General features: G+C 39.9%; 4 protein-coding genes and 3 long non-coding RNA genes across 13 annotated transcripts in view; 3 read left to right on the top strand and 4 right to left on the bottom strand.

Moving 5' to 3' along the window:
* Positions 1-5,253, bottom strand: part of LOC117594956 — a 9,467-nt gene extending 4,214 nt beyond the window's left edge. For both annotated transcript variants that reach the window (XR_004576237.1, XR_004576238.1), the window contains exons 1-2: positions 997-5,253; positions 1-689 (exon numbers count right to left, since the gene is read on the bottom strand). The exon at positions 1-689 is cut by the window's left edge. This is a non-coding gene — a long non-coding RNA (uncharacterized LOC117594956). The remainder of the gene's footprint in view (positions 690-996) is intronic.
* An 8,271-nt stretch (positions 5,254-13,524) lies between these two features.
* mrpl9 (mitochondrial ribosomal protein L9) lies at positions 13,525-18,930 on the top strand (the record flags this gene model as incomplete). 2 transcript variants are annotated; one of them, NM_001304203.1, is given in 8 exon segments in its annotated part: positions 13,563-13,840; positions 14,447-14,606; positions 14,706-14,830; positions 14,957-15,010; positions 17,363-17,461; positions 17,876-17,959; positions 18,282-18,355; positions 18,357-18,930. In NM_001304203.1, coding segments are annotated over 8 exon segments (778 nt in total), but the record flags the coding sequence as incomplete, so codon positions are not given.
* Positions 18,931-18,937: 7 nt separating this feature from the next.
* Positions 18,938-24,922, bottom strand: prcc (proline rich mitotic checkpoint control factor). Its single transcript, XM_010873737.5, has 7 exons — positions 24,055-24,922; positions 23,761-23,808; positions 23,157-23,639; positions 21,670-21,768; positions 21,289-21,435; positions 21,017-21,082; positions 18,938-20,268 (listed from the first exon to the last, which is right to left on the bottom strand). Exons 1-7 carry the CDS (start codon positions 24,370-24,372, stop codon positions 20,182-20,184), a joined length of 1,248 nt encoding a protein of 415 aa, XP_010872039.4. The 5' UTR covers positions 24,373-24,922; the 3' UTR covers positions 18,938-20,181.
* A 736-nt stretch (positions 24,923-25,658) lies between these two features.
* LOC105012716 (heparin binding growth factor) lies at positions 25,659-42,530 on the top strand. Of its 2 annotated transcripts, none has more exons than XM_010873739.4 (7): positions 25,659-25,951; positions 26,071-26,163; positions 35,607-35,683; positions 35,984-36,128; positions 36,317-36,475; positions 36,903-37,091; positions 37,754-42,530. In XM_010873739.4, the coding sequence occupies exons 2-7, from the start codon at positions 26,077-26,079 to the stop codon at positions 37,772-37,774; spliced, it is 678 nt and encodes a 225-aa protein (XP_010872041.1). In that variant the 5' UTR covers positions 25,659-25,951; positions 26,071-26,076; the 3' UTR covers positions 37,775-42,530. The 2 variants fall into 2 exon arrangements, with proteins under 2 accessions (XP_010872041.1, XP_010872040.1); XM_010873738.4 differs by having other exon boundaries at positions 25,659-25,966.
* Positions 42,531-44,751: 2,221 nt separating this feature from the next.
* On the top strand, positions 44,752-56,211 carry LOC105012717. 3 transcript variants are annotated; one of them, XM_020050312.3, is made up of 9 exons: positions 44,752-44,967; positions 46,158-46,283; positions 47,122-47,235; positions 47,828-47,884; positions 48,124-48,261; positions 52,455-52,502; positions 52,955-53,071; positions 54,531-54,614; positions 54,804-56,211. In XM_020050312.3, the coding sequence occupies exons 2-9, from the start codon at positions 46,188-46,190 to the stop codon at positions 54,903-54,905; spliced, it is 756 nt and encodes a 251-aa protein (XP_019905871.1). In that variant the 5' UTR covers positions 44,752-44,967; positions 46,158-46,187; the 3' UTR covers positions 54,906-56,211. The 3 variants fall into 3 exon arrangements, with proteins under 3 accessions (XP_019905871.1, XP_010872042.1, XP_010872043.1); XM_010873740.5 differs by having other exon boundaries at positions 44,755-44,967; positions 46,143-46,283; XM_010873741.4 differs by lacking the exon at positions 52,455-52,502 and having other exon boundaries at positions 44,756-44,967; positions 46,143-46,283.
* Positions 56,212-63,505: 7,294 nt separating this feature from the next.
* On the bottom strand, positions 63,506-66,534 carry LOC105012718. The gene is made up of 6 exons (XR_004576281.1): positions 66,526-66,534; positions 66,313-66,326; positions 65,364-66,044; positions 64,815-64,970; positions 64,243-64,320; positions 63,506-63,611 (listed from the first exon to the last, which is right to left on the bottom strand). It is a non-coding gene; the product is annotated as a probable serine/threonine-protein kinase clkA (long non-coding RNA).
* A 189-nt stretch (positions 66,535-66,723) lies between these two features.
* On the bottom strand, positions 66,724-67,421 carry LOC117594969. Of its 2 annotated transcripts, none has more exons than XR_004576254.1 (3): positions 67,402-67,421; positions 66,986-67,125; positions 66,724-66,896 (listed from the first exon to the last, which is right to left on the bottom strand). It is a non-coding gene; the product is annotated as an uncharacterized LOC117594969 (long non-coding RNA). The 2 variants fall into 2 exon arrangements; XR_004576255.1 differs by having other exon boundaries at positions 66,724-66,881.
* Positions 67,422-71,144: the final 3,723 nt, after the last annotated feature.

Below are 71,144 nucleotides of genomic sequence, written 5' to 3'. Positions count from 1 at the left end.
AAGGTGTTTCACATCCCGAGTGAAATCTGAAAATAAGGCAAAACTCGGGGACCTATGTTTCTACCTCAACATCTAAGTGGCATCCACCTACAACGGGCGGTTTCAGTGTTACTGCTACAGTATGTTTTTACACATTTGAATGAATATCAAAGCTAAACGGTGAAAGCCATGTGCACACAAATCACTTCAAATAATATTGGACAATCTATAGTTTAACCTCCTGTCAATTGTATGGTTTCATTAAAAACACAAATTGGGAAAGTTAACTGAAAAAAACGTTCTTTGGTTTATATTCGTATACTGTTCAATGCATTAAAACATCCACGTTGCCTGTGTTGTTTTGTGCTCCGGCATTTGGACTGTATGAATTATGAAAACAAAAGTTGCTGAGATTCCTGGTGAATTTCTCGTCTATCTCAGTGATACCGAGCCCATCTTTCGCCATTCAGGGTCGCTGCTCTCACACTCAGGTTGGAAGTGGAGAGTGGGCGGCTGGACGCGGTGCGGACGGACATCGGGGGTCGGTTCCGGGCAGTAGACCATGCATAGGAGAGTGGGGGGCTGGACGCGGTGCGGACGGACATCGGGGGTCGGTGCCAAGCAGTGGATTACGCATTGGAGATCGTGGGCAGCTGGACGCGGTTGTGCGGAGCGGTGCAGACTGGAAACTCTTCAGCTGAGGCCAGTTTCTTTGAACCAAGGCCAAGTGATAAATGTAAAACGGTAGGCGCTACCATATACAGTACATGGCCATTAACACAGAAAGTGTGCACACAAGACAACTAACTGAAAAAAACCAATGCATTGGTGTTTTGTTGTTTTGTGTGTTTGTGAGACTATTCACGTTAAAATGTTTTTTCAAAGAAGGTCAAGTTAAAGTCAATGCTTTATTTGTGTTGTGAATGTTTGAATGAAAAATGTGTGGTTACACTGAGTGTGCTCTCACACTCAGGTTGGAAGTGGTGTATGATAGTGAACGTGCAAACCACTACTCACAAACGCAACAGTCTCTCATATTCCAGTCATCTGCTCTCTCCGTGCTTCGTCCCATTGGTTGCCTGTCAAATACTTCATCTGTCTTTCTGGCCTAGTCACACCTGTTCCATTAACCTAAACCTCGTCTACCTTTTAAATTGTGGGAGCAACTACAGTGCATAAATATGACCACAGAGAGAGCATGACAATATCTCGCACTAGAAATACCTGGTGCTGTGGAAAATGTTACCCTTTTCCAGCCAAAAAGCTGAAAAGACTCAGGAGTATGTGAATTCAAAAGTTGACTTTATTAAGGTCATAAAGCAACACATGTCTGCAGAGTAACAACCCATGTTGGTCTGGAGAACAACTGGCTCCCAAGCATCGGAAACACACGTTTATATAGTATGGTTATACGGTGATATTAGGCCTTCCCATTATGCCAATCTCTGGACGGGCCCTTCCCTAAACTTCCACCAAGTTTAGGGAAGTTTTTTAATATGTATATTCTTCGATTTCAAGTATGTAAAAACGATTTCAAAGATATCTGTCGATTGTCCTAGCGCTGTATAGTCTACGGTCCTCTCCATGGCCCTGACCACTATAGAGACAAGATCTGAAGCCAAGCCTAACAACCGGCACAATGAAGTGGATTTCTATCATCGCACTTTTCCTTGCTGTATGTTTCAACGAAGCCGACTCTCCCTTGAATTCTACCTCGCCAGCAGAGAAGGAAACACCCACCTTCTATGGTTCACGTGACGTTGGGTTCGAATTCAACCATCAATTCGTTAAACTTGAACAAGGAGGACTCCAGCGCCGAGTCAAATATGAGAAGAGGATATTATTTGGGGACATAGACTTTAATCTCAACATTACAGTGGTTTTCAACAACGGATGGGTTGAACCTTACTGCAACAATACGTTTTTACATATGGACATTTTTGTCACTTGTAAATAGAGTAAGCTATGTGGCCACAAATATTTTCTAATGAAATAGGACAATCTATTGTTTAACCTCTTGTCTTTTGTTTGATTTCATTAAACACACAAATTGGGGAAATTACTTTAAAAAATGTGCTTATGTTCTTTGGTGTATATTGGAATAGTCTATCTAATAAAGGAAAAACATGAATCCACCTTGTCTGTGTTATTTTGTCCTCCGACATTCGGACTGCACTTACTATCAAAACAAAAGTTGGTCGCTTGTTGATCAGTGGCTGAAAGACTCATGAGACACCGAGTGAATTTCCCTCCTATCTCGTGATATCTCTCCCCGACACGAGCGAGTTCCTGCTCGCATTCACCTTGTTTCACATCACTTTGGGTCCGTCCCCAAGCCACTGATGGTAAATATTGGGTGGCGTGATGTGATTGGTGGTCTGATGGGTGGCGTTATGTGATTGGTACAGTGAATCGATGGGGGGTGTGATTTATCAAACTCTTCCAAGAGTCACGAACAATATTTTTACTTGACATATTTCGGAAGTTCTTACTTTCGGTGGGCCATGTCACAAGAATTTCATTGTTCAGGATGACGCTGTGTTATTCGATGCATTTGCTGAATAAACTTTGAAAATCGAGACTTGAAACTAACCATAGGTCCATCTGTCCTTTATATTAAATTAAAACAACCACCACTCACTGCACTGAACATAGGGATAATAGTGGAGCCGGAGCAAGAGTAGGCTACAGATAAAAAATGCACCCGCCGTCCTTGACGCACACACACAGAAGTCCGAACTGTGTACTTTATTGTTCAGCAGTCTCTCTTGGAGATCAAATGTAAAAGAATCAAAGACAAATAGACTAATTAGAATAATAATATGAGGCCTTAGACTCAGGTAACCTGGTTTGACGTTTCATCAATTAACACAAAATCCATATACAACTGATTACATGGTATATATCATTGTTCTGTCGACTCCAGAGGTTCGTGTGAAAAAACAACACGATTTCATGAAAAAGTCTCTATAGTGGTCAGGGCCATGGAGAGGACCGTAGACTATACAGAGCTAGGACAATCGACAGATATCTTTGAAATCGTTTTTACATACTTGAAATCGAAGAAAATACATATTAAAAAACGTACGTTGAAGTGCTCCGGAGAAGTCTGAGGAAAGGACAGGTAGTCTGTATACAGAGCTAGGTCAATCGACATCTCTCCTAAACATTGTTTTTACATACTGTAAATCGAAAAATATATTCATAAACTCAAGTTGAAGTCCTGCGGAGAAGTCTGAGGAAAGGACCGGTAGGCTGTATACAGAGCTAGGAAAATCGACAACTCTCTAACATAAACGCCAACCGAAAACCTTCCGAGTCTTCGGCGAAAAGGACCGCGGTTGGACAATCGACATTACAAACACTGGAAACCGAAAAATATATACATAAACTCAAGTTGAAGTCCTGCGGAGAAGTGTGAGGAAAGGATCAGCTATATCCACAGAAAGGACAATCGACATCGATCTTAGACATTGTTTTGACATACTGGACTTCGAAAAATATATTCATAAACTCCATCGGAAAACCTTCATCGGAAAACCTTCATCCGAGAAAAGAACAACCAGTTCATCGCGTTTACCAGCAACCAGGAGAGAAGATTTGAAGCCAAGCCTACCAACCGGCACAATGAAGTGGATTTCTATCATCGCACTTCTCCTTGCTGCATGTTTCAACGAAGCGGACTCTCCCTTGTATTCTACCTCGCCAGCAGAGAAGGAAACACCCACCTTCTGTGGTCCACGTGACGTTGGGTTCGAATTCAACCATCAGTTCGTAAAACTTCAACAAGGAGGACTCCAGCGCCGAGTCAAATATGAGAAGAGGATATTATTTGGGGACATAGACTTTAATCTCAACATTACAGTGGTTTTCAACAACGGATGGGTTGAACCTTACTGCAACAATACGTTTTTACATATGGACATTTTTGTCACTTGTAAATAGAGTATGCTATGTGGCCACAAATATTTTCTAATGAAATAGGACAATCTATTGTTTAACCTCTTGTCTTTTGTTTGATTTCATTAAACACACAAATTGGTGAAATGGCTTTAAAAAAAATGTGCTTATGTTCTTTGGTGTATATTGGAAAACTTGAACGTTAACAAGGAGGACTCCAGCGCCGAGTCAAATATGAGAAGAGGATATTATTTGGGAACATAGACTTTAATCTCAACATTACAGTGGTTTTCAACAACGGATGGGTTGAACCTTACTGCAACAATACGTTTTTACATATGGACATTTTTGTCACTTGTAAATAGAGTATGCTATGTGGCCACAAATATTTTCTAATGAAATAGGACAATCTATTGTTTAACCTCTTGTCTTTTGTTTGATTTCATTAAACACACAAATTGGTGAAATGGCTTTAAAAAAATGTGCTTATGTTCTTTGGTGTATATTGGAATAGTCTATTATCTAATAAAAGAAAAACATGAATCCACTTTGTCTGTGTTATTTTGTCCTCCGACATTCGGACTGCACTTACTATCAAAACAAAAGTTGGTCGCTTGTTGATCAGTGGCTGAAAGACTCATGAGACACCGAGTGAATTTCTCTCCTATCTCGTGATATCTCTCCCCGACACGAGCGAGTTCCTGCTCGCATTCCCCTTGCCTTCGGGTCTCTCAGACACGAGCTGGCTGACCGTGTTCCCCTTGCCTTTGGGTCGGGCAGTGGACCACGCATTGAAGAGTGGGGGGCTGGACCCGGTGCGGACGGACATTCCGCACTGCCGAATGGTCCTTGCTTACTACCACTTGAACTGCAAAAGGAAACCGTCGCATTCCCCTTCACTGGCAATGAAGTATTCATTTGATCATCTTAATCAAGGTGTTTCACATCCCGAGTGAAATCTGAAAATAAGGCAAAACTCGGGGACCTATGTTTCTACCTCAACATCTAAGTGGCATCCACCTACAACGGGCGGTTTCAGTGTTACTGCTACAGTATGTTTTTACACATTTGAATGAATATCAAAGCTAAACGGTGAAAGCCATGTGCACACAAATCACTTCAAATAATATTGGACAATCTATAGTTTAACCTCCTGTCAATTGTATGGTTTCATTAAAAACACAAATTGGGAAAGTTAACTGAAAAAAACGTTCTTTGGTTTATATTCGTATACTGTTCAATGCATTAAAACATCCACGTTGCCTGTGTTGTTTTGTGCTCCGGCATTTGGACTGTATGAATTATGAAAACAAAAGTTGCTGAGATTCCTGGTGAATTTCTCGTCTATCTCAGTGATACCGAGCCCATCTTTCGCCATTCAGGGTCGCTTCTCTCACACTCAGGTTGGAAGTGGAGAGTGGGCGGCTGGACGCGGTGCGGACGGACATCGGGGGTCGGTTCCGGGCAGTAGACCATGCATAGGAGAGTGGGGGGCTGGACGCGGTGCGGACGGACATCGGGGGTCGGTGCCAAGCAGTGGATTACGCATTGGAGATCGTGGGCAGCTGGACGCGGTTGTGCGGAGCGGTGCAGACTGGAAACTCTTCAGCTGAGGCCAGTTTCTTTGAACCAAGGCCAAGTGATAAATGTAAAACGGTAGGCGCTACCATATACAGTACATGGCCATTAACACAGAAAGTGTGCACACAAGACAACTAACTGAAAAAAACCAATGCATTGGTGTTTTGTTGTTTTGTGTGTTTGTGAGACTATTCACGTTAAAATGTTTTTTCAAAGAAGGTCAAGTTAAAGTCAATGCTTTATTTGTGTTGTGAATGTTTGAATGAAAAATGTGTGGTTACACTGAGTGTGCTCTCACACTCAGGTTGGAAGTGGTGTATGATAGTGAACGTGCAAACCACTACTCACAAACGCAACAGTCTCTCATATTCCAGTCATCTGCTCTCTCCGTGCTTCGTCCCATTGGTTGCCTGTCAAATACTTCATCTGTCTTTCTGGCCTAGTCACACCTGTTCCATTAACCTAAACCTCGTCTACCTTTTAAATTGTGGGAGCAACTACAGTGCATAAATATGACCACAGAGAGAGCATGACAATATCTCGCACTAGAAATACCTGGTGCTGTGGAAAATGTTACCCTTTTCCAGCCAAAAAGCTGAAAAGACTCAGGAGTATGTGAATTCAAAAGTTGACTTTATTAAGGTCATAAAGCAACACATGTCTGCAGAGTAACAACCCATGTTGGTCTGGAGAACAACTGGCTCCCAAGCATCGGAAACACACGTTTATATAGTATGGTTATACGGTGATATTAGGCCTTCCCATTATGCCAATCTCTGGACGGGCCCTTCCCTAAACTTCCACCAAGTTTAGGGAAGTTTTTTAATATGTATATTCTTCGATTTCAAGTATGTAAAAACGATTTCAAAGATATCTGTCGATTGTCCTAGCGCTGTATAGTCTACGGTCCTCTCCATGGCCCTGACCACTATAGAGACAAGATCTGAAGCCAAGCCTAACAACCGGCACAATGAAGTGGATTTCTATCATCGCACTTTTCCTTGCTGTATGTTTCAACGAAGCCGACTCTCCCTTGAATTCTACCTCGCCAGCAGAGAAGGAAACACCCACCTTCTATGGTTCACGTGACGTTGGGTTCGAATTCAACCATCAATTCGTTAAACTTGAACAAGGAGGACTCCAGCGCCGAGTCAAATATGAGAAGAGGATATTATTTGGGGACATAGACTTTAATCTCAACATTACAGTGGTTTTCAACAACGGATGGGTTGAACCTTACTGCAACAATACGTTTTTACATATGGACATTTTTGTCACTTGTAAATAGAGTAAGCTATGTGGCCACAAATATTTTCTAATGAAATAGGACAATCTATTGTTTAACCTCTTGTCTTTTGTTTGATTTCATTAAACACACAAATTGGGGAAATTACTTTAAAAAATGTGCTTATGTTCTTTGGTGTATATTGGAATAGTCTATCTAATAAAGGAAAAACATGAATCCACCTTGTCTGTGTTATTTTGTCCTCCGACATTCGGACTGCACTTACTATCAAAACAAAAGTTGGTCGCTTGTTGATCAGTGGCTGAAAGACTCATGAGACACCGAGTGAATTTCCCTCCTATCTCGTGATATCTCTCCCCGACACGAGCGAGTTCCTGCTCGCATTCACCTTGTTTCACATCACTTTGGGTCCGTCCCCAAGCCACTGATGGTAAATATTGGGTGGCGTGATGTGATTGGTGGTCTGATGGGTGGCGTTATGTGATTGGTACAGTGAATCGATGGGGGGTGTGATTTATCAAACTCTTCCAAGAGTCACGAACAATATTTTTACTTGACATATTTCGGAAGTTCTTACTTTCGGTGGGCCATGTCACAAGAATTTCATTGTTCAGGATGACGCTGTGTTATTCGATGCATTTGCTGAATAAACTTTGAAAATCGAGACTTGAAACTAACCATAGGTCCATCTGTCCTTTATATTAAATTAAAACAACCACCACTCACTGCACTGAACATAGGGATAATAGTGGAGCCGGAGCAAGAGTAGGCTACAGATAAAAAATGCACCCGCCGTCCTTGACGCACACACACAGAAGTCCGAACTGTGTACTTTATTGTTCAGCAGTCTCTCTTGGAGATCAAATGTAAAAGAATCAAAGACAAATAGACTAATTAGAATAATAATATGAGGCCTTAGACTCAGGTAACCTGGTTTGACGTTTCATCAATTAACACAAAATCCATATACAACTGATTACATGGTATATATCATTGTTCTGTCGACTCCAGAGGTTCGTGTGAAAAAACAACACGATTTCATGAAAAAGTCTCTATAGTGGTCAGGGCCATGGAGAGGACCGTAGACTATACAGAGCTAGGACAATCGACAGATATCTTTGAAATCGTTTTTACATACTTGAAATCGAAGAAAATACATATTAAAAAACGTACGTTGAAGTGCTCCGGAGAAGTCTGAGGAAAGGACAGGTAGTCTGTATACAGAGCTAGGTCAATCGACATCTCTCCTAAACATTGTTTTTACATACTGTAAATCGAAAAATATATTCATAAACTCAAGTTGAAGTCCTGCGGAGAAGTCTGAGGAAAGGACCGGTAGGCTGTATACAGAGCTAGGAAAATCGACAACTCTCTAACATAAACGCCAACCGAAAACCTTCCGAGTCTTCGGCGAAAAGGACCGCGGTTGGACAATCGACATTACAAACACTGGAAACCGAAAAATATATACATAAACTCAAGTTGAAGTCCTGCGGAGAAGTGTGAGGAAAGGATCAGCTATATCCACAGAAAGGACAATCGACATCGATCTTAGACATTGTTTTGACATACTGGACTTCGAAAAATATATTCATAAACTCCATCGGAAAACCTTCATCCGAGAAAAGAACAACCAGTTCATCGCGTTTACCAGCAACCAGGAGAGAAGATTTGAAGCCAAGCCTACCAACCGGCACAATGAAGTGGATTTCTATCATCGCACTTCTCCTTGCTGCATGTTTCAACGAAGCGGACTCTCCCTTGTATTCTACCTCGCCAGCAGAGAAGGAAACACCCACCTTCTGTGGTCCACGTGACGTTGGGTTCGAATTCAACCATCAGTTCGTAAAACTTCAACAAGGAGGACTCCAGCGCCGAGTCAAATATGAGAAGAGGATATTATTTGGGGACATAGACTTTAATCTCAACATTACAGTGGTTTTCAACAACGGATGGGTTGAACCTTACTGCAACAATACGTTTTTACATATGGACATTTTTGTCACTTGTAAATAGAGTATGCTATGTGGCCACAAATATTTTCTAATGAAATAGGACAATCTATTGTTTAACCTCTTGTCTTTTGTTTGATTTCATTAAACACACAAATTGGTGAAATGGCTTTAAAAAAAATGTGCTTATGTTCTTTGGTGTATATTGGAAAACTTGAACGTTAACAAGGAGGACTCCAGCGCCGAGTCAAATATGAGAAGAGGATATTATTTGGGAACATAGACTTTAATCTCAACATTACAGTGGTTTTCAACAACGGATGGGTTGAACCTTACTGCAACAATACGTTTTTACATATGGACATTTTTGTCACTTGTAAATAGAGTATGCTATGTGGCCACAAATATTTCCTAATGAAATAGGACAATCTATAGTTTAACCTCTTGTCTTTTGTTTGATTTCATTAAACACACAAATTGGTGAAATGGCTTTAAAAAAATGTGCTTATGTTCTTTGGTGTATATTGGAATAGTCTATTATCTAATAAAAGAAAAACATGAATCCACTTTGTCTGTGTTATTTTGTCCTCCGACATTCGGACTGCACTTACTATCAAAACAAAAGTTGGTCGCTTGTTGATCAGTGGCTGAAAGACTCATGAGACACCGAGTGAATTTCTCTCCTATCTCGTGATATCTCTCCCCGACACGAGCGAGTTCCTGCTCGCATTCCCCTTGCCTTCGGGTCTTTTAGACACGAGCTGGCTGACCGTGTTCCCCTTGCCTTTGGGTCGGGCAGTTGACCACGCATTGGAGAGTGGGGGGCTGGACGCGGTGCGGACGGTCATTCCGCATTGCCGAATGGTCCTTGCTTACTACCACTTGAACTGCAAAAGGAAACCGTCGCATTCCCCTTCACTGGCAATGAAGTATTCATTTGATCATCTTAATCAAGGTGTGTCACATCCCGAGTGTGAAATCTGAAAACAAGGCAAAACTCGGGGACCTATGTTTCTACCTCAACATCTAAGTGGCATCCATCTACAACGGGCGGTTTCAGTGTTACTGCTACAGTGTGTTTTTACATATTTAAATGATTATCAAAGCTATACGGTGAAAGCCGTGTGCACACAATAACTTCTAATAATATTGGAAAATCTATAGTTCAACACAAATTGGGAAAATTAACTGAAAAAAACATGCTCACGTTCTTTGGTTTATATTCGTATAATATGTAATAAATTAAAACATAAATCCACGTTGCCTGTGTTTTTTTTTGTGCTCCGGCATTTGGACTGCCTTTATTATGAAAACAAATGTTGGTCGTTGGCTGAGATTCCTTGTGAATTTCTCGCCTGTCTCGGTGATACTGAGCCCATTTCTCGCCATTCAAGGTTGCTGCTCTCACACTCAGGTTGGAAGCGGTGTATGATAGTGAACGTGCGAACCATTACTCACGAACGCAACGGTCTCTCATATTCCAGTCATCTGCTCTCTCCGTGCTCGGTCCTATAGTTGCCTGTCAAATACTTCATCGGTCTTTCTGGCCTAGTCACACCTGTTCCATTAACCTAGACATAGTCTACCCCTAAATTGTGGGAGCAACTACAGTGCATTAATATGACCACAGTGAGAGCATGACAATATCTCACACAAGCACTAGAAATACCTGGTGCTGTGGAAAATGTTACCCTTTTTCCAGGCAAAAAGCTGAAAAGACTCAGGAGTATGTGCATTCAAAAGTAGATTTTATTAAGGTCATAAAGCAACACATGTCTGCAGAGTAACAACCCATGTGTATCTGGAGAACAACTGGCTCCCAAGCATCAGTGTGGGAGCCATTTCATTGGCAACCAGCTTGTGGCACTGGGTGTGGGAAAAGTTTATTAAAATGTGGCCTAATTGGGTCAGCTCTGTTGTGCACAGCAAGGTCACAGTTTTTTTGGACCGTGGGTACGTGTCTGATAACGTGGTAGGTTTAAGAGGAACTATTTGTTTTGTTTGATTGTGTTGCTGTTTACTTAAAGTAAACGGATTGTCATATCCAACTTTAATTTTGAACTCTTCGACATCAAGTTATTCCTTGGCAATTGTTCGTATAAAACACATATCTACAACAATGCCACGCGTTAACTGGCGACCAAAGAAAGGAACAAATGTGCGCCAACAATAAGTAAAAAAAAAAACTGACTTCGATACGGATGATGTGGGCCGTTCGTTATTCATCCCAGCCACGGAGCACACTGGCAAAAACTGAGATAAATCGTGAAGACGCTGGTGCAGTGACAGCGAATGTGGTCGGTGCCTGGCAGTGGACCATGCATTGGAGAGTGGGCGGCTGGACACGGTGTGGACGGACATCGGTGGTCGTGCCGGGCAGTGGACCACGCATTGGAGATCGTGGGCAGCTGGACGCGGTTGTGCGGAGCAGTGCAGACTGGAAACTCTTCAGCTGAGGCCAGATTTGGAGAAGGCATTCGACTGTGTCCCTCGCAGCATCCTGTGGAGGGTGCTTCGGGAATATGTCAGGTCCCTGTACGACCGAAGCAGGAGCATTGGTTCACATTGCCGGCAGTAAGTCAGACTTGTTCCCAGTGCATGTTGGACTCCGGCAGGGCTGCCCTTTGTCACTGGTTCTGTTCGTAATTTTTATGGACAGAATTTCTAGGCGCAGCCAGGGGCCAGAGGGTGTCAGGTTTGGGGACCACACGATTTCGTCTCAGCTCTTTGCGGATGAGGTTGTTGTGTTGGCCCCTTCAAACCAGGACCTTCAGCATGCACTGGGACAGTTTGCAGCCGAGTGTGAAGCGGTGGGGATGAGAATCAGTACCTCCAAATCCGAGGCCATGGTCCTCAGTCGGAAAAGGGTGGCTTGCCCACTTCAGGTTGGTGGAGAGTGCCTAGGGGCACTTGTTCACGAGTGAGGGAAGGATGGAACGGGAGATTGACAGACGGATCGGTGCAGCTTCTGAAGTAATGTGGTCGATGTATCGGTCTGTCGTGGTGTAGAAAGAGCTGAGCCGCAAGGCGAAGCTCTCGATTTACCGGTTAATCTACGTTCCTACTCTCACCTATGGTCATGTGCTTTGGGTCATGACCGAAAGGACAAGATCCTGGATACAGGCGGCCGAAATGAGCGTTCTCCGCAGGGTGGCTGGGCGATCCCTTAGAGATAGGGTGAGAAGCTCGGTCACCCGGGAGGAGCTCAGAGTAGAGCCGCTGCTCCTCCACATTGAGAGGAGTCAGCTGAGGTGGCTTGGGCATCTGTTCCGGATGCCTCCTGGACGCCTTCTCGAGAAGGTGTTCCGGGCCTGTCCCATGGGGAGGAGACCCCGGGGAAGACCTAGGACACGCTGGAGGGACTATGTCTCCCGGCTGGCCTGGGAAAGGCTTAGTGTCCCCCCGGAAGAGCTGGAGGAAGTGTCTAGGGAGAGGGAAGTCTGGGCATCTCTGATTAGACTGCTGCCCCCGCGACCCGGCCCCAGATAACCGGAAGAAGATGGATGGATGGATGAGACTATTCACGTTAAAATGTTTGTTTAAAGAAGGTAAAGTTTAAGTCAATGCTTTATTTGTGTTGTGAATGTTTGAATGAAAAATGTGTGGTTACACTGTTGGATGTGGTGTATGATAGTGAACGTGCGAACCATCACTCACAAACGCAACAGTCTCTCATATACCCAGTAATCTGCTCTCTCCGTGCTCCGTCCTATGGTTGCCTGTCAAGTACTTCAGTCTTTCTAGCCTTGTCACACCTGTTCCAGTAACCTTGACATAGTCTACCCCTAAATTGTGGGAGCAACTCCAGTGCATTAATATGACCACAGGACTTCAACTTAGACTCATATCATATGTATGTATGTATAAGTATGTCACTTTTTAATTATGATTATGTAGTACTTATTCCACCACAAACAGGCAAATTATTTCCTCTTTACAGCTTTTAAGAGAAGGGAAACCTGAGGAGAGAACTCAAACACGTACAGGACAGATAGTGAGTATGGTGTTTACAGCATCCATATTAGGAATGTTATCATTCCTCCCCAGAAACCCTGTTCTTCCTCCTCCTCAGTCATCACCCCTCCCCCTGTCAAACGTCACCCCTCCCTTGGCCGGTTTCCACAGAGCACTATCCAAAACTACATGTTTCACAAATTCATCTGTGTTTGGGTTTCAAGTTAACGGATTGCAACTTATTCTGGTCAGATGAAGAGATCCAGTTTTTAAATGTTTGTTTTTTGATGACTTCATTCCCGAGATTAAAGGGCTAATGACAAAATCTATTTTGAAATTATTCACAATGTATCAGAGAAATCTCGTTTTAAAACAGAATATATACTGCATGTTCATTTACAACAAACTATAGTTGACAAAAGTATTTGGGCTACATAGTACATACGTTTTTGTGTTTGTTGTTGGAGTTGGATGGATGAGGGCAGAACAGACTTTAAATGCTTTAATTTGATAGAATTTAAGCTATATTAGATCAGTGTATAACACAAACTATGATACATGTATCATTTTAGCCAACCATGACCAAAAAGAACCGCATTTAGATAGATTTTACACCCGTTGATACTCTAAAAATACATAATGAAAAGGTGTTTTGGGGAATATGCCCTGACCCCCAAAAACGAGGCATTGCCACCCCATCCATGAATTTCTAGTGACGTCCCTGCCCATCAGAAACGTGAGCATCAACACACACACAAACACAATCTTAAATAATGAAAACTTTCATCAAGTTGCACGAGATGTAACTACCCTTTTAACGGAAATAATTACTAACATAAAACGATGTATGAATATTTGAACAATACATTTTATTTGCAGGCTATGTTCAAGACACCTACTGGGTCCATTCTAATTCCCTCGTAGTCGCTAATGACGCTCGTCTAATGCGCACTGAGGACAATATGACTGTTAGCGTTGGTTAGCTTGCATTTCAGGATGCTATTTGTTTCATAACATCGAGCTTCTGTTTTACATTAAGTGTGCAAGCTTACTTGAGCACAGTTTAAACATAGCATTAGTGCTGTGTGTTAAAGAAAGCGGACCTGTATATGAAGCTAATCTGACAACCATGTGGAGCACCAGCCATCATGTCCTTCGAGATGTAGTCCGGGAGTTAACGAAATTGACACATTCCTCGGTTCGGTGTTTTTCGAAAACATCGTGCAAGGTAACGTTTTTATCAAATATAAGTTTATTGAGAATACAGGAAAAATGGAAGCTTAAAAAAGGTCGCAGTCAGTTGGTCTCCACACATTTTGAATTGAGGTGAATCCGAAAAGGTGAACTCTTGCCCAAGCCTGTTCAGAATAGGCCCAATTGCGTTTCTTGTGGCAAATACTGACCAGTGTAGTGTGTTACTCAGTTAGTTTTTTCGTTCTGATACCTATATCGCTATGACATCTAACAACTGAATTGAATTTATGGGCACTGTTTGGAAATGCAAACAATACTTCATGACAGCAATCTGCTAGTTATTGATGTAGTGTTGCTACGGTAACGAGTGTAAAAACAACATTACAAACCTGTTTCTAGTCAATGCTAGAAACAATTAATGCATTGAAAGGTATAGTTCTCGGGCTAGTGTTTGGGAGAACGCTATCAGCATGTCCACTGGGCGTGGGTCACATGATCACCCCACTGAAATCTGCAAGCTCCTCCCAAAACACACTGTTTTAAAGTGATCTCACCTTCCATTCTTATGTGATACTGTAGAGAAAGAAATTATTTAAAACACATATTCTAAACTATTTCACTGTAATTCTCTGTTGCACAGAATACAGTTGTGGTGGAGCGTTGGTGGCAGGTCCCTCTGTCCAAAGAGGGCCGCCCACCAAGACTATATCCTCGGCGACATCAGGTGTACAAAGTGGTGGAGGACACAAAGAATGCACCTAAGGAGAAGTTGGAACTCATCCTCACACAGACAGTACCGAGTAAGAACCTATTTTCTCTTATTCCAATATCCACACTATTTTTGAGGATAAAGATTTTTGCCTGCATGCTTTCTAATGTATTTTTGGCTTTGTTTTTAGAGCTTGGCGGGCGAGGTGACACTGTGTTTGTGAAAAAGAATGTTGGGCGCAATAAACTCCTGGCCAAAGATTTGGCAGTCTATCCGTCACCAGAAAACAAAGAGATGTTTGCAGAGGAACTGAGGGTGAGTGTTTATATCAATGTCCTCTGGTTTGCTGAAAGCGGTACATGGATTGGTTGGTGTAAGTTTGCAGTTTTGTTATGTAGTACTTATTCCATCACAAACAGGCAAATTATTTCCCCTTTACAGCTTTTAAGAGAAGGGAAACCTGAGGAGAGAACTCAAACACGTACAGGACAGCTAGTGAGTATGGTATTACTTTTCCAATTAGTTGATATCATTTCCAAGGCTAACCCCTCAAGACTCTGCATAGGGTGTCAGGTGGCCTAGTTGTTTGTGTAGGGCTAGTAATCAGTGTTAATAGTTTGAATCCCTCAACCCAAAGAGGTGAAGTATCTGTTACTGTGCCATAGATCAAAGCACTTAACCCACATGATTAATGTAATCTGCTCAGTTACTAAAATCTAAACATATAGGGCTGGTTTCACATACAGATTAAGCCTAGACCTGAGGGCTATACTATGAAACAAGTTCAATATTCCCAGGATTTATTTTCATTAAGGATAACAACTGCAGTTCTACATAAGCGGGGTCACGATGGTGGTTATCAATTTGTTAAATCAACCCAGGTTTTCTTGAACTGGCGTTGAGTGTGTTCACATAAAAGGGGCGGTGTTTGCACCATATGACCAATCGCAAACATGGACAAGTCTACCAGAGCCACATATTTCATTCAAGAGGAGCCATCAATAGTTTTAGAGAAATATGTTGTGTGATATATATGCAACACAGTTGCTCCTGCCAAAAGTAGGAAGGAAAGCTGACAAAAAGTTGTCGACTGTATCACTGCTCCATCCTTATGGTACGACTAGATCTGACTGAAGTTACAGCTATGCACTCCATTAATCTGTTGCTTGGATTAATTCTAAATTCTCACGGTGTGTAAGCCAATTTTTCAGTTTGCAACAATGGCAGTGTTAAGCATCTTGGAAGCAAATAAAAAATAAATTGGATGAGAGACACCCTTTGTGTCCATGTAGGTAATGTACCAGAATGACCAAACTATGCTTTTTTTTCCCCTTTATCTGAACGCTGATGCAGTGGATGACTTGCGATTAACTAAATCCCCTTGACTCTCATCCAGCGATGCTGTTATCGGAATTTGGGTGCAATCTTATGGCACTGATCACTCTGGGGAACCCTATGAAAGGAGTATGCTGCATTTAATATACAACAGTAAACGTCATAGGGTCTACATTATTTATAGATGAAGTAGTCAACGTAAGTTATTGTCTACCTTCTATTTACATAAAAGCCCTCTTCAATAGACTGTGTGGTCAAGTGGCCTGGGAACACCACACATTTATCAAGTAGCTCTGTTAGAGCAAGAACCTCATGGCGAATTGCACGACAGACTGTGTTTTTGCCTATGTTTTCCACATAACTTACAGCACACAACTACCTGTAGCAAAACAAACGCAAAGCTATGCATACAGTCTGTGGAACTGTCTGCATACACTAAAGGACTTCAAAGTGTCGCACTGGCAACATACAGCTAAAAAGCTGACTATGGCCCAAGCCCAATGTCCACACTCACAGACTTTGAAGTGCATATTCGTAAAATAAAAAGTCCCAACCCCACAATAGATTGCAACATGTTTCAGCGTCATCAAGGCAACGTGATAAAGTCGCGAAGTGCTGTCCCATTACTGTTTATAGCATTTTGAGCTCTTGCACTCAATCAATTACCAGGTGACGTCAGTTAAGTCTTTGAGGGTTCAGGGCTTAGGGGGACATTGGGATTGGGCCAAAGATAATTGATAAATGGTGATGCCATTTTAAATAAAAAAATAATTTGGCAGTAGGCAGTGCTTTTATACGCGTCAATCTGTTATTTCAAATATGAACCTGCTCCGGAGCAGGTTAGGTGTGCAGCATAAGTTACCATGGCGATTTAACCTTGTAACAAGTGAACCACCACCGTGACACTGACAACTCAGGGTTCAACCTGAAGTTAGCTCGCTAACCCCAAATACTGCTTCGTAGTATAAGCCTCTGGATGTAAAAATCAAGCTAATCTGTGTCCCCAAAACCAGCCCCAATGATTTGTGTTGTGGCTGTCTTGCCAAAGACCAGCTTTTTGTCTGAAATGTAATTTGTCACAAAGCCAGAACAGATGTGTGTACAAAAAAGAACAAATGTTTCATTATGTTTAACATAAAAAACTCAGACATTAGAGTTAGAGGGGAATTTGCACAATTTTGAAGTTGTAATCCAATATGGAAGCATTTCCAACTGAGTCTGAAAAAGTGTTTCAAAACGGTCATTAGATATTAAAAAAGGAGTTGTGGCACTTTTTGCAAATGAACATCACTTCTACTGCCCATTAGAATGACTGTTGTCTATAACTATTGATCTACTGGTCATTTGAACATGCAGAAATTATTGTTTAACCTTCATCCAGCACAGCCAGAAGAGGACTGGCCCCCCCTAGAGTCAAACACCTCTAAGTGTAGGGTGGAGTAACCACTTGGTGATTGTTATTTGGGGTTTTAGGTGTGTTTTGTTGAACCTCACAGAACTGTGTGTTTGCAGACCGTGGAGTTCCTGAAGCATATGGAGATGAAAGTTGAGAAAAAACCCTCCGAGTATGACATCACCAAAGAAATAGTTTGCAGGCAGTTTCTCACTAAGGTAGGAGTGTACTTGTTGATTCTGTTTCAAAAACAGAATTGCTAAGAGAAATTGTTGTTCAATCATGACAGTTAAAGTGCTTACAACAACTTGATTGCTTATTGGTGTAAACTAGCACAAATAATATTGGATACTTTTTCCAAGTGATGCAATACATATTGATAGTTTACAGATAGCGTACATGTATTGATATTTTCCTGTATCATTAACAAGCACAGTAACAAATAAAATTGTACTAGAAACCGATGGATCTGTTGATGTGACGGTGTCAAGTTTTGTAAAAATGTACAGTGCAATTAACTCACCCAAGGTGGTGTTTTTAGTAGCATTTTGTACCATGTTCTGTAACAAAGGAAATGTATAAAAATTGTGTTCACTATAATGTTTTGATGTAGTCATCTTTTTCCTCTTAAGCGGGGTGTATTTGTTCCACCTCATGCCCTGAAACTATCAGAAGAGCCAATCAAAGACCTGGGGGATTACTGGTGTGAGGTCACAGTAAGTGCATGACTCAATTTCAACATGTTGGCTAACTTATAAGTCCTTTACTTTTATTTGATCTTATGGGTACTGTATGTATAGCAGCTGTTGGTTTTATCTGACATTTTATTGAAAATTCAAAAAATGATGGCTTTTTGATCACTAATGAAGAGCAACCAGCAACTCAAATGGTCCCAGTCTGCTGTCAAACAGAATTAACACATTTGTTTCCTAGAAGCTGGAATCTGGTTGTGGAAGAGCTGAAATGATTAAATCAGTGAAGGCGATTTGGTATGGCTCAGGTGGTTCTGGAGTGTAAATTTGCCTTTCCTCCTTCTAGGTTAATGGGATAGACACAGTTCGGATCCCCATGTCCGTAGTGCCCTTTGTAGACCCAAGAGCGAGGAGGAAAAAACAGGACAACGATTCGGTCACAAAGGCAGCTGTTCCAGAGGCTTCCATTTCAGAGACTCCTGTTACAGTGGCTGCTGGTGCTGTCGTTTCAGAGGTGGTTGTCCCAGCTGAAACAGTCCCCCTTCCCCTGGTTGAAAGTAGGGAGGAGACTATGGAAAAGGAAGCATTTCCACCAACGGACAACCAGAAAAAAGAAAAAGATTGAGGACTACCCTTTAAACGTTACTTTGACATGACTTGTGAATGTGATCACTTGATGCTCATGGATACGCTTGCCCCTGGCAATTACATACATTAGCCTACATATTTTTTGGCCACTATTCAATGATGTCCTAATTTCATGACAAGCTTATTGTACAGTCTATTCTAGTCAGTCTCTTTTTGTCCCTGATTCCATTACTTTTATGAACCCAAGTTGATAGGAAGAGTAGCTACAGCCTGTGATGTACATGCCTGAAAGTGAGAACATGTTCATGGTTCTATTAACGTAAGATAATTCTAATGTCTTCATGCAATTTCAAGAGCGCAGTCATTCAGATATTGAACAGGACATTAAACAGTGTATTGAATCTGATAACAAAATGACAGTTGTATTTATTTTTATTTTAACAGCACAAAACACATCACAAAGTATAGGATACAAAAGTATTTCCCCTGCATCTTACATTGATAGGATACAGTATGGAAATGCCTCCCAATCCTAATGAGTTTGACAAACACTTTGAATCGGAGTGCTTACATTGTCTGCTTTACAATGGGCTGCTTTTGGTGGCACCATGCTTTGTCCCTGCCTTGTGGACAGTGCTGGTTTTTATCATGTCGAGCTCCTCAATGTTCTGCTTGTGCAGAAACAGGCCTTCCAAGTTCTATTTTCTTTCATTATTGCTATTGAAGATCTCAGAGGATTGGTTGTGTAAGCAGTGAACCCACTCTGTAGCTTAAAAATGCAATATAGCGGTAAGCACATCCTACACTTATGGTATCTGATACTTACAGATCCAGAATTGATGCTGTCCCATATTAAGCTACAACAAAATGTGAATCCTTAATCTTCACAATGTTGAGGCCTTCCAAGCAGTTTGAAAACCTAGTTGGCTAGACAGGACAGTGAAATGCGGAACATTTTAAGTTCATTAATAGAATTCAAATTCAAAGTCTGTCACGGTATACACTTTATTTGCAGACCACTAAGTTTTTGGCTCCTTTTTAAACACTACCTCTACTCTCCCCCAAAATCCACTAAAGATATTCCAAACTTATCAGGTAAACATGTTACCAACAAAAGCATTTCCAATATTTCACAAAGGGTCTCTACAGATGTGTTTTCTAACATTTAAAAACCCCAGGGAAAGCAGTGAGTTGGATTGGCAGGAGTTAAGGTTATTGCCCTACAACTGGAAACAAACAAGATTAAGAAAATATGGACACCGCAACATAAATGGTTTTCTTGTCAGACGATTAATGGTTCCAATGTGTAATGTGGTGAAATATACCACCGCATAAAATTGCATTTATTCGCCATTTCCCAGTTGACAATGTGTGCAGATGCAGTTCCTATGCAGCCAGAAACTGACATAATACAAAAGAGTCCACCAAAACTAAATGAGCAATGTTTGAAGTGTTACAAATCCATACAAGTCCAGGGAGGCCAACAATTGGGGGGACAAAAAGGAAAGTCAACGCTAGCATCTCCAAGGATGGACCTATGAGGTTTGTAACCCCTCCCCCACAGCAAGGGTTTAGTATACCCAGTGAGGTTATCTTCTGGACTGTACTAATCTTCAGGGGGAGGGCTATGCATGCCACAAAGCCACCCATTTGCATTCTTAGAAGCCATATTTGGCCTGTGTTTGCCGGCGAGTCAACTTGTTTTCTGCCCAGTTGTTCTTCAACTCTAGCTCTCGCTCCTTTGCCTACAATGGATTAGAAATAGATTCATTTTCTAACTGACACATTTTGCTTGTAAATGTGCCATAGAGTGGTTTGAGTATGTTTTTCATCAATAAAGAACAACAAATATACAAACTTAAAATACCAAGCAATATTATATATAAACTTCTCTATTCAATTCTTCATTTAGTGAGAATTTCACAGAATTTTTCTAGAAAGTTAGAAAGTTATAACACATTCAAGGGATTTTAGACCATTGCACAAATAATCCTATTGCTTCCTTAATATCCACTGCTGTACTGCGCTCAACTTCATCCTTTAGCTTTCCAATACTTGAGTCCAAAAGTGTATTTACTAAACTGAATGTAGGTCCACAACATCATTAACTTTACCACATAGGTGCCAGGATATATTTGCAGAGAAACCGGTTTCATGGCCCCAAGCACACATCAAAATCCATAGAGAAATAATATTTTGGTTAATCTTGCAATGATAATCTCAGTCTCTGGATATTTAAAACCTGTTATTTAAATCGGGGCAGTTCATAAGTGCAGGCAAAGAATTTCAAGGAACTTGTAGAATTCTGTATGGACGACTGGTCTGAAATGTTAAATTACTCCCAGTGTGTCCTCCAACTCTTAATTCATTACATGAAAACAGCATTTTTATTTTGTATTACTTACCCAAAGAGTTGTCAGTAACTTATCGAAGGGACCCCCTTGGGTTCCAAGAATATAGTGTAACAGAATCTACTGATGAACATGTACTCACCTGATGGATAAGGTATGTGATCTGGTGCTTACGTCGCTGTTGACCTGTGGGTTGGTCACCTTTTTTCTACAGAGCGAGGGAAGAGGTCAAAGGGTCAGCCCGAGCAAGGTTGATAACATAATCCTCACCAAGGCCACATGGCCACTAATCCTATCATCACTACTATGACCCAGGTTCCAATTCAGCTGCTAACAGCAAACACGGCTACCTTCACAGATTGCTAATGAGTGCAAAAGTATCATCAATATTACTCCAGTGCAAATCTCCCATACCTTGCTGAAGGATTTTCGCTCCTGCTTCTCCTCGGTCATGCTCTTGGTCATCCACTGCTGGTTGCCACTCAGCTGGTCATCTCCCTTAATCTCCAGGAATTTCACCTCCTCCTTGCCCCTGTTCCTCTTCCCCTGAAGCCTCATGAACTGCAACCAGTCAGAAGAAAAACATACATTTATATATGTTGCGTAGCAGCAAGCTCTAAATTTGGTCTGAACTGCTGCAAATTTGGTCAATTTATTGGATATTTTCTTAAATCAGGAAAGTTATGTTGGTTTAGAATTAGAGATTCAGTGATAAAGGATAATGTCAGGAAAATCAAACAAACAACACGATGGCAAGCCAAAAAACTACACAGTGAGGGCAAGAAACATTCTTACCGCTTCGTCATCAAACAGGGCGGAGGATCCAGGCTGCTCTGGCCCAGGTAAGCCTGGGTCAGACTCTGGGTCTTTATAGTACGCCTCGTTGTAATAACCCTATCAAAATACAATCATATATTTAGTCATCAAGTATTGTGCAACAGGACAATAAAAGCCTTAAATCATTTAGCAAATGCTGTTATCTAAAGCAACTTCGATGCATAGACTTTTTTTCTTAATGGCTCCATGTGGGCATCGACCCCACCTCCCTAGCATTGTAAACGCCACATTCTACCAAATGTGCTGCTTCGGGGCCTGCATATTTGCAGGTACTAGTCTTTTCAATGTGGCCATAAGTAGATAGAGATAGCTCGTCTGATAGAGGAACCACAACAAATTTCTACACATACATCCAAGATGTCATTTTTGGACTATATCTCAACGCGAGGCGTTACCTGAGAAACGCCCCAGAAAGAGTCAAAGATGTCTGGCACCTAAGTCATAAACTGCCAGTCAGCATGGCAGGCACGGCATATGGTACCAGGGCATTATATCTACAATCGACTGATTCTGTTCAGTTTGTACTCCCAAGCCATGAGACTTAAAAATGACTGCAAATGTATAAGACAATGGCTACCTGCAGTACCTGCATAGTACATAAATAGATTTTACATTACTTACAGACAGTGGTAAACCTAGCAGTTAAAAGCTTTGGACCAGTAAGCAAAATGATGCCAGATCAAACCCCTGAGCCAACAAAGTGGCCTTGAGCAAGGCAACTTTACTGTAGAGTAAGAATATGCAGTTTTGTCACAAAAAATGATAAAACTGCAACTTACAGTTCTTTTACTATAAGTTGCCTGCAACATCATTTTAGAGAAACTGACAGCGCATCCAACCTCACAAGGCCAGAAAATTTAACCACACGAGTCCACACATGCATATTTATCTCTGGAATGACCTGAAACCAACCACCCAGACAGCTGGTCAAATTTGGCTTCCACAATCAAAGACTTTCTGCTCAAATTCTCAAAAAAACATGTCAATGAAACTAATTTACATGCTCACCTTTAATAGCCACAGGCCCGCTGGAGAAGTCTTAATTAATTATGTTGCATTTATATTTTGTTCCAGTGTAAAATAACCTCTAGTTGGAGATTTGATTTGGTCATTTACAGCAAATGTATTTTGTACACTGTGGAAGTTGAGTATTATTGCATAATATTCTATTTGGGTCTATTAAAACATTGTATCTTCGCATCATAAAATTATTATTAATTGCTTAATGCATGCCCCTCTTCACATTTAAAAATAAATGTAAAAAATAAGATAAAATAATCTCCACAAAACATTAAAAAATACAACAGACTGTTTATGCAATTACATTTTCGAAAATGTAACTTAAGATGTTAATCAAGCTTGTATGGCTTTACGGAAGTTAAACAGTTGTATTTGGATCGATGTTTCCCAACATGATCCAACTGAAGTCCACATTCTCTCAGTACCTGAGACTCTGCAGAGGGCTGCTGGTATGCTCCCAGCTGTTGACCTCCCCAAGCCCCCTCTTGGTTTGCGCCGAAGTCCAGAGGGGCATCTGACTGGAAGGCGCCACATACCATGCCTGTAGGAGCAGGCAGCAGGCCAGAAGTAGGGACAGGATCCGGGTTCAGGCTAGGAACTATAGGGGGGATAAGCTGGGAGCTCTCCCCCAGGGAAAAGTAGTTCTCCGGGGTCAATTCCTCATCACTTTCATCCTCAGCAGCTATCTGCCTGGCTAGCTGCAGGGCAGCCGACTTGGCGGCTGCTTTGATGGCAGAGGGTGACGCACTGGAGCTGGTGAGGCCCTGGGAAGCCCCTAAGGAGGGCTTTGTGGGTTTCTTTGGATCCATACGCTTGGTAAGGGTGTGGGGCACAAGCGACCTCTGCATCTCTTTCACAACCATGTTTTTTGGCTGAGGCAGAAGGGAAGAAAGGCCTGCCCCAGGGCCCTGTAGTGATGCAGAAGAGATAGAAAACATTTTAGAGCAAATGTATGCCTGGCCTGGCCGACACTACACCCATCTATATACAGATATTTTGCCAGTGAGAAATATCTTAGTCATGTTTTACCTTGAGCTGGGCTTTTTTTTTTCTCGGCTCATCTTCATCTGAGTCAGACTGTTGATAAGACAGGATCAAATTGAAATCCCCCTTCTGATAATTTTCTAAACAATCACTTAAAGGTAGCCTCGGTCTATTCAACATACATACAAACTACTTTTAATCCAAAACGATGGACGAGAACCAAAAATTGGCCTGCATTGTCATATTTAGTTTTTTTGGGTGAAAAACATTCATGACGTCAGCATAATGTTCTCGTTACTGGTCTAACTATCTGGTTAAAGGCACGAAACTGTTACTTACATCCCTCTTCTTTATCTCAGGTATCGTGATTTTCACAGGCTCTGTTCGCTTCTTCGGTTTAGGTAAATCGAAAAGCAACCCTCCCTTGGCAGTTTGAGAACGGGTATCTGAATTCTCGTCGCCAGCACTTGATACAGTGATCAATGACAATTGTGTTGACCCTTTGCTTTGTCCCAGGTTTCCTGGTGATTCTGATGTAGACCTTTTGGGTGCTGGAAGCCGTGCGAAAAGCCCCCCAGGTTTACTCGTAGGGGCCATGGAACTAGAAGTCTCGTCAGAATCACTGTCATCACTGCTAGCATACGCTACCAAAGACATTGCCCTAGATGTTTGGCCTGACACCAAGTGTTAGAGGCTTACAGTACTTTATTCTTTATTGCATGAAATGCGAACAATTTAGTCGTAGACAAACATTTAAAATTGATCGCCAAGGTAATTACAAACCTAATAGCTAGTTTTCTGTCTTGCGAAAGAAGGCCAACTAGCTAGCGACGCTCAAGTAAGTTAGCTAACATCATGGCTCAAGTAGAGTCAATAGAAGGTAGGATTTCAAACTGAAGCCGAGGATTCACTACACTAGCTAGTCGAAGCTAACAAGGCCTGATTAAGTCGTTTTAAGGATGCAAATGTTAGGCTAATTCTACAATGGGTATTATGGAATCGATTTTGTCAATACCCCATGGTTTCTTTCTTCTACCCAAATAGCTAGTTATATCCTTCAAAACGCAATAACCATTGCCAGGTAGTCCATCTGAGGGTGTCTGATGCCATTGATGGAGTTCAAAATAGAAGTATTCAAGCAGCTACATATTGCGCAGGTTCTTCTAGTTCTTCCTTGGGATTGCGTTGGAAGCTCGCATCAAACTTTATGGTGAATACACTGCCGCCTATTGTACCGGAGTGTAAGGCCAGTCCCGGCCTGTATATGTTACACTTTAAGACTGTTCCTCTGAGAAACGTAAGGCCCCAACCACCTCACTACCATTCCAACCTCCTTACCCTGTCCCATAGCCTTTTTAAACATCTTCCAATCATTACCCAGTCTCTGTACCAACAGTGGAGCAGAATTCACGCCAATGCCCAATTGTTTCTCAGAATCCCCACATTAAATTCCCAACATTATATCACCTTCCTGCCCTTATATTTCCTATCTGTCCTTTCTAAGTAGCAGTGGTTAACAGGGATTATAAAAATGAAAAACAACATTTTCCCCATAGAAATACATATCTCTACACATTTCAATTATTGAAAACAACAAACTCTAAAATATATTCTGCCATTAATAAATGTAGCACAGCCAATCCCTCCACTCTATTTTTTTTGTCATGAATTACAGAAACAGTATGTGGGGACACAATTACATGACTGTCAACAAACAATTTATTAATTTGAGATGGTGGGATTGTTTGTTAACACTTTGTTAACAAAAGAGATTGTACAAGAAACAGCTCTAGCTTTTATTGGTAATTATCAAGTAATTTATCTTTGTTTTTTGTTGTTGTTAATATCAGAGTAACAAGGTTGACCAGTTTACGGTCAACCATCCAGTAGGTGGTGTTGTGTATTTCTAACGTTTATTTCAGTCCGCAATAATACTATAGATGAAGAAGAAGGAACGGCTGGACTCGTTCATCTTAATTTATCCACCATCTTTGCCTTCGATTTCAAACAAAAACAAGTCTATAGATAGGCTGTAGATAATTAGACGGCAGGAATACATTTGTTTTTTTTTGAACAACAACAAAGAGGAAAGTCTTATAAGATAGGCTGTGCGCCCTGTAACCATTCCGCTCTGCAAAGCATTGGACCGCGCAAAGTTACCTATTTGATTACGTCCACGTTCCAATTTTCAACGCGCGATTTAGCCTAATTTACGCGAAAACCCAAGCCACCCAAAGTAGGAGATCACAACGTAATAAGTGGAATTATATCGGTGGATCTATTTTGTTGTGTTTACTTGCAACAGTTAATCGATATTTTAAATTAATTTTTTTATATATTTGATTCATCCACCAGGAAGGCATGCCGAGGTCGAATAGGCAAAAAGAATACAAGCCTGGGGATCTCGTGTTCGCGAAAATGAAAGGTTATCCACATTGGCCAGCGAGGGTAAGGAACTTCAGACTGTTTTGCTTAACCAACCGTTAATAGTGCGTATTGTTTTTAATCTATATGCGGTTAGGCCTACAGTATGCCAGATCAGTTTTATATTTCAACAAGGCCTAGTCTTTGATAAGTTTATTCCCGTCTGAGTACGTGCCCGAAATAAGCTTGTGAAATGTTTGTGAATTCAGTGTGAAAAAAGTTAAATCTTCTATTGTAATAGCAAGCATTCTTTTTCAATAAAGTAATGGAGATTAGTCTGGTCGCTATCAGGGTTTCATCTCACCATTGATACAAGGCCTAACCTGTTCGATAGATCCTGTATATTTCATGTAAACAAACTGATACTGTACATGTCTTCAGTTTAAGTCTTGTTCATTTCAGCCAGTTATCCAAACTGATGTTATATTATAGCAGGCTCTTCTATGTCCAACCAGTAACATTTAAACGCTTGAATGTTTCAATAGAATGCAAAGTTGCAGCAAGGCGATTCGCGAAATGAATACTATATGTAACAGAGAGTACTGCTGGTGTGGGAGTAGTAGAATGGATTACATTTGGCGGCAGTAGCTGCATTTGATTATGGCACCAATGCACAAGCCACCAGTACACTTGCTGAAAGAACACACGGAGACGCTTGCTGAATTGCTGCTCTATATGGAAATATTTATTTCCACGAGGCATCCCTAAAGTGTTCAGGTATTTATCTTTATCAGCCACATACGTTTCGCGTGAATTAAAGTCTAGTAATTGCAGCAACAACAATTTGACAAACACATGTAAATAATGCAAAGACAGTGCTTAACCTTCTACTGTAATATATAGTCTACTGTAACAAAGTTGCCTCCAACTATTATTGGGAATTAATACTACCTATATATTTGAACCTTAATCCACATAAAATGTTCTGCTTTTGTATGACTAGTTAGTGCATAACAAAACATTTATGCCTTTTGAAAATCTAAATTTTACAACCAATGTTACTTAGGCATGGCAGAATGTATTATTTGTAATTTCGTATTGCTTATAAGTATGCCCTACAGAAATTCCCATCCAGATGCCTAGAGGGCAGTGTTACAAAAGTTCATGGTTGGAAACTAGGGAAATTGTCCATCAACAAGTCATCAGTCAAATGCCAGGTACTGGGTAGAATATTTCACACACCCGACTGGACGCAACCCTACAAGAGGACACCTATTAATGTAGTTCAGTAGGCATGGAACACAGAAGACGCCATCGTTCAGTTTGGGGAAGTTAATTGTTTTCGGTCTCTTCTCTAACTCTTCCCTCCCTCCTTGCCCTTTATCAAACTGTTGACAGTCGACACCCTTGCGCCAGCCCAAACAATCTGTCGAAGGCACACAACAGGCTGGCACGATCTAGACACCGCTCTGGGGCTCCTTTTGGCAGGATGCCCATCAGGAACCAAGGTGGCACAGCGAGGCGGGCATGCGACAGCCACAGTGACTCAGGGCCTACCCGTTGTCACCGGGCTTCCTGTACAATACTCTGGCTGCGTCCAGGTTTCTCCGCTCTTCTTCCCAAGTGTGCACTTGCGCAGTCAGTGTCATCGAGTGGTGTTAGAAGGGTGTGTAAATACACAATGTGAAGTGTGCAAGTGCCTGAGTTGGGAGGAGATTTATTAATCCGGGCCAAATAATCTCTTCACCAGAGAAGGATATTGGATGCCTTGATACTATCGTCTCCCTCTCTTTGCTCTAAAACATGAGGGGATAATCTCAGTTTGATACTCCTCACCCATTCTCAAAACCCATAGGATGTCAAGGCCCTAGGGGAGGGCTATGGACAGTGTTTTTCCCCCTCAAATGTCTTGGGTTGTATTAGTAAAATCTCCCGTTGCTCAAGTGTGTACTTGTTCACATCCCTTTATGGATTTGTAAGGAAGTTGTTTATATGGGAACACCCCCTAGGCCACCATGCATGATTGGCTGACGATTCCAACTGAAATCCTCCTCTGCTCTATTGTTCACTTCACGTGTCAGTCTGAAACTGCCTTCAGTGAAGTAATTTGTGGTGATGTAAAAATGGGGGTGGGTTGGTAGTAAAGTCTTCAGCAGTTAGATAATCTTTAATGAATCAGGCTAACTTTCTGGGTGCAGTAACATCATGTTTGCATTCTACATGTTGCTTTTGAGGTACTGCTTTCCAAACTCACTTTGGATAAGAAATTGTCTGTGGGTCTGGCTTTTTGTTTTGCTGGAGCAAGGAGTTTGGTTCGCAAGGCAACATGCATATACACCAGTCCTAATGCCTTTAAATATGCGTTGAGTAGTGAACAACTACACAATTCCGGCAGTAGAATGGATTATTAGGGTGTACCTCATGTCTTGTATTTCAAGGAAGGAATGAGCCACAGAGAAACCCCTTATTATTTAACTTAACCTATGCCAGGAGTCAGCGACATACATTATTCATATTTTTTTGGGCCCTTTAAACATTATTGACAGAAGTAGAATACTCTTCATGATTTGTTTGGGGAAAAAATACTAAAATTATATTTGACAATTGTACAAACCCGATTCCAAAAAAGTTGGGACACTGTACAATTGTGAATAAAAACAGAATGCAATGATGTGGAAGTTTCAAGTTGATTTTAAATTTCATGGAATCAACACATCTCAAAAAAGTTGGGACAAGGCCATGTTTACCACTGTGTGGCATCCCCTCTTCATTTTATAAGACTGCAAACGTCTGGGGACTGAGGAGACAAGTAGCTCAAGTTTATGAATAGGAATGTTGTCCCATTCTTGTCTAATACAGGCTTCTAGTTGCTCAAATGTCTTAGGTCAGAGGTGTCAAACCGGTTCCACGGAGGGCCGAGTGTCTGCAGGTTTTTACTCTCTCCTTGTACTTGATTGGTTAATTAGGTCACTGATTGGTTAGTTTCTACCCTCACCTGGTTGTGTAGGTATGAACTAGGAACCAATTTATAAGAAAAACCAAAAACCTGCAGACACTCGGCCCTTTGTGGAACCGGTTCGACACCTGTGTCTTAGGTCTTCTTTGTCGCACCTTCCTCTTTATGATGCACCAAATGTTTTCTATGGGTAAAAGATCTGGAGTGCAGGCTGGCCATTTCAGTACCCGGATCTTTCTTCTATGCAGCCATGACATTGTAATTGATGCAGTATGTGGTCTGGCGTTGTCTTGTTGGAAAATGCAAGGTCTTCCCTGAAAGAGACATCTGAATGGGAGCATATGTTGTTCTAGATCTTGGATATACCTGTCCGCATTGATGGTGGCTTTCCAGATGTGTAGGCTGCCCATGCCACACGCACTCATGCAACCCCATACCATCAGAGATGCAGGCTTCTGAACTGAGCGCTGATAACAACTTGGGTTGTCCTTGTCCTCTTTAGTCTGGATGACAGGGCGTCCCGGTTTTCCAAAATGAACTTCAAATTTTGATTAGTCTGACCACAGAACACTTTTCCACTTTGCCACAGTCCATTTAAAATTATCCTTGGCCCAGAGAAAACGCCTGATCTTCTGGATCCTGTTAAGATACGGCTTCTTTTTTGACCTATAGAGTTTTAGACGGCAACGGCGAATGGCACGGTGGATTGTGTTCACCGACAGTGTTTTCTGGAAGTATTCCTGAGCCCATGTTGCGATTTCCATTACAGTATCATTCCTGTATGTGATGCAGTGCCGTCTGAGGGCCCGAAGATCACGGGCATCCAGTATGGTTTTCCGGCCTTGACCCTTACACACAGAGATTGTTTCAGATTCTCTGAAACTTTGGATGATATTATGCCCTGTAGATGATGATAACTTCAAACTCTTTGCAATTTTTCTCTGAGAAATTCCTTTCTGATATTGCTCCACTATTTTTCGCCGCAGCATTGGGGGAATTGGTGATCCTCTGCCCATCTTGATTTCTGAGAGACACTGCCACTCTGAGAGGCTCTTTTTATAACCAATCATGTTGCCAATTGACATAATAAGTTGCAAATTCGTCCTCCAGCTGTTCCTTATCTGTACATTTAACTTTTCCGGCCTCTTCTTGCTACCTGTCCCAACTTTTTTGGAATGTGTAGCTCTCATGAAATCCAAAATGAGCCAATATTTGGCATGACATTACAAAATGTCTCACTTTCAACAATTGATATGTTATCTATATTCTATTGTGAATTAAATATAAGTTTATGAGATTTGTAAATTATTCCATTCCTTTTTTACTCACAATTTGAACAGTGTCCCAACTTTTTTGGAATCGGGTTTGTAATTTAGGTGATACACTGATCCAGGGCTGATAAATGCAATCAATAATGTACTTAAATTAGTATTTGTAGTACTTAACAATTCTATATTTTTGTTACTGGGGGAGTGGGCATACATGAGCCAACATTTAGCTGTAGTAATCCCATCTCATATTTCTTATGGGATTCACATTCAACTGTAGGTCATAACAGAAGGGCACAATCCTAAAACAAAACATGGCAACAAAGACAAAAATTGACCTACCCCTGTTCTAAAATCTGCATACCCTTAGTTCTTAATACTCAATACTGTTTATTGCTCCCTGCATATCATCAATGACAACATGCAGTCTTTGTAATAGTTGTCTGTGAGGGCCCGGATTCTTGCAGATAATATAGCTGCCCATTCGTCTTGACAAAATGCCTCAAGGTCATGCGAAGTCTTTGGTCGTCTTGCATGAACCACACATTTGAGGTCTCCCCTGAGTGGCTCGATGATATTAAGGTCAGGCGCCTGTGATGGCCACTCCAGAACCTTCACCTTTTTCTGCTGTAACCAGGGGTCAACTTGGCCTGGTGCTTAGGGCAGGGGTGGGCAATACATTTTTACAAGGGGCCACATGAGAAACCTGAATTGTGTCAGAGGGCCACACCAATGATAACCTGAACTTAATTCTGCTCAACTTTATTCCATTGTAAAATGCACTAAATTATATATTTTGAATAGCTGGTACTGATAATCGGAAGAATAAAACAATTCTGTAAATATTAATATTAGGCAATGTGAAATTATGGTGGAAAGGTCAAAAAAGAAAACAAAAGCAATTATTGAATCAGTGTAATTTTTTTAAACTTGTTAATCTCCACAAACAATGAAAAACAACAAGTTTATAGAAATACAGCAATACAACAAACAATAACTTGTAATGTTTTCCACCTCATTTTACCTCTTCAGTGAGAATAATCCAGTCTGTTCTAGGCTTGAACAAGGGCTTTGAAATCTGGCTGAATGTCTGAGGTGGTCAGATGCAAAGGACAGCTGAGAGGTGGTCATCAGTGATAGAGGATCTATGTTTGGATTTGTTGAACTTCATCACTGAGAATGTCTGTTCACGTACATGGGTAGATCCAAAGAGGACTAGAATCCTCTGAGCATGCCTCCTCAGGTGTGGAAAGTCCTCCTCTTTGAGGGAGGTGTAAAAGTCCAGCAGTGAGACTGACCTGAAGTGCTCTGCCAGAAGTGTGTCAGACTGCAGGTCAATGAGTTCAATCTGAACATCACTTGGTGCATTATCCACACTGCAGTTGAAGGGAGAAGAAACCATGTGCATTTCACTCTCAACAGTTTTGAAATCTTGAAATCACCTCAAACTCTGCATGCAGTGCTTCTAACATGGTTGAGTACTTGTGGGTGTGATTGGCTGATCTTTTGGTTTCCTTTAGTGTTGGTAAGTGGGTCAGAATGTTGTCCTTCACTTGGCTTGAGATAAGCTGCAAATTCCTCGTGAAAGCCTTCACTGCACTGTACATCTCGTGGGATGTTATGTCCTTTCTTAACACAGAAATCCTGAATCTGGTCTCTCAGGTCTCAGACACTTTTCAGTACTTTGCCAAGGCTGAGCCACCTGACAGTGCAGTGATAGCTTATGTCACCATGTTCAATCTAATTTTCCTCCAAAAATGCAACAAATTGTCTGTGATTTAATGCTCTTGCTCGGATGAAGTTAACTGTTTTAGTTACAGCATCAACAACATGGTTCATTTTTAACACTGTCTTACATAACACTTTTTGGACAACGTCTGTTGTCACACCTGCCAGCTTGTCCCATTTCAGTCCTAACATGTCCAAACATGCATTTACCTCTGTGAACAAGTCATTACCAGTGGTTGTCCCTTTCATTGACTGCATGTCTGCCAACTCCTCTGTGATTTGAAAGTCTGCAGTTATCCCACGTAAGGAGATGAGTAGCTGGGTGGTGTCACGTACATCGCAGCTCTCATCCAAAGCTCTGTTCTTCAGCTGAAGCTCCAAGTTTCCGGTGATGTCCTCAACCCGCCTTGTTACAGTGTGTCGGGAGAGTGACACGTTCTCAAATGCGCCCTTTTTCTCCGGGCACAACAATGCAACAGAGTCCAATAAGCACTCCTTAATAAACTCTCCGTCAGAAATCGCCTTACTTTTTCTGGCGATTTTGTGAGAAATTACATAACTTGTCCTGATGGCTGCATCTCTGGGGGTGTGAAGTTTCGTAAAAAGTCCTTGTTGGGTTTGCAGTTTTGCTAGCAACGCATCAGACTCCCACGCGCGCTCTTCATCAGACAGATTTCTGTATTTATCCTCATGCTTGGTCGTGTAGTGGCGATTCAAATTATAATCCTTTAACACAGACCTGTGTACCACAGATTAAGCAAACAGCTTTACCTTTAATTTCTGTAAAGAAATACTTGGCAGTCCATGTCTTGTTGAAAACAAATCAACTTTTATTTTCTTAGCGTGAGCCGACATCTTGAGGGTAACCTGGCAAGCGTCACTTGTCGCTGTTCACCTTCACTCTCAGTTCACGCACGCATATACGTCCATACGTAAGTAATACAAACGTAATGCTTTTCAAAATAAAATTTACCGAAACACTGAAAGAAAACATTGTGTAAATTATTCGGTGGCAGAATTTTCGGTGCATTCCTATAATTTATGATTGGCCTTACGCGGGCCGGACAGGGACGTACAAAGGGCCGGATGTGGCCCGCGGGCCGTAGTTTGCCCAGGTCTGGCTTAGTATCATTGTTGTGCTGTAAAGTCCAAGAGCGTCCTATGGGCCGCTTTCATGCAGAAGAATGCAAATTGTCTGCCAGTATTTTCTGATAACATGCTTCATTCATCTTGCCGTCAATTTTCACAAGTTTCCCTGTGACTTTAGAGCTCACATACACACACACACACACACACACACAACATCAGTGACCCACCACCATGCTTCACAGTGGGGATTGTATTCTGTTCACTGTAGGCTTTGTTGACCATAACGCTTATGGTTGTGACCATAAAGTGCTCTTTTGGTCTTGTCACTCCAAATTACAGTGTGCCAGAAGCTGAGAGGCGTGTCATGGTGTTGTTGTTGTTGTTGTTGTTGTTTAATTGCAGTTTTGGCTGTAATCTATCTTGGTCTACCTCAATTTGGCTTGGTATCAAGAAATCCCCAAATTCTCCACTTCTTAATAAGTGATTGAACAGTACCGACTGGCATTTGCAAGGCTTTTCATATATTTTTATATCCTTTTCCATCTTTATAAAGTTCCATTACCTTGTTGCGCAGGTCTTTTGACTGTTCTTTTCTGCTCCCCATGGCTCAGTATCTAGCCTGCTCAGTGCATCCACGTGAGAGCTAACAAACTCATTGACTATTTATACACAGACACTAATTGCAATATAAAAAGCCACAGGTGTGTGAAATTCAGCTTTGCCGTTTTCATCTTTGTGTGTCTGTAACAAGGCCAAACATGCAAGGGTATGTAAACTTTTGATCAGGGCCATTTGGGTGATTTGTTATCATTCTGATTTAACAAGAAATCAGGCCAGCCTAGTTCAGCCGGCCCGCAATAGAAAATGTTAGTCAACTAAGTCATGTATTCTTGCAACCTCACCCGGCACAGCCAGAAGAGGTCTGGCCACCCCTAAGAGTCTGTCCCTTCTCTTGGTTTCTTCCTAGGGTTCTACCCACTCAGTAAGAGTGACTGACAACTCTTAGCCTGCTCCGCTTACACAGTCTGGCAAAAAGGAGCCAAACAACTATGTGATAATAAATGGCTTTATATTATAACTATCCTTAAATAAATATTTTATTTTTGTTGCATGATCAGTTATTTTCAAAATCCATGCCATAATTTCACAGTTTCTGCCAGGGTATGCATACTTATGAGCACAACTGTATATCTGAGCATGTTTACACTACAATAGTTTTATTTAGATGAAAGAGACTTTATGCTAGATCTGCCTCTGAGATAAAACGAAAAAATAAATATGTGGTCTAAACTACTGAAAATGGCAATTGTTGCATGTCACTTTCCAAGGTAAAGTGAGACACTTAGAACAAGTAAGCCCTGCGGCTACTGAGCTATAAAGGCGATCATGTCTAGCTCTATATGTGTTGGAGGAATGAGTGGCGACGTAAAAAACTTGGTGCTGTAGTTCCATCCAGCTCCATAAACCGAATCAGGAACAGTGTGGTTTTGGAAAGCAACTAATAATATCTCACACCGGGTCAAAACTATTGTTGAAGCCTGTACATGTTGAGGGTAGCATGTTAGTTACCAGGTAAACAACGTGGCCAGGGAGTTTGTGCATCTTTCAGGTCGGGTCTGGCCGAAGCGATGTGCGCACAAGTTGCGCCTTAGCCTGTTTCACAGGTAGAGTTTCTCTTTATTAGGGTCATTTGAAAATGGTACTTGCATAATATGTTAATGTTGTTTAACATAATATGGGGGGGGGTTAATAATTTAATATTATCAAAGTCTGTTTCCCCCTGAGATTAAAAGATCGGTTTTGTATCATCTGCTCATCAGAATTTTGTCCTGGCCTTAGAATGGTTTATAACATTGGCTAGGAACAATTGTGATCCCTTGATCTTTGTAATTAAAGAAAAATATGAGCATAGAAATGTAATTGAAAGGTAGTGCATATTTGGGTCTACAGCTTACATGTTGATTCCAAGAATATGTAATTCTATTTGAGTGTGTCTGCAGCAGTTGGGCACATGTAGCCTAAATGTGCAACTGCACCAAATAATGTTTGAAATGAGCATGCAGAAAACGAACCCACTACACAAGAATGGGTTGTCAATACATTGGTGAAAAATCCCAGATGGGCTGACATCTTCGTAACACGTTTTAAATGCAAATCGAATGCATAATGATTTCCTATACTAGTCCATATTGGCAAACATATGCACACGTGCCATTCAGTTGCTCGCGCACAAACACAGGTCTGTTTTTTGTTTGGCTCAAAGTGATTTGCTAAAAAGGCTTGTTGATTTCTCACTGGGTGTAGTACTCTCTTGCCTTGCTGAGAGCGACACTTTTGGCAGAACTATAAAAGACAGTTGTTCATGCTGTGTGTGTTTGAGAGAAAAACTAATGTGTGTATGTGTGCCTTTCATTAAACCACTTACCACCAGGATTCTCAAGTATTTTTTAGTATACCATATCTGTGTTTTTGTTTTATTTTTTTAGATTGACGAGTTACCCGAAGGAGCGGTCAAGTCCCCCTCCAACAAGTACCAAGTTTTTTTCTTTGGAACACATGAGACGTGAGTACCTGGGAATTTTGATTTGACGATTGCAGTATTTCCCCGTCCCAACCTCTATCTAACCTCTATCTTTTTTGTGCACTTTGCATTTGAAAGGCTTTCATATAATCAATATGGTGAAAATTACAACTAGCTTGTCAGAGAAAGAAAATTGGCGCTTTCCCCACATTGCTCCGATCTTAACTCAATTTGGAATTGCACTTCAGCATATTACCGATTAGTTTCACAGAACAGTATTTTGAAACTCTGCAGGTAAGTGCATGTGTCAACCTTTCAGCTTTTCCATCTTTGTCCTCTCAGGGCGTTCCTGGGTCCCAAGGACTTGTTCCCTTATGAAGAGTGCAAAGAGAAGTTTGGCAAACCAACCAAGAGGAAAGGCTTCAGTGAGGGACTTTGGGAGATTGAGAACAACCCTACAGTGATACACGAACCAGCCGGCTTTGAGGTGTGTGTCTGTGACCTTTTGAGTTTGGCGAAACATTATGTTTATTATACATGGTTTTAGCAAAATACATTAAAAAAAAATGTGCCACCCGTCGTACTCCCTAACGCATTTGCCTATGCTCAGTGTAAGCTTATACAGGTGTCTATTGGGTGTATTTCACCTTGACCTCTGTTCTTCTTCACAATTAGCCGGCAAAGAAGGAGACTCCAGCAGAGGGGGCTGTGGAGGCAGGTATTGAGCAAAAGGCAGATGCAGAAGGAAGCAGTGACGAGGATGAAGGGACCCTTATCATTGATGAGAAGAATGACCGAGGAGGTGCGAAGCGAAAAGCTGGCGGTTCCGTTGAGGTGGGTCTAAAATGTTAACCTATCTATCCATTGTTTTTGTTGGTATGCCATTTTAAGAGATTTCAGTAGCCTGTGTTACCTTTTTTTTTTTAAATGGTTACTTTAATTGGTAGTGTTTGATAGAAGTCTTGACTGGGATGTTCAATTTAATATTCTGCCCAAGTTGGCTGTTAGTTTTAGAAAACATTTGGAACAGACATTGAATTATAAAAAAAGTCTATGTTTTACAAAATATCCTGTTCTATTAAAATCATCAGATACATTTTGTGGTATCACAAAATGGGCACAAAAAAAGGACAAGTTGGTGTTCCATAATGTTTTATTCACACAACACTTCTTTAAAACAAAAAACGAACTATCGTTTGGTTATGCCATCTAAACATACCACTTCAGTAAGCTTGATAGCTATTTCTTTCTCTTTCTATAGACCTCTCCTAAACGACCTAAGGACACAGAGGGGGATGGTGACTTGAAGGCGGATAGCAAGAAGTCAGACACTGAGCTAAAGCTTAATGACAAGGCTGGGCCAAAACCCCCTGTGCTGTCTTCCGTGGGCGAATCAAAGCCTGAGGGCCCGGCAAAACCACCAACTGAGGGCCAATTAACATCAGAGAAGGTGAGTGGAATGGTCTTTTGACAGTTGAGTTAGAGAGTCAAAAATAAACTCAACACTTCACTACCTTTTATACCAATCTCTTGTTTGGATGAGACTTATTAATTTTCTCATTGACTGAAATCGATTTTCTAAAATTATTCTATCGTCTGTTGTTTCACTTACTAATTCAGTTAAATTCTTCAAAAGAAACACTTTGCTAAAGTTAATTAGATATTTAATTGTCAAGATGGACAGTAATGCTGTTGAGGGGCTCATCCCCTCAACAGCATTACTGTTAATACAGTAAACCCCCTGCTATCCGCGGTTCCACATTCACAAACTCAAGTATCCGCGGACATTTTTCAAGAAGTCCGAAACGCGCTAATTTCAGCCATCCAAGCGTCGATCTGGTTAATTGCATGACGTTTTTCTATAAAAACTATATAAAAATACATTGTTTCATGTATAGTTAATGTACAGTAAACCCCCAGCTATCCGCGGTTCCACATTCGCGAACTCAAGTATCCGCGGAGTGATTTTCTAGGGTGCGTCACTTATCCGCGATTTTCCACATCGCAGAACCGATCCCTCGTGGATATGGGGGATGTACTGTATACAGCATTATTTTAAAACATGAAAATGCCTGATACTATTTAACATTTTACTCTGTGCATTCTTTTCAGCCTTTGACGGACAGTGCTTAACATTAATCCTTTGAGAATGACTAAAGACCATTGGTTCTTCTCCATGGAATTTTGGATGTCATCATAATTTTGCTAATCTTTGAATGCTAGGTTTCTGCTAACTGGAAAGGTTTTAAACCTAAATATCTATATTGAAAGGCAAAAAAAACTTACTTGCCAGTTGGGGATATTGTATATCCCAGGATTTCAATTTTTGTCAAGTCACGCCCATAGTGATTAGCAATTCAATGCTCAAGAGGAAATGGGTTTCGAATGTATAATTTCATTTTCTTTAAGTGCAATTAAGAAGTCTGGCTGCTAGGTGTCAAACATGTTAGTGTAGAGGGTACACCCACCACGCCAGGTTCTTAAAAACCTCAACATGAGCAAAAATCTAAAATTTTGGGGAAACAATTCCATTTCACAATTAACTCCTCTTTATCCTGTTTGAATATGTTTTTAATTTGTAGGTTCATTGGTTTGAGAATATTAGATTACCTTTTGCTTTGTTATTGTATTTCTTAAAAATAACAAATCTTAGTAGTTTGTATTAAGGTGTACTCATAATAATAATAATCATTTGACTTTCAATTTGATTTCTTTCATTGGCCTGACTTTAAAACAGGTGATTTCTTTCCTTTCTCATATTTCTTGTGCTTTTATGATATTTATCTTTCCTGAGATCACGAAGATGTTGGCAGCAAAACTTTGGCTTTAATGCTATATAATATTTTGCATTCTACTTGTACATGGGAGGTGACCAAATAATGTGTCTTCAATGACACTTAGATCCCACATAACTCTCTCTATTTTGATGGAATGTAAAAAATAAAAATAAAAGAGAAAAGTCTGTTCACACACGTGAGAGCAAAAATCTGTTCGCTAACCTTTTTCAATGTGATAGTTTTTTAGTAATGTCTGTCTTAATAAATCTGTTTCTTAAATTCTGTTATGTTAATATTAGGCCTGTGATTTGCCAGAAACATCACAATTCATATGTATCGCAAATCTCATATTTCTATGGGTATTCAGTACCATGATTTAATGGCCCAAACATATTGCTATATTTCTACATGTCAGAGAGGGCTGTTTTGGAGCTCGTCAAGCCAGCTAGTGTTAGCTAACATTACCCCCCAAAAACAACAATTAAGTATTGGTATAATATTGTCCAAAATAATTTTATCCCATCGTTAGTCATTGTTACTGCACTGTTCATTGTCCTATGCATTAAAATGTTCATAAGACCTAACTTTGCAATTATCCTCAGTCAAACATCCTCTATGGTGCTTTAATGGTGACTATGTATTAAGGAGATCGGCTTTGTGGCCAGTGTTCAAGATGTTGCAAGTTATTGTGAGATTGGCATACCTGAGAAAACAGATGGTTGTGTCTAAATTCTGTCAATTAAAGTTACTAATCACTGTTTGGATGTCCTTCCAGGATATCTAGTGGCGTGTAGGATAAGTTAAGCACCTTTTTACATTCTGCATGTCAAAGGAAATATTAAATATAGTGTTAGTGCGACCCTGAAAATTATCAGCATTTATATGAACATGGTCTCTTGGTACACCTGAGGTGTGGGATGTATTGTGGATACGGACTTGAGGAACCTTTGGGTGAGTGATAAAGTTCTGTGTCAGTGGTTGATGGTACTGGTAGGTCTAAGTTTAATTACTGTATAGGCTCTGTTATGTCTTTAACTGGATGTTGACCTGTTTTAAGATGTTCTTATTTTCATGTTTATTTTTTTTTATTTAGTTACGGAGAACATTGGCTGTCACGTTTTGCTGAGTCAGGAGTTACTTGACTACACTGCATTAGCCAGATGTTCCTACGGGATGTTATAAAACCCTCCAAAACACGTTTTGAGTTGGGTTGAAATGCCTTTACAAATCTAGATGGAAGAATCATCACAAAGAAGTACAATTTGCTGTCACCCAATGTTTAAATCCTGTGGTCCTCCCACTGTGCTTCAGGAAATAAATACATTAGATTGTGATTAACTTAATTGATGTTAATTTTTTTAAAATAAGTTTGGGGTTAATTAATCTTATGGCTTGAGAATTTCATGATTGCCATTTGTCTAACAAAATTGAGCTCAATAATTTGAAATTCTCACCTTATTGGGAAGCATATCCATATTTGCTACCAGTTCTTCAATAGTGCAGGTCTGAAGACCAGAGTGCATTTGCAACTTAAATCAACAGTTTTGTGAGAATTATTTTTTTGTTGCAAATGTAAATAAACACATCAAACATTTAAAGAATTTAAGTAACTTATGTGATCAATTAATGCTTTTTGTCTGAATAGAATGGATTGTGGTAACAAACCACAGGTGGGAAGATTTGAAATTTGGATGGAATCCTAGATAATGGATTTCTTCAATGGCATTCAGTGAAAAACACTGCAAAAACCTTTAAGTTACCTGGGCTGACTTCCCTTCTCTTATTTCCTTGGCTGCTCTCTGAAGAACCTGGTGGTTCTACTTTTACATACACTGGCAAAATAGTATATTCTCCAGTTTATGCATGATATGTTGCAAAAATACTATGCCTTAAGCGGACAATCTAATCACTTGAAAGGGGTATGGTTGCTCAACTTATCCCATGTAGATTGCTTCAATTTACCTGACTGCAATTTTTATTACTATTGGCCCACAGGGCTACAAAGATGCACTTTTATGCTAAGTTATGGACTTCTGTTGCTTATAGACTCCAGCTGAAACCTAAAAGTAAATTATACTTTGGATAAATCTGGATTTTTAACGAGGCAGGTTTGTTCTTTCAGTAACTTCATTACATTCTCTTTTTGAAAATATCTGGACACATGACATGATTGTCTCTGGTTTCCCAGAAACACGGGGTGACTTAACTATCCTTCTCTGCCACAACTGCACATGTTTAATTGGAAATTATTTATGCATAATAAGTCAATGCAACTAAGTCAGTAGTTGAAATTGTTTGGTCTTTGTCAGCAGTTTGCTGTAGTACACCTTTGCAGCCAGACTGGAGCTAGCACTCTCCAAATATTTAGACTGTCCTTTACAAAAACACCAATGACTGCCAGAAACCTATATTTCCTTTGTCTTAATAATTTTTGGTCCAAGTGACTTGCTCTTTAAACATTTGGAAATAAAACTTAGACAATATTGATTACATTTGTTTTATGATTTTGGCTGCTAAACCAAATTTAGATTTATTTTTGCTGTTAGAAAATTCATAGTTGTTAAAGTAACCCTTGATGTTTGAAATTTTGTGTATTGTTTTTCCTTCACATTTAATGGTCCCTCCCTTTTATTTGTATGTTTTGTAATTGTGATTGTGGAAGACCCCTGTGTATTCTGGTTTTATTATGGAATGTTTTTTGGATTTGTCATTCATTAGTTGTTGCAATGTTTTGGCCCATGTTTGGTGAAATATCTGCATTCAGTCATTAGGTCTTTTGAACTCCATCGTATTATCCATCATGTCATTTACCCCTTTTGAAAAACCACCACCCACAGGGGCACTTCAGGACCAGGTCTTAGAACTGCTGTGAGTCTGTACTGAATATGCCCAGATCCTTAATTTAGGCTTACCTTTAAAATGCTAGACCATTACTCATTTCTTCGTAGACAACTTTTTTTTTATGCTGACTGACTTGTTGCATGGTTCTGGCTCTTTTATTTACCCTTTTACATTTCAACTTGAAAATGTAATGCTATAATAGGCATCTACAGTGGCTTTGGAAATCAAACCACCTTCATGTTCCCCACATTGTGGTGCTATATATGTAATTTATTAAAAGAAAATAAGATTTTGCCATCAAATTTACACACAATACCCAAAAAGTGAGAGAAAATGTTTAGAAATGTGTTTAGAACGATCTTATGTAAATTAACTCAGACCCTTTAACTAGCCCTAAAGCACCTTTTGGCAGCCATCACAGCTATTAGTGTTCTCGGGTATGCCCCTAACAGCTAGGTGTTCGGTCTGTTTTTCTGTTCCTTCTTGCAGCTCGGTCAGATTGGATGGGGAGTGTGGGTGAACTGTGATCTCCAGTTCTCTGCACAGATGTCTGGGTTTTCGGGCCCGTCAAGGACATTCACAAGCTTGTTTTGAAGACACTCCATTGTTGTCTTGGCTGTGTATTTTGGGCTTTTGTTGTGCTTAGAGAAAATTCCTCCCTTAGTGTTCTTAGAGAAAAATAGCCTGGTTCATGCCGCTAAAAAGCATGCCCATAGCATTATACTCCCACCACAGTGCTTCATTGTAAGGATTGTGTTAGCCAGGTGACACAACTGTCTTATATAGACAGTTGTGTACTTTTCTAAATCATGCCCAATCAAATATGACATTCATTGACATAATGCATGTGAGCTGAATTTGATGTCATCGCAAAGGATCTGATTACTTATGCGCATGTTTTTTATTTTCAATAAATTGATCCAAATCTTTAACTGTATTTTTTGCTTTGTCATTTTGTGGTATTGTGTGTAGATTGATGGCAATATTTTTTACATTTAATAATAAGTGAAGTCGAACACAACCAATGTGGAGAAAGTAAAGTTGTCTGAATATTTTCCAAAGGCATTATATTTATAATGCAATTTTTTAGTGCCAGATCCTCACCTCATTTGCGGTCCACAGTAAACATTGAATCTTGGGGTTAAAGACTTTATACCTTCTAACCTTTTCACTGATTGTCTGTCCTCCACATTTTCTGCATCATTTTACCAGTGTAGCTAGTTGCCAGTCCATTTGGTTAAAACCAATAAACATGTTGATTACAAAATAAATCCTCCTGTCTGTCATTAGTAATTTTGTATCAAATTTTTCTCATTTGTGTTGTCCTGTTCTGTCCACAAGGTGATCGATTGACAATTGTACCAGCAGAGGAAAGTATAGAAATTCTTTCCTCTGATTGAACAATTTACAGTGGGGTGAACAAGTATTTGATACACTGCCGATTTTGCAGGTTTTCCTACTTACAAAGCATGTAGAGGTCTGTCATTTTTATCATAGGTACACTTCAACTGTGAGAGACGGAATTTAAAACAAAAATCCAGAAAGTCACATGATTTTTAAATAATTAGCATTTTATTGCATGACATAAGTATTTGATCACCTACCAACCAGTAAGAATTCCGGCTCTCACAGACCTGCCTAGAACTACATGGCAGGACCTGGTCAATGACCTGAAGAGAGCTGGGACCACAGTCTCAAAGAAAACCATTAGTAACACACTACGCCGCCATGGATTAAAATCCTGCAGCGCATGCAAGGTCCCCCTGCTCAAGCCAGCGCATGTCCAGGCCCGTCTGAAGTTTGCCAATGACCATCTAGATGATCCAGAGGAGGAATGGGAGAAGGTCATGTGGTCTGATGAGACAAAAATAGAGCATTTTGGTCTAAACTCCACTTGCCGTGTTTGGAGGAAGAAGAAGGATGAGTACGACCTCAAGAACACCATCCCAACCGTGAAGCATGGAGGTGGAAACATCATTCTTTGGGGATGCTTTTCTGCAAAGGGGACAGGACGACTGCACCGTATTGAGGGGAGGATGGATGGGGCCATGTATCGCGAGATCTTGGCCAACAACCTCCTTCCCTCAGTAACAGCATTGAAGATGGGTCGTGGCTGGGTCTTCCAGCATGACAACGACCCGAAACACATCCAGGGCGTCTAAGGAGTGGCTCCATAAGAAGCAGCTCAAGGTGCTGGCGTGGCCTAGCCAGTGGAGATCATGCACATAGTTGTTCTACAACTCACTCAACATAGCACTGAATCATGTGTGCCTCTGCATTTTTTGTAGGAATACATCAAGAACATTTCTCTCTGTACTTGCTATGAAAATGACATCATGAAATGAACAAAAGCATTGCACTATCCGTTGTTCAATTATGTAGACAACCATGGGAGGGAGAAAGAAAGGAAAAATACATCATGATGATTTTAAGATGTCAAAAAGTGTGCTACCAGATATGTTAGCTTAGCCTTGTCTTTCTATTTATTTGTGTATACTAAGAATGTGGATACAGACAGCAACCTTCTACAGTACCTGTAACTGGGGATGAAAGGTATAATTTTGCATGAGAAAAATCAGTCATTGTAATTAAATGCTAAATTTACTTTGGCTACATTGACTCTTCTGACTCTTCGGTCGGTTAACTACCCCAGTAAAGAACCGCAACTGCTGAAGATCTACAAGCTGACCACCAGAACAGTTTCAGACTGCAAGGAAGTCTAATACTTATGAAAACATTTCTTGGAGTCCAGTTGAAGCTGTGTGATGACCTAAGAGACATACAAAGATAAATATTTGTTTGTTTTGTGTGTGTGTATTGTGTAGGAGTGTGTGAGTGAATAGACTGTAGATTAAGCGTGTGTAGATGAGCTACATTTGTGTTTGAGTGTACAAAGGCAGAGGCTTCAATCCCCACCCACTCTCCTGAATGTTCCAGTAGATATTTATAAAGTGTGTAGAAAAAAATCATACCGTCTCATCTGTGATATATTAAATAGGGTATTTTGCCTTGAGCTTGTACTGACCTCTTGTCTTTGACAATGTAGCTGCTGATGGCAACAGCGAAATTAATCTTGAATTTCATTTTGAATTCATCACTCAATGTCTCCAAACTCTTATTGAATGGCACATCAATAGCAAGACTGTGATCCCAAACTTACTGATGTACTGTAGCAAATAATTTGTTTTTCAGGGCTCAAATTGGGGAAAGCTCTTCACTAACCCAACTGAACATCCCTTGATCATTGTTGTAGACTTCAGCAAAAAATAAAAACTAATTCAGATGCAGATAATCACCAGATATCATGTATAGAAATATAAATGTATACCTTATAGGTGCGACTGTTGAATGTCTCGATCTATGTTTAATTATTCAATCATTTTAGTATTTATGGCTACATTGCTCGCGTCTAGCATATAAACTACTGCATTGCTCAGCACGTCTTAAAAATAGCTTGAGTCATGTCTTTCTTCCAGAGGGCCGCAGCACACGCTCACAAATGCACACGCACATCAGTGCAGCATCACATTCCGCGCCTCACTGCAGTAAAAACCGTGCCATCCACCTACAGCACACACCCATTGCCTGTCCGCTCTTCATTTTTTGCCCCGTCAACGCGCTAGGACTAGGAGTAGCTGTATGCGCGTTTTCGTCATAATAAAGCAGAAAAGAAATAAGGGAACGACTTTCTTGCTTGAACCAGAGGAGGTAAGAAAGACAGAATACACACTTTATACGGCTTGCTTTGTGAGAGTCTACCTGGGACATGACGTAACGTTAGAACACCAACCCTTCCTATCCCAATTTTGCCGGTGTTGTGGTACAATTACAATTTCCAACCCGCATTTATAACATTGAAGACCACAGTGCATTGCTGATATTGCTCGCTTTTTAGCGTTTATGTGCAATATTTGTGAGAAAGATCAACATGCAGTGATCCATTCATCCTATGGGTTAAAGTTATGTCATGGCGCAGTAGCTTGGATAGTTGCCCAAATCGACTGCAGTCCCGATGTTGTGCTTTTTGGACAACGGTTAGTCCCATCAATTTGTCCCCCTTTGAAAGGGAGTTTAGTGAGAATGCAAGCATGATAATGATTTACTCTTCTCCTTTTGTTAATGATTTTATATGTAGCCGTATTGAGAGACAGAATATTCGAGATCCCAATGACCTGTAATTGTTTCTTCTACTGAGGTCATTAGCCTTTCTTAAGAAAATACATAAATATTTGTTTAAAACAATAGATGTCATGTTTCCAACCAATGTCATTGAATCCACATATTTCCCTGCAAAAATATGTTTTGGTGTTTCATTTTAGTTGTCATTATTATTGCTCGGTTTCTCAATAAATGCACAATTCTTTCACTCTTCATCTCCAATCCTCCAGTAATTTGTTCTGTACTTTCCTTTGTAGCCTTGTTCATATTTTATTCTCTATTTATTACTACACTGAACAAAATTATAAATGCAACACTTTTGTTTTTGCCCCCATTCATCATGAGCTGAACTCAAATATCTAAGACTTTTTCTATGTACTGAAAAGGCCTATTTCTTTCAAATATTGTTCACAAATCTGTCTAAATCTGTGTTAGTGAACACTTCTTTGCCAAGATAATCCAGCATATCAAGATGCTGATTAGACAGCATGATTATTGCACAGATGTTCCTTAGGCTGGCCACAATAAAAGGCCACTCTAAAATGTGCAGTTTTACTGTATCGGGGGGGGGTCCGAAAACCAGTCAGTATCTGGTGTGACCACCATTTGCCTCACGCAGTGCAACACATCTCCTTCACATAGAGTGGATCAGGTTGTTGATTGTGGCCTGTGGAATGTTGGTCCACTTCTCTTCAATGGCTATCCCATTTTGCTTATATTTCTAGCTTTTCTGCATTTAGTCATTCTAAAAAGGTGTCACCTTTGGAAACATGGGCCTTGAAAGCCAGGACCCCCTGCCTACTCCCGCCAAACTCACCTCTGGACAGGTGGGGTCCTTACAGAAGTTGGAGCCTAAAACCTTGGGGGTGAGTGTCATCATGACAGGGGCATTCAATCATCAACCCAGATAGTGGTGAAACACTAATTAGGGTGAGTGTTAGTTTAGTTATTAACATGTTTCTGCAGCATTATTCCCTAGGTTTGCTGCTGGTAGAATATGCTCTTTAATTGTCACAAGCTGTTTCCAAACCACTAATCTAATTCTTGTTGTAAATTACAGTTTTGTGGTGTATCGTCCTTTATTCACTTTTTTTCTTTACATAAAAATGAATATGGCAAATATTAAGTTAAGTTTTGCATTCTCTCTCGACTTGTTGTTCCTGGCTACATACTAAATATAAATTATTGCATATTTATTACTAATATTTACTAATGTTAAATGGTAATATGTTATATAGCACGCAATTTTCCAAAAAAATGTTCTCTGCGAATGTTTGTAATGTTGTTAAAATGTCATTGGACAACTTAATACTGTGGATAAAGGATATATTGAAGAGTGTTTTTTTTTATAAAAATCAATACCAGCTGCAATTTCATATTATAGAATAAAGCATAATATATTTGCCTTTTAAAATGATATGGTAATTTAAATTAATTCTATATTCCCATGCCTGAATCACACCTATAATTGTGTTATGTTCAGTACGTACCAAATAAATTGGTAATTTTCTCCCCATGTAGGTATTCCTGACTGTCAAACAGCAAACATTGATTTGCATTATCAATATCATAATATTTTCCCATGGTGTCTCCTGCTAAGCATGACTTTGCTGTTACTAAGCAGTTATATGCTGTCTCTGAGCTATCGACCCTGATAATTACATTTACATGGTGCTGATGAAAGTTCGTTATGTTTGGTCTCAGGCCGTCCAGATCATCATCGGGTGTCTTGTCCTCTGTCTGAGTGCCTCTGTGCTGCAGCTTCATGAGATCCACTTTACGGGTGATGTCGCTCTCCTTTTGATTGTCGTTTTACAGGTGAGTAAGCGAGTGGTGACCCCCAACAACTGATCTCCAATCAGATTTCCCTACACTCAGTACTAGTACTTAACCAGTTGGCAGATAAAAATATGTACATAAGTAGGGGCAATTTCTAGTCCAGGTGACCCGGCGGAAATCACAGACCAAATATCAACTGTTAGAAATGCACCCTCTGCAATGCCGCTTTTGCCTCGTGTTTTCAATCCTATTCCTGCGCCTCATTTGTTTATGAAGTAATAGGAATAATTGGGATTCATCAAACTGTCATACAACAAGAGGAGACCGGGAATTGTTTTAACACTTTTTAAAATGTCCCAAGTCAACATCAGGTCATGAGCCCGTATATATCAGTTTGGCTAAATCTGTCCAAATCCTGACCATCAATGGTCGAGTCCTGCATTCCCATGGCTGAAGTCTAAGTTCTTTTTCTCGAACCCTGGTCCTTGAGTCCTGATGCTATAGCGCTCAAATCGGCATCACTGGGTCTACATTGAACAAACTACACATGTTGAATTGGTGGAATGACCCAGGTGTGTAATTAGAGCTGTGAATCATGATGTCTTATTCTGCTATGGGTTTACTCATACAGCTCATCCTCTCTGGTTCGGTCCTCGTCCATGTGGGCAGGAAGCCTTCTCTCTTTTGGGTGAGTATGGCACATTCAGCTGGTTAAATGTTTAGCAGAATTTTGGAACTGTATGTACTGAACAAAACTTCATACCAGATCTGCGGACACCATACTTTGAGGCGTGGTCTGCTCCCATTGTGGTAGAGTTTGACCACTGATCTGTTTGTGTGAATGTGGATTATGACAATTCATAGAATTTAACTTTGAATGTGTGTGGTTTTCTGTCAATCACCGTGTGTTTGTGTCTCTGTCTTAAGGTGAAATGTACGCTGGTGTTGCACTTGATTAGTGCTGCCTTGTCCACGGGTGCTCTGGGCCTGATGTCCAAACACCTACCTTACCGTCAGGACTCCTACCACTGTGAACACTGCCGAAGACTGGAGCTGCATGCTGTGGTAAACTAATGGCCGGAATTAATGATATATAAAAACACTACATTCATTTTCTAATGTAAGATCCTACAGTCCTCATGAGAAGCACATACTTTGAAATAAATAAGTACAGTATAATATAGGTAGGTGTTTGATCTAGTCATCATAGTTTAGACTTTAGGTCATCTTGATTTGAATAGTTGTCATACAGTCTTTCCTTTGATAGATTCGCTGGTAAAAACACACAATGCAATGAGAGTCCCAATGTAAAAATTCCCCAACTCATTTGCTGAATTTCACGTATCATTAAATTAGTAATTGTTTTCCCGGTACTAAATGTGTTTTATTCAAATCATTTGTTTAGAAATATTGTTCTTAATTTTTTTTTTTTATGCAACTGCACACAGTTGTGGAATTTGCTCTATGCATTTTCTGAAACAATGTTTGCTAAGGACTGAAGTAAAGGTTGGGAGTCTGGGAACTCAATCCGGGCAATGCGTTCTCCTAAGTGCATATGTACCAGGGATACGTTCTTGGTTGAGCAAGCAGTAAGATAAAAATCAGAGGAACTTGATGTGACGAGCTTGAAGGAAACACATTTCTATCCTTGACAACAATCAAACTAAAAACATCATGCTGCCACTGCATTATTTAAATATTATTATTATTATTTAAATATTGCATTTAATTCACATTGCAAGCCTGATTGACAAATTGAACAAAATGAAGGCAGTTAAATGACAGATTTGTGTAAAGTACAGAGATTAAAATAAGTATGAAACAGCACATTTTCGGTCAAAAGTTAGAGGAAATTGAAAACATTGTATTTTTAGTCAGACAGTAATAGGCATTTTAAAGACATTCCTTGATTTTGCAAGAGGTGTTGGGTGTTCCTGTGTGACCCAGTCTCAACACAGATTGTGATATTGCAAGGGAGTATTTGAATATTGCTGTACATCAATTGCACCCTACCACATTTTCTGAGCTTGAGGAATTAAAACCAATTTTTTTTACATGTTTCACTAAACTGTGCAAAGTTATTAGAATTCTATTGAAAAATATTCACAACAATAATGGCTATCAAAGGTGCTTCCACCAAGTGTTGAAGGGGAAGCTGCCCGTTTCTCATCTGGCCTTGTTTCCACTCTGTGCTGGTAGCTGATCTTCCCCCAAACTGCTACGTTCCACTGGTTGTCATGTAGCCATTGACTTTGGTGCATCATGAAAAGGCATCTCAACATAAAATTCCACTGACTTATTTTTGTTGTTTTTTTGTTGTTGTAAACAGCATCAATCAAACATGGATTCACGACATAGAGATAAAAACAGACTTTTTGTCAGGCACTCCAATTTCCACCAAGAAATACTGGCCGACATCATACACCAAGGGTCCATATTTCAACATGTCTCCTTGTATGATTCATTATATACTCTATCCTAAAATTATGAATAAATAAAAAACATTTACATTCCACAATAACATATAATAATGCTTCAGAACCACATGGCTTAAATTGCATACAGTCTTCTCCAAAATGATTGTCACACTGGATAAAGTTGAGCCAAAAACTGTTTATGAAATAAACAGCGCAGGTAATGGGATATATTTTATGAAAGAAATATGTGTAATATATATATATATATATATATATATATATATATACAGTCATGGCCAAAAGTGTTGGCACCCCTGAAATTATTCCAGAAAATCAAGTATTTCTCACAGAAAAGTATTGCATTAACACATGTTTTGCTATACACATGTTTATTCCCCTTGTGTGTATTGGAAAAAATATATAAAATAAGGAAAAAAAGCAAATTGGACATAATTGCACCCAAAACTTAAAAAATGGGCTGGACAAAATTCTTAACTTAATATTTGGTTGCACACCCTTTGGAAAAAATAACTGTAAACAATCGCTTCCTATAACCATCAATAAGCTTCTTACACCTCTCACTCGGAATTTTGGACCACTCTTCCTTTGCAAACTGCTCCAGGTCTCTCATATTGGAAGGGCGCCTTTTCCCAACAGCAATTTTAAGATCTCTCCACAGGTGTTCAATGGGATTTAGATCTGGACTCATTGCTGGCCACTTCAGAACTCTCCAGTGTTTGTTGCCATCCATTTCTGTGTGCTTTTTGAAGTATGTTTGGGGTCATTGTCCTGCTGGAAGACCCATGATCTTGGACTCAAACCCAGCTTTTTGACTCTGGGCCCTACATTGCGAACCAAAATCCTTTGGTAATCCTCAGATTTCATGATGCCTTGCACACAGTCAAGGCACCCAGTGCCAGAGGCAGCAAAACAACCCCAAAACATCTTTGAACACCATATTTGACTGTAGGTACTGTGTTCCTTTCTTTGTAGGCCTCATTCTGTTTTCGGTGAACAGTAGAATGATGTGCTTTACCAAAAAGCTCTATCTTGGTCTCATCTGTCCACAAGACGTTTTCCCAGAAGGATTTTGGCTTACTCAAGTACATTTTGGCAGACTGTAGTCTTGCTTTTTTATGTCTCTGTGTCAGCTGTGGGGTCCTCCTGGGTCTCATGCCATAGCGTTTCAATTCATTCAAATGTCGACGGGTAGTTTGTGCTGACACTGATGCACCCTGAGCCTGCAGGACAGCTTGAATTTCTTTGGAACTTGTTTGTGGTTGCTTATCCACCATCCGGACTATCCTGCATTGCAACCTTTCCCAAATTTTTCTCTTCCGTCCATGTCCAGGGAGATTAGCTACAGTGCCATGGGTTGCAAACTTCTTGATAATACTTGGACATGTACACTGGACACTGTGGACAAAGGAACATCTAGATCTCTGGAGATGGACTTGTAACCTTGAGATTGACTAAGTCAACTTCTCTCCTTTTTATCTGCTTTCAGGTGTGATTTTTATATTGCCCACACCTGTTACTTGCCCCAGGTGAGTTTAAAGGAGCATCACATGCTTGAAACAATCTTATTGAAAGGGTGCCAAGAATTTTGTCCAGCCCATTTTGGGGGTTTTGTGTGCAATTATGTCCAATTAGTTTTTTTTGTTTGTTCCGATTTTCTGGAATAATTTCAGGGGTGCTAACACTTTTGGCCATGACTGTATATTTATGTCATATATTTAAAATCCATTTCTCATCTATCACTGTGGGGAAAGGCAAATGGCACACAAGTTAAGAGAGTCATTGTTATTGACCTATTAACATGTGGCAGGCAAGGGGAACAACATTTTTGGACTTGGATTGAAGCTGGCTGATCATGATTCATTATGGTTAATAATAGATAAATGACTCACTTCTATAATCCCTTTTAAAAACACGGTTTAAAATGTAAAGAGCCATCCATAAGCAAACACTGAAGAATCACAAGGATCTGGATAGGTTCAGTAAGGATGAATGGTCTAAGATCTCACCCAATGTGTTCTTCAATCAATTGTAGGAAAAGATATGGCTACAATTTTGAGATGACTTCATATTCATAATACACATGAATAACAGTAAAAGAAAGAAAACTATTATAAAGCATAGCAATGTTAAGAGTATTAGGCTTTTGTATTACCCCAAATTATCACCCCAAATGATCTTAACAAAAATTCAGCAAAGGAGTTGGGGATTTTGATTATCATGACATGGCTTCAAATTGTTTTAAAAACATTGTGCTAAACAAAGAAATGGCTGCAATGTGACTATTTACCCTAAATTATTTATGGCTATAAACAACGTCTGTGACCCACTTTATTCTGTGTGTCTGCACAGGGGCCAAAAGAGGTTGGATCAAAAGGTTTTCTACTATGCCGTCACTTCTGACCAAACCTAGTCCCATAGAATAATAAATCTGAATGGCATCCGAACTTGAATGTGTATTATAATTTAGTTCTTATCATTTTTTAAAGATATTGCTGTGAGGCATTTTTATGCATTATTTTGATAGAGACAGTGGTGAAAGTTAGAGGAATAATATTTACTGAAAGAGCAGCAGGACAGGTTTGAGCTCATGCTACAGCAGTATATGTGCCCCAGAGACAATGACTTAGACCTCTGGACTACCCATTCACTCATAGGATTAATTTATGTTATTATACATGTTCATACATACATACAATGTGTAGTTACAATAATTGTATTTGTTTAAGCACAGCACATCATAGGGACGTGTAGTTTTGGAGGAAAAATGTAATCACGCTTCAAAATGGAAATGTCTTTCTTTGTGTTTACTGTTTACTGCAGCAACATTGTTTCAGGAAATGCACTGGGCTGATCGAACAAAAATGTAAAGTAAGTAGTTGACCACTATTGTAGATGGTCACTTCTAACACCTGCGCTGTACACAGCACAAGCATGGAATAGCAATATTTCTGTCTTGTTTTCCTATAGTAAACCCAGCAAAACATTCTCACGGAAGGTTCTGGCATTGTGCTCAATCATATGTTTAGATAGTTGTAACAAACTTACTCTTATATTATGAATTATATGGTTAGTCCACACCTAGGTGTGCCTGCTGTTATCTTACTAAATTAATGTATATATAAGATTGGACATTTTTGAGTGGTTTTTGGACAAAGCATTTTTCAGGTAACGTGATATTGTTTATTTTTTATTTTTATGCTGTATTCAAATTACAGACACTACTTCAATATACAGCATTTTGTTCTGGACCGCATTACCACTGTCCATCCCTCATGTCTTTCATGTGTCTCTCTCCCACCTGGATTGGATTGTGTATATAGCTCCTGATTGATGGCATCATAGGTACCCTGGTTATCTTTCTTATTCTGGAGCTGGTGATCTGCATCACAGCCATGCTGTTTGGGCTTAGTGTGCTAGCCTCAAATGGTGGAACGCAGGTGAGCCCATTTACAGTGAATGTATACACCTGTGTTGGATTGTAATTAATAAATATATTTAAATATAAGAAAGGCAGTGATTGGAAGAAGGGTAAAAATAATAAATTTAGAGTAGACATTTTTATCGTTAAGTGGTCAAGTTTCTAATTATGCTGCAGATTATATATTAAACCCCCCAGACACATCAAAGATAGTTGTAAATGAAGCATTCCACAACATACAATTGGGACAGTAATGCATTTTTTCTACTTTTGACTAAACTTTCTGGAAGTTTAGATTTGAAATCAAAGAAAATGTTGCGAATGACAGTCAGGGAAGCCATGAAGGCAAGAAAATGTGAAGCATTGCCAAAACTTTAGGCTTACCTAAAACAACAGTTTTACACATCAAAGAAAAACAGCCTTGGAGAGGTCAGCAAATGCAAATGGCCAGGTAGGCCAAGGTAGACCTCTACAGTAGATGACCAAAGAATGCTCAACATAATAGAAACAAAAAGTCACATGGGTCACAATCACTTTCCCGGAGGTAGGTGTGGTGTGACTTCACCAGCAGAACCGCATGGGTTATACTTGAGAAAATGAATTGCCAAGAAAATGGTTGCTGTGTAAAGAAAGGAAAAAGAGGAACATATACCAGACTGATGGCAAGAAGAAAGTGTGGAGATTGACAATGGAACTGCCCAGCATCCGTATGTTCCAAGGGGGGGTGCCATATATTTTGTGGCCGTTCCCTCTTTTAATGGCTTTGGGTGTGTCATGGCGAAAACAATGCCAGAAACTGGCAACTTATCAGACAAAATAAGATCCAAGACCATGCTAGCTGGTGGGCTTACCAGCATAAGACAAGAAAATACCAAGATCCAGCAGTAGAACAGGTAGGAAAAATAAATAGCTTTGGAGGGCAAATTTCAAGCTCCGACCCACACAGGGCACAGGAGGAAAGTGACAGAATAACATACAAAAGACTAACATAGAGTTGGCTTACCCTACTGGGACCTGGGAAGAAGCAATCCAGAAAACGTCAGCAGTGTAGCAGTCAACTTGCGCAATACCATTAAGTGAACTTTTCAACTTTTTTTCAAGAAGAAATAAGAGACAGTGTGTGGTCTTCCCAGTTTTTTAGGAACCACAGCGACACTGTCCCACGCTGTCATGTCACCGACATGGCTTTGTTGTTATTACCGATTGACCTGCGTGGAGCGTGAGGGATCTCATCCATACTTTCCACCGTACTGACGTCTGAACGCTATGAAGTAAAAATGGACATTATGGACATTCTTACACAGGTTTCGAGATATTTAATTTCACGATTTGTGAGGTATGTTTTAGGCATGAATTGTGCCTGTGTATAAAAGAGTCTCCCTTCATGTATAAAATGTTGTATGGTAAACCACCCTGTACTGCATACACTCAAAATGACTTGTGAACACTTTGTCCTGCCTTCTAATTCCTCCTCCTAGTCATCCGGAGGAACTCAGCGTCCAGCCTATCCTCAGACTCGCCCCCCTGCGGACCCCCCTGCTGTTCAGGGTACAGCATCTCAGGTGAGGCCCTGGAAAAAGTCTGGAATAACTTCTTCATTCAGCGCTGTTGCCCGCCATTTACCATGTGATGTCCGATTAACTCCGTCCTGAAATCATTCACATTTGCATGTCCGATGTTATGTCCATATTATGCTTCCGTCTCTCATTTTCTTTCCCCCCTCCTTCGCTCTTCCTCCTTTACTTGAGTAGGTGGCGGTTGTTGTCACTGAGCCAGATTCGGACCAAGTCGAGGAGATCCCCACTCCCCCTACTGAACCCCAGGTGGAGCCCATCGAGGTGGCAGAGCCCTAAACAAGACCTCCACTCCAGCCACTGAGAGGTGGTGGGTGGGGGGGAATATCTGGTGTAAAGTTTATGGGATGTTGGGGGTGGATTATGGGTCACAGGTCTGAATTCCAAATTGAGCCCTGGCCCGTACTTCCCTTGGCACTTCTGTCGACCTCAGATGATTAGATAGGTGGTTAACATTCTACACTGCCAATGGAGAGGCATAGTTACCGTTTAGACTTATTACAACCAATATCGGTCTTCAGGTATGCCAAGAGGCCAAGGGTTATTTGTGAATTCAGCTCTTGATAGAGAAATGTGTCGTGACCAGCAGGTTAAAGACCCATAAATTACAAAACTGTTTTGCCCTAAACAGAGGCACTCAAACCCGTATTGCCTCAGTAATTATTAAGCTATAGAAATGTAAATAAAATGTCAATTCGAAACAAATGTTAGGTTTTGGTTGGGTGGCCAAGAGACATAAATGGTTGGATGAAGATTATAGTGGAAGGCATAACTATGTTTTGTTTAAGCCCAACACTAACACCTGTTTCTAAATATGTGTTTTCAGTGTCTCAGTTTCTAACACATTCACTGCATGGATTGAAGTGTGCTTTTGAGGGACTAACTGACATTCCAGTAGAGAAGCTCCCAAAAAGACAATTGTTGAACAGAAGCCAACATACTGTATTGCCATTTTAGGAAAGTATTTCATACTCACAGGGCCGGTTCTAAAGTAGGCATAAGCAAAATCAGCGGTTGCTTAGGGCCCCGGACCGCAAATTACATTTTGCTAAGGGCCCCCAAAAAGCTAAAACTGGCCCTACATATTCATCATAAGAAACTTGCCACATTGTTTGGCTTTTAAAAGAAAATCTCCTTTATTATGAATATTTTATTTTAACTATGTTCACGTATATTTTGTATTTTTAATTATGCCCCAGTATATCAAACAAAAAAAATAATTCTCAAAACAGTAAGAAAGTTTTGGATTGCCCTAATATGATACACTTCATTTTACATGTAGCCAAAAGCTAATTGACATTGCTGTTCTACTATTTTGAGCCATTCTACCCCTCATTGACCACTGAACTAACTTTTGCTCTTTCTCCTTTTGCGGCATTACTGCACTTAACACAACCATCTACCTTTTAAATTGTAAAACAAATAAATAGAAATAGTCTCTGCCCTCGGTAGAGGGCAGCATTAGTAAATGTATTAATGTTATTAAGGTCTGGTTTGCTGTACATGGACAATGTGATTGAACGTGCTGTTGATATGGTTTATTCTGTAAACATTCTGTATACTTGCAGTAAAGTATTTCAGAGTATGTCTTTGTAATTCATTTCACATCATTAATGCATTTGAAAATCTTTATTCATGCTTAAATTTTACATTTCTATTTACACAGTATAAGTTGGAAAGGAAGGTTTTTAGTGAGAAACAGAAGGGTTCAAATTAAGAGACCACTCCAAATGTAATTATTCTGTTCCTCACTCAAAACTCAAAAAGGTGCAGTGGTCTCTTAATTTTTTCCAGAGCTGTATATCTACATGTATTTCAGGACTTTATGTATCCTTGGAAATGATCAGAACTCATGTAAACATAACAGTTTTGAAAATATAGTCTGTCCCAAAATTTGATCTCTTGGCACAACTTCCTCCAGAAAATGGGTACATTGAGCCCCCATGGGGTCAAATATTCCACATTAAATTCTGTACTGAAAGAAATAGTATAACAATCACTTTTTAAAAATGATTTGTTTTTTATTTTAATAAAAACCTTTCAACACTATCACAATCACCTTTTAAATTTGTTTACACACTTAAGCATCTTTTAACACAGGTTAAATACTTAAAGGGGCGCTGTGTAGAACCTTGCCTCTACCTTTACAAGATTGGATTTAAAAAACAACACAACTTGTTCCCTCCTCTTCCCTTATTCAACGAAACCAGAAGGGTACTAGCTTCTACACGGTCGTTTAGGGGGGGGGGAATATTACTCTGAGTTTGTAAAGCAAGTATGAGGAGACTACAAGTCAAGGCCACTGATAGAACGACCGACGACAACGTTTAAATGAGATCAGATCAAATAAAAATGATTTTCTGTGTGGTCCTGGTCAAGACAATAGTCGATGGCCATTGTGTAGCCTAAATCTTTACTGAACACTCTTTACACACGGGTATATAAACTGCTGGGTCCTCCATACTGTGACACCAACTGTGTAAGATTTTGTTACCACATCCCTCCTTGGGAAGAATCCCTCATCATTCCCCTTGAAAGTGAACCATGGCTTACCAAATCCACACCTCATTTCAGAAACCTAGCCTCAAAATGATTACTGTCTACCTTCTCCAGTAATCCAGTGAAGTGGTAAATTCTAGATTAACTCCTGAAGTTCACAACTACAAAGTTGCCTACTTCAAGGCTAGTGTTTTTTTCATCACTTCAGTTTTTGCAACTGGCGTGATGTGTTGTGTCATTTAGCAGAATTACGATGTCACTCTTATCTGAGTTGCTGTCAAGGATTGATTCTTTTTTACTTGCTTTGACTTTAACTTTCTGTTTCTTCTGAAGTTCTATAGCTGCCCTCTTTCTCTTTTGGACTTGTCTCCAGCATTAGCTTTTCAGGTGTGTCAGTCAATATTTGCATCTTAACCCTTTTTGCGTTATCCTACACAATGAAATTCTTGTGACATGGCGCCCAACAACTATACACTAAGAGTTAAAAAGAATATATAAGCAAAAGATATAGCCAGACAAAAAAATTATAAAGTAACAATATACATAACACTGTACACTTGCAGCAGTTAAAAAAAATTATGACTGTAAACTAGCAGCAATATTGATAATGGTATTGAATATTATAGATATGGCAAGTATGGCAGTAATATACATACAAAATATTTTTTAAAGACTAGGATGGGGAGTAACAGTATGGTATAAGTATTGAGTATTATAGATACATATTAGTGTAATATTCTTATGAATGGTACATGCAAAGGAATATTCTAATGCCCATTAAAAGTACCTGAAAGCAAGGCCATAATAATAATATACATTGGGGGGACACATCCCCCCCAATATTCAAATAAATATGTGCTATGCTATGACAAGGAACCACGCACCGTCTTGGTCCAAAAGAATAATTAGCAAATGTAATTATAACTCAACTCAACTCAACAATTTGCCGTTACACAACAATTAGTATTATGGTGTACTTCAGTTCTGTATGTGGTTTGTCCAGGTGTTGTTGCCGTACCCCAGCAGAAGCGGTTGCTCGAGTGCTGTGAGTAGGTACAATTATTGTCTAACACTGTACTGTTTCTCTTATTCAATATTTTGAGTTGTATTCAAAAGTTGAAAACTAAAATGTAATATGTGTTACGTAGGATATATCACTGTCGATTGTGGTAGTTTTAACGACAATGTCTATACGTCATTTTGCGCTGGAAATGTTGCCTAATTGTGGAAATAAATGATACTTTGCTAAAAAGTGTCAGCAATTGCATGTGGAATTTTTTTTTTTGTTGGTGAAAACGTGATGATTTGCGAGTGCTAATCAATCAACCTTCACTAATGTTAGCTATCATAGCTAGGTTACATGGAACGTTAATTAGCCACACATTCACCCAGCAACAATGGTGCTCACGGGTGTATTCAACTAACGTTAATGTCTTTATTACATTACATTATATTTGTCAGAAAGCCCACGTGAAGTGTAAAGTCTGAGTAAAGTGTCAGTCATTCATGTTGCGCTGCATGTGTAATTTATGTAGACAGTAATGGTTCAGATCAGAAATGGTTAGTAATCCATTTCTGACCTTAATGGCAAGAAAAACCACTTGTTAACTGTTCATATTTATTTAATATTCACTCTGGTGCTTTCATAGTAAAGAGAGAGAGGGAGAGACAGCATGAGGATGCCAACAGGGCAGGGAGTTTTAAAACTATCTTAAAACAGTCTATATTGGTTTAAATACAAGAACCATAAAACCTACAATACAATACAGCTCTGGAAAAACTTGAGACCACTGCACCTTTGTCTTTCCTTTCCCAAAATGTCGAAAAGGAAGGTTTTGAGTGAGGAACAGAAGTGTTCAATTTGCAGTGGTCTCTTAATTTGAACCCTTCTGTTCCTCACTCAATACCTTCCTATCCCACTTCTTTGTAAAGGAAAGAAAAAGGTGCAGTGGTCTCTTAATTTTTTCTGGAGTTTTATATACACTAACATGGGCTTTTTGGATCTAGCTTTCTTATTAGTTCTTCCTTGGGTTCTTCTCATTCACATTGTCCATTAAATGTTTTTAAAATATTTGGTCACTTGATACATTTTGTTTATGCTATCCAAAAAACAATGGGTGGCTCAACTAAGCCTTTGGCTCAATTTACCCCACTCTCCCCAGTCAGAGAATGTTTGATTGAAATAAAGATGATTTTGATACCAGCTTACTCCACAGGCGTACAATAGGTCATTAGTTCATATATTTACCTATTCACTTTTAAAATATTGGTCCTTCTTGAATTAGAGTGCCGTTTTGGCATGGCATTTTGGACATCATTACGCACTTACCATGGCAATTCAAAAAGGACTCTTAGATAACCTTCAGTCTTTTATCCACACGATTTGTGTGTGTTGATATCTGATATCTATGTTCAAGTACCTTGGGCGTTTCTGCAATTGTATGAGAAATGATTGATATTTGATGATTAAGCTTGTTGATAAATTATCCACAAATAAGGGCTTGGTTCCACCCACCTCTAGCACTCTGACCTAAGGATTGTTCAATAGATGAATGTAGTTTGTGTGGCGTTATCTTTCGACAAAGTTTTATCTGATAAACCAACTATTAACACATGAAAATGTAACCACAAATTGGCTTTACTCACTCTCTATCAAAATCGCCAACTCTTTTTGAGACTAATGGTTCAGGTGGGCGATGAAAGGGTTCTTTTAAATGAAACTGCAAGGGAATTATGTGTTTTTGAGAAACCCTATAAAAGCAGTCCTTTTAATGGTTCCTCCAAGAACCATTTAGAAAAACCTTTGAAGAATCCTACCCCCTTAGAAATGTTACCTTTAACATTTATTTGAGGATGCATTGAAAGGGGTTCTCAAAAAGGGAAAGAATATTAAAAGGTTAAGATCCTGGGAGCATGTGTTATCTTCCACAAAAAAGCCCAAACATCACTTTAATCCTCACCAGACTCAGTCAGAATGGAGGTTTTGCAATCAGCATTTTGTATGGGTAAACTAGTACTAATTAATGAGGGATTTGGAAACTAGTATTATTTAGTCATGGATTTATTTATTTCCTGTAATTAATCCTCTGCATTACACAGATTACTGAATACCAATCAATAACCCTATAATGTGATGCAGAGCTATTGTTGTATATCAAAATGTTACGCACAGGTGTTGGATGCGTCTCAAGTATGGGCTCATTCTGGCCACAACTGCATTATATTTGGTTACACCCCTGTGTTGCAGACATTATATTTTAGATCCCATTGTCTCTAATTCCAGTGGAAACCATAGACTCTGAATGGGGTACATATTAATCACCATGAAATGGACCTGATGGATTATTGTCGTTCAACAGTCAGAAGAAAGGTAGCTGAAACGTGTCATATCGTGTTGAATAAAGTTGTCATAAGCCATCAAATCAGATGTGTAATATTTGTAAAGCAGTGCTACGGTTTGCAATGAAATACAGATACCTGTCAACTATGAAATAAATTAAAATCTAAAATACATCAGATGTTTAGTTTGTACTGGTGTACAAACTAAATTCATATTGATATTTAGGGCATTATTCAAATTCGATATGTTAATGAAAATAAAATGTCTGTTATTAAGATTGCTCCACAACTTTTCCACATTTTATTGGGGATGCATCTCAAATCCAGGGACTAGTTGAACTGAGGGAAGGATGAACAGAACAAAATACATAGAGCTCCTTGAAGAAAATCTGATCCTGGACACACTACCGCAGATCAGGGTGGACAGTATAGCATGTATACACTACTCAAATAAATTAAGGGAACACTTAAATCACACACTGGGTCTCAATTTAATATATAAAAGATAAAAATCTTTACTGTACATTTTGTAATTCGTTGAGAACAAAAAGACATAATAAAGGTCAATGGAAACCAAAATCACCAACCTAATGAGTGCTAGATTCAAACTCACAATGAAAATCAAAGTAAACAATCAGTAGTTTGTATGGCCCCCATGTACCTACACTCCCGACAATGTCTCATGCTCCTGATGAGACGGTGGATGGTGTCCTGGGTTATCTCCTCCCAGACCTGGATCAGGACATCCGTGAGCTCCTGGTCAGACTCCCTCTCCAGTGCATCTGTTGTCACTTTCATGTGCACCAAAATAGGTGATGTTGATTCACAATGGCTTATGCTTCCTAACTGGACAGATTCATATCCATGAAGTTAAATTGACTTGGTGTTCTACTGTGATGTTCCCTTAATATTTTTGTATATGTAATATATATGCATATCTGGAAAAATGTTTTTTTGTAATTGTTAAACATTTGCATACAAATGTGATTGTTTCAACAACAACTATATATTTTTCAAGATTTTCAGATACCTACTTGTCTGCTAGCAACAGCTCTGGGTGTTGGGCCTGACACCCAGCACTGAAGACTGCTCCATGGTCAACACAATTGGAGCCAAAGGAACCTTGTACACACTTTCGGTTGAATTCTGTTTGACCTTTTTTATTGTTTTGACTGATGGGATTTCATATAATTTATGTATTTAATACAAAATCCTGTTATTGTGTGCCACTCCTAATGTCAATATTTATAATGCATATAATAATTGTTCTATGTTTACTTGAACAAGACATTCTTAATGATGATGATTGCAGGTTAATTTAATTGAAACATTTCTAAAACGGTGATAAAAACTTTCAGGTACAGAGCCTGCACAGCATGCATTTAGGATGTCTAAAAATGATGATCAATAACTTGTGTGTCAATAACTATGAACATCATAAAGGTGAGGTTTGGCAGTAAGATTCAAATCCTGAATCTTATGTAAAGGATCTTGTCAAGTAACAGGAGTTTTGGCCCAAATTGTCCATTAATATCAATTGGTTTTTAGGTTACTAGTCAGTCATCCATCTATTTCTATTGTGCAGATATTGTGAATTTTACAATTCAATCATTCAAAACAAAGATTTACAAATAATAAAATAAAAATATATGAATTAGCTTGGTGCTACTGGTGTAAGCAACATAGTCTGATAACATCATTTACAGTATAAAAATACTGTCATGGTTGCCCAATATTTATGTACAACATTTTTTATTAATAAAAATAAGAAGCCATTATTCAAAATAAAGTTTTGCTAGAAAGATGACATTCAATTCCTATGAACTGCACAACTATATACACTCACCTAAAGGATTATTAGGAACTCCTGTTCAATTTTTCATTAATGCAATTATCTAATCAACCAATCACATGGCATTTGCTTAAATGCATTTAGGGGTGTGGTCCTGGTCAAGGCAATCTCCTGAACTCCAAACTGAATGTCAGAATGGGAAAGAAAGGCGATTTAAGCTATTTTGAGCGTGGCATGGTTGTTTGTGCCAGACGGGCCGGTCTGAGTATTTCACAATCTGCTCAGTTACTGGGATTTTTACGCATAATCATTTCTAGGGTTTACAAAGAATGGTGTGAAAAGGGAAAAACATCCAGTATGCAGCAGTCCTGTGGGCGAAAATGCCTTGTTGATGCTAGAGGTCAGAAGAGAATGGGCCGACTGATTGAAGCTGATAGAAGAGCAACTTTGACTGAAATAACCACTCGTTACAACCGAGGTATGCAGCAAAGCATTTGTGAAGCGAAAACACGCACAACCTTGAGGCGGATGAGCTACAACAGCAGAAGACCCCACCGGGTACCACTCATCTCCACTACAAATAGGAAAAAGAGGCTACAATTTGCGCGAGCTCACCAAAATTGGACAGTTGAAGACTGGAAGAATGTTGCCTGGTCTGATGAGTCTCGATTTCAGTTGAGACATTCATATGGTCAGAATTCAGAGAGTCAGACATTTTCAGAAAGTCAGAATTTAGCGTAAACAGAATGAGAACATGGATCCATCATGCCTTGTTACCACTGTGCAGGCTGGTGGTGGTGGTGTAATGGTGTGGGGGAGGTTTTCTTGGCACACTTTAGGCCCCTTAGTGCCAATTGGGCATAATTTAAATGCCACGGCCTACCTGAGCATTGTTTCTGACCATGTCCATCTCTTTATGACCACCATGTACCCATCCTCTGATGGCTACTTCCAGCAGGATAATGCACCATGTCACAAAGCTCGAATCATTTCAAATTGGTTTCTTGAACATGACAATGAGTTCACTGTACTGAAATGGCCCCCACAGTCACCAGATCTCAACCCAATAGAGCGTCTTTGGGTTGTGGTGGAACGGGAGCTTCGTGCCCTGGATGTGCATCCCACAAATCTCCATCAACTGCAAGATGCTATCCTATCAATATGGGCCAACATTTCTAAAGAATGCTTTCAGCACCTTGTTGAATCAATGCCACGTAGAATTAAGGCAGTTCTGAAGGCGAAAGGGGGTCAAACACAGTATTAGTATGGTGTTCTTAATAATCCTTTAGGTGAGTGTACAATGGCTTCTACTTGGCTTCAATTGCTCAATCTGTAGCCCAGCTGACTGGAGATGCCTGGAAAAACAAAGAAATAGGGTATAGTAAATATACATTTGTTGTTAATGAATATCATATTTTCTTTGTAAAACAAATGATAAGAACATATTTATAATTTAAATATTTCATTATGGCTTATTTTGCTGTCTGTTTTTTTTATTCATGCCTAGTCTTGTGTAGCCATAATGTTGTTGTCACACCTGGTTCTTGATTAGGCTAGTTCATTCCAAACTATTCTCCCTGAATCCATTTACTGGTTGTTAATGCTGGAAATCACAGGTCATTAAAATTACACACACACACACATGCCTCTGCCATCCATGAGAAATAATGGTTCATGTTGTTTGACTCATATGGAAACAGATCGCCCATCATCAGTAAAACAGTCATGCACTGAGCAGGGCCACTAGAACATAGGTGTGAGTCAATATGCCTATACCTTTAATAACAAAGTAAATACAGTGATGTCAGTCACCCATAAAAACAATGGCACTGGGCCTCATGTGCTGGACATGTCCATTACACACCTTTGTTAAAGTGGCAAATAATGGTAATAAGAATCAATTAAATATTTCTGTCCGTTTCTGTGAATGTTCAAGCTATGTACTGATTCTCACATAATATTATATCAAATAGGAAGTGTGGGTACCTGTATGTTGCCACCACATCTTCCTGTTCAGGGGTTCACTACGTACATGCCTGTTTTATTCTTCTTCTGTGGGTCAGTCTGTTGAGAGAGTGTCAGACACAAACTTAGATTTCAGAGCGTCCTGTTTAAAACTTTACTTTACTGTCTATTGTCACATTATTCCAGCCTCTCTAAAGGTGTGCTGAAATGGTGCAGATGAATATCATAAAATCCCCTCTGCATTGTTAATCAAATTTTTAACCAAATACTACTCTTAAGTGTTTCACCCTGGCTGTACAGTTGTTGCCTTAATGTGGTTATGTAGTGGTACGCCATATTGTTTCCCCGACTATATACAACAAGGTAAACTTGAAAGCAAAACTGAAGTGTTGATAGGAAACTTTTCTCTAAACCTAAAACCCCAGACACAAAAGGAAATAATTAGTATTGTTCCTATTCTTTCATTTTTTGAAAGGGGCCCCAGGTACAACTAATAATATGAGCAGATGTAATGTTTTGCATTTTCAGAGCCAATAGCAGATGAAGACAAAAAGTTAAGTTAAACATTTTCAGATGTATAGAGGGATTCTTACAATGGCCTGAAAGGTATTGACATTGAGTGGCTCTCCTATAGGGGTTTGGGGTACTTGTGTTGGGAAAGAATCCATGTTCGGGGTGCTCTTTTTTTCAGAAACGTAAGGATCCTCTGACAGATTCTTTCCTGACTTTTTACAGCACCAGCGCACCACCTGTTGAGAGAGCAACATATAAAAAAGGTGTCAGACAGGAAGGAAATATTTCTGCCTAGAAGTGAAACAAACCAGGATGCAGGTTTCTCACCATCATGATGAAGATGATAATGAGTAGCAGCAGGATGACAGCAGCTAACACCAACAGGGCAATGGCCCATCCCGGTACCCAGTCACTGAAACCACCACCATTACCCCCAGCAAACGATTTAGGAGTAACATTTGACCGATTGTTGATGGAAGGTTTCTCAGTACTCCTGGACAGGGAGGCGGTTGATCTACTGGTTATCATTGGGTCAACCGTCCCAGTCGTACCATGACTTTTGTTTGGTGAAGGAGCACTAGTGTTTCTTTCCTTACTGCTTATAGAGGTAGTTACACTAACATTTGTACCTGAGGCTGATGGGGTACCTGGTGGTGGAACTTCTAGAGATGTGGTTGGATTCATTCTGTTTGTTGGTGGAATTTTTGGCTTTGTAGTTGGAGTCAATGTGGTGGTTGTTGTTTGAACTTTTGTCATTGTAGTTGGAGTCAGTGTGGTGGTGGTTGTTGTAACTTTTGTAGTTGGAGTCAATGTGGTGGTTGTTGTTGGAACTCCTGTTGTTGTAGCTGGAGTCCATGTGGTGGTTGTTGTTGGAATTTTTGTAGTTGGAGTCAATGTGGTGGTTGTTGTTGGAACTTTTGTCGTTGTAGTTGGAGTCACTGTGGTGGTTGTTGTTGGAATTTTTGTCGTTGTAGTTGGAGTCAATGTGGTGGTTGTTGTTGGAACTTTTGTGGTTGGAGTCAATGTGATTGTTGTTGTTGGAACGTTTGTCGTTGTAGTTGGAGTCAATGTGGCGGTTGTTGTTGGAACTTTTGTTGTTGTAGTTGGAGTCAATGTGGTGGTTGTTGTTGGAACTTTTGTCGTTGTAGTTGGAGTCAATGTGGTGGTTGTTGTTGGAACTTTTGTCATTGTAGTTGGAGTCAATGTTGTGGTTGTTGTAACTTTTGTTGTTGTAGTTCGAGTCAATGTGGTGGTTGTTGTTGGAATTTTTGTCATTGTAGTTGGAGTCAATGTTGTGGTTGTTGTTGGAACTTCTGTTGTTGTAGTTGTAGTCAATGTGGTGGTTGTTGTTGGAATTTTTGTCATTGTAGTTGGAGTCAATGTTGTGGTTGTTGTAACTTCTGTCATTGTAGCTGGAGTCCATGTGGTGGTTGTTGTTGGAATTTTTGTCATTGTAGTTGGAATCAATGTGATGGTTGTTGTTGGACCTTTTGTCATTGTAGTTGGAGTCAATGTGGTGGTTATTGTTTGGACTTTTGTCTTTGTAGTTGGAGTCAATGTGATGGTTGTTGTTGGAACTTTTGTTGTTGTAGCTGGAGTCAATGTGGTGGTTGTTGTTGGAACTTTTGTCGTTGTAGTTGGAGTCAATGGGGTGGTTGTTGTTGGAACTTTTGTCGTTGTAGTTGGAGTCAATGTGGTGGTTGTTGTTTTAACTTTTGTCGTTGGAGTCAATGTGGTGGTGGTTGTTGTATTTTTTGTGGTTGGAGTCAATGTGGTGGTTGTTGTTTGAACTTTTGTCATTGTAGTTGGAGTCAATGTTGTAGTTGTTGTTGGAACTTTTGTTGTTGTAGTTGGAGTCAATGTGGTGGTTGTTGTTTGAACTTTTGTTGTTGTAGTTGGAGTCAATGTGGTGGTAGTTGTTTGAACTTTTGTAGTTGGAGTCAATGTGGTGGTGGTTGTTGTAACTTTTGTTGTTGTAGTTGGAGTCAATCTGGTGGTTGTTGTTGTAACTTTTGTTGTTGTAGCTGGAGTCAATGTGGCGGTTGTTGTTGGAACTTTCGTAGTTGGAGTCAGTGGAGTGGTTGATGTAGTTGTCATTGTTGTAGCTGGGGTGGTGGTTGCGGTTTGGTTTGGAACCACAGCTTGTGCTGGTGTTTCAATATCTGAGTAGAGAAAAGGAGAAGTCTCTGAGGTAAAAACATTTATAACATTAATGGAAAAAAATTACACATGCTACATTTCAAGATCTTACTTTTAGTAAATGTTTGATTAATTTGGAGAAGGGTGTCAGGATTGCGTTGCATATAATCCAGGAAGAGATACTTCACCACTATCGGATTGATTTCCACTGTGTGGAAAACAATGATAGGGTTTGCTATTACTGATCCAGCACTGTGAAAAATAAATGAAGAATGTTAAAAAATATATATGTCTTAAAATTCCCAAACACCCAATGAGAGGCATTCAAAAATGTATTGTAAACCAAAAGATTAGAAGTTCAGGTCTTTTTGTTCTATGTTGTCTACAGATCTTAACCTTGAGGTTCTTGCATAATTTCACCTGTTTTACCAATTACATTTCTCACATTGGTAGATGAAAATGCTTTGAGTTGATATTTCCTTTAAAGAACTAATTAGAATTCAAGTGATTTAGTCAAGGCTATTGTACCTGAAACTCATTTCAGCAACACCCACATAAAAGGCTGCTGTATTGCATCCAGCACACCCAAAACAGTCATTAAGCTGCAAAATACAAAATGATTAGGCAATTTTTATCATTATCATGAGACCTGAAACCATAAATTTTAGACCAAATTTCTGTTGTAAATATATCTGTAATTCTTAAAGTAAACCTTCTACAAATATACTTGGACTAGAAAGCTATCAACAAAGAAAGCCAAATATGAACCAATTTAAAAACAGGCTGTCGCCCTGGTTTCTACAGTGGCAGTGTAATCTGAGGCACGGTCCTTGTTCTTACCAATTGATTGACCTCATTGTACATTTTCTTGTAGTCCTTGGAATTAGGATTCAATAAAGAGTCATTAAAGACCCGATTGGTGATCTCTATAGGCAACGTATAGGCTGTGAGAGTAGCGGTCCTATGTGCTGGAATGACTGAGCGAGGGACCCGAAAGAAGCTGGTTGACAAGGCACCTGTGGGATGAAAAAAGAAGGGTGTGTACGATTGTGGGACAAGAATACATTATATATATACAACAACCAGGTTATTGTGAGTTTTTTATTTTTCCCTCTCAAAGATTTCAGTATGTTTTTCAATTGAATTGTTCACGTTATTAGTTACATTAAAGGTGGAAACATTTAAAATGTTTCAAAACATTGTTGAAAAATAAATGGCAATTACTCAAAAAGAGAATTGACTTAGTTGTATATACAAATTAAGATATCCATAGCTTTTCACGCATAAACTAAATCTGCAGTAGTCTAATGTTTTGCTCCCCAACCAACAACATTGTCAAAATGTTGCAGAAACCCCAGGCACACGAATGCACGTTTGCAATTGTGAACACCCGCATAGAAATAAGATTTACCCGTGCGAACATAACCTGTGATTTTTAGGGCCACCAGTGATGAATTTTCAAAACGCAAATAAATAAGTAAACTGTGATTATAAACCTGCACTCATAGCTTTAAGTGATTGATGTCAGCAGCCAACGATAACCAATGAACACAATCTTCAGAGATGCAAAGCAAGCAGAATCACATGGCCTACCTGTATGGACGGAGTTGATGTGGCCGTGTCAAATGCAAATAATCATCCTTTAGCAGAGTGCTTCCCAACACACCTTTTCTCCTCAAAAGTCGTAGTAAATTCCATATAATGTTTTATCTTGAAGGCAGCATGTTACATCCAACAAGTAGTTGCCTAATCTATTAAACAATTCCTGTCTATGTTCTTCGGTGCCACTCGTGGCTGTGTTGTTCGGTGCATTTGACAAATAAACCTTGAAACTTGAAAAGTACACCAGGTAGGCCTATTGCCTATCATTGTTCTGAGAAAGATGCGTCGAGTAGATAACTAAAAAACATTTTATATGGCTTGTTAAATGTTATCTTAGATATGCTGTTTTTACCAGCCATCCAACCAACCAAAACTGGTGAAAATTAAACTATCGCTTCATCCGTCACTAATCTGGTTATGCGAGCGGACAACCTTTGCATTTTACCTTTTCAAACAACAACCACCACATCCACTGCCGATTTTAACGTAACGTGTGTGTGTGTGTGTGTGTGTGTGTGTGTGTGTGTGTGTGTATATGTGTATATATATTGTGGCAAGCCCAGGGGTGTGGGCTTCCATGTAACCAGTTCAATAACACAAGCCGGCACCAGGAGTACAGATGAACACAGTTGGAAAGTTTATTAAGGATAATTCACAGCGTAGGAGGGGATTTTGCCACTACTTCACCGTCCACTGCTTCACGATCCACAATCCGTTCTCATCGTCTTCTATCCACAAGTAATCCACAAACAGGTCCTCATCCAAAACAGTTCGGTATACAGGGGGTTAATCAGCCAGTCCAGGTCACACCACTTAGTCACACAGTTTAGTTCAATATTCTCTTCACTACCCAACACGATGTCCCACTCCGTCTTCTCTCCTCCTCTCCCGTTCTCTGTCCTCTCTCTCCCTTCAAAACCACCTGCTTCCCTTTTTCCCTCAAAAACCTAATCACCCAATTAATCCCAGCCTCTCCGTGTTGGAAGAGGAAGTCCATATAAGGCTCGGGGGTGGAGCCAACGAGCCGCATGATACCTTCCTTCAATTACCACTCTCCTCACCTCTCCCAGCAATCACACACAATATATATACATACAGTGGGGAGAACAAGTATTTGATACACTGCAATAAAATGCAAAATAATTATTTAAAAATCATACAATGTGATTTTCTGGATTTCTGTTTTAGATTCCATCTATCACAGTTGAAGTGTACCTATGATAAAAATTACAGACCTCTACATGCTTTGTAAGTAGGAAAACCTGCAAAATCGGCAGTGTATCAAATACTTGTTCTCCCCACTGTATAAGAGGATGAATTAATGCAATTATCTAATCAACCAATCACATGGCAGTTGCTTCAATGCATTTAGGGGTGTGGTCCTGGTCAAGACAATCTCCTGAACTCCAAACTGAATGTCAGAATGGGAAAGAAAGTTGATTTAAGCAATTCTGAGCGAGGCATGGTTGTTGGTGCCAGGCGGGCCGGTCTGAGTATTTCACAATCTGCTCAGTTACTGGGATTTTCACGCACAACCATTTCTAGGGTTTTACAAAGAATGGTGTGAAAAGGGAAAAACATCCAGTATGCGGCAGTCCTGTGGGTGAAAATGCCTTGTTGACGCTAGAGGTCAGAGGAGAATGGGCCGACTGATTGAAGCTGATAGAAGAGCAACTTTGACTGAAATAACCACTCGTTACAACCGAGGTATGCAGCAAAGCATTTGTGAAGCCACAACACGCACAACCTTGAGGCGGATGGGCTACAACAGCAGAAGACCCCACCTGGTACCACTCATCTCCACTACAAATAGGAAAAAGAGGCTACAATTTGCGCGAGCTCACCAAAATTGGACAGTTGAAGACTGGAAGAATGTTGCCTGGTCTGATGAGTCTCGATTTCTGTTGAGACATTCAGATGGTAGAGTCAGAATTTGCCGTAAACAGAATGAGAACATGGATCCATCATGCCTTGTTACCACTGTGCAGGCTGGTGGTGGTGGTGTAATGGTGTGGGGGATGTTTTCTTGGCATACTTTAGGCCCCTTAGTGCCAATTGGGCATCGTTTAAATGCCACGGCCTACCTGAGCATTGTTTCTGACCATGTCCATCCCTTTATGACCACCATGTACCCATCCTCTGATGGCTACTTCCAGCAGGATAATGCACCATGTCACAAAGCTCAAATCATTTCAAATTGGTTTCTTGAACATGACAATGAGTTCACTGTACTGAAATGGCCCCCACAGTCACCAGATCTCAACCCAATAGAGCGTCTTTGGGATGTGGTGGAACAGGAACTTCGTGCCCTGGATGTGCATCCCACAAATCTCCATCAACTGCAAGATGCTATCCTATCAATATGGGCCAACATTTCTAAAGAATGCTTTCAGCACCTTGTTGAATCAATGCCACGTAGAATTAAGGCAGTTCTGAAGGCGAAAGGGGGTCAAACACAGTATTAGTATGGTGTTCCTAATAATCCTTTAGGTGAGTGTGTATATATATATATATATATATATATATATAACCAGATAGTGCTCAGTTGAGCATTTTAATACAGCTAGACCTGATTCCAACAAAATTACTTAAGGAGCTAGGTCAGCCAATGTTGAACATAATAAATTGCTCCCTTTCCTCCGGATGTATACCAAGATTAAGCCTCTTCG

Source organism: Esox lucius, chromosome 10 (assembly GCF_011004845.1).
Source record: "Esox lucius isolate fEsoLuc1 chromosome 10, fEsoLuc1.pri, whole genome shotgun sequence".
In the NCBI taxonomy this organism is placed as follows: domain Eukaryota; kingdom Metazoa; phylum Chordata; class Actinopteri; order Esociformes; family Esocidae; genus Esox; species Esox lucius.
This window is presented reverse-complemented; position numbering and strand designations above follow the sequence as displayed.

Coding starts and splice junctions, on each gene's coding strand:
- LOC105012717 (XM_020050312.3), top strand. CDS start 46,188: ATGGGCCTTGAAAGCCAGGACCCCCTGCCTACTCCCGCCAAACTCACC. Junction 53,072..54,530: donor CCTCAAATGGTGGAACGCAG/GTGAGCCCATTT, acceptor TCCTCCTCCTAG/TCATCCGGAGGAACTCAGCG. Junction 54,615..54,803: donor TTCAGGGTACAGCATCTCAG/GTGAGGCCCTGG, acceptor TTACTTGAGTAG/GTGGCGGTTGTTGTCACTGA.
- LOC105012716 (XM_010873739.4), top strand. CDS start 26,077: ATGCCGAGGTCGAATAGGCAAAAAGAATACAAGCCTGGGGATCTCGTG. Junction 36,129..36,316: donor ACGAACCAGCCGGCTTTGAG/GTGTGTGTCTGT, acceptor CTTCACAATTAG/CCGGCAAAGAAGGAGACTCC. Junction 36,476..36,902: donor AAGCTGGCGGTTCCGTTGAG/GTGGGTCTAAAA, acceptor CTCTTTCTATAG/ACCTCTCCTAAACGACCTAA.
- prcc (XM_010873737.5), bottom strand. CDS start 24,372: ATGTCTTTGGTAGCGTATGCTAGCAGTGATGACAGTGATTCTGACGAG. Junction 23,809..24,054: donor CTGAGATAAAGAAGAGGGAT/GTAAGTAACAGT, acceptor TCTTATCAACAG/TCTGACTCAGATGAAGATGA. Junction 21,769..23,156: donor AGCCCTCTGCAGAGTCTCAG/GTACTGAGAGAA, acceptor GTATTTTGATAG/GGTTATTACAACGAGGCGTA.